The sequence below is a fragment of the Hippocampus guttulatus genome, chromosome 12 (assembly GCF_054856545.1).
Source record: "Hippocampus guttulatus isolate MCC_2025c chromosome 12, RoL_Hgut_1.0, whole genome shotgun sequence".
Lineage (NCBI taxonomy): Eukaryota > Metazoa > Chordata > Actinopteri > Syngnathiformes > Syngnathidae > Hippocampus > Hippocampus guttulatus.
The window spans coordinates 21,144,701-21,216,789 of record NC_141272.1 but is presented as its reverse complement, the minus strand read 5'-3'; the positions used below and the strand labels follow the sequence as shown (position 1 = coordinate 21,216,789).

Genomic DNA, 72,089 nt, shown 5'->3' with positions numbered 1-72,089 from the left:
CACTGAGCCTCTTTCAGTGCAATATTTTCCTGGAGGTCAATCAACTCATTTTGCAGAGTAGCAGGTGTTGCCCATGGGAAGACTTGGTGTGCTTCTGCAGAGAACTCTCTTACATTTCTGACCAGGAATGGGTTGTCAATGAACAGTAGGACTCGTTTTCCTAATATAAAGTCATCAAAACGAGTCTTGAAATCTGCAATCAGCGTCACCAGGAATTCCACATGACACTGAACGTGATCTCCTTTTCCTTTGGTCTGTTCCAGAAGTTTGGGGAAGTGTTCCATTCTCTCCTGTGGGTAAAAAATAAATAAGGAGAAATGCTTTAATATAGGAGGTATGAAGTCTTAAAAACATGTTAAGTGGAAAACATAAAATGTGTTTGGTATTAAATGGAAAATATAATTACCTGTAGGTCAACTTTGAAATTCTCCAGCTTCCTCTGGAAGGCCCGCACTGCTGACATCAGCTCACACACCGTGCTGTCCTTCCCCTGTAGCTTGAGATTTAGCTCACTGAGATAAGATGTTATATCTGCCAAAAATGCCACAACTTCCATTTTGTCGTCATTTCTCAGAAGTTCCAGGAATTGTGTTGCTTTTGTGCTCTTGTGCTGTGACAGAAACATTTCCAGCTCTTTTCTTACGGCCCAAAAACGCTCCAGGACCTTGCCTTTGTTCAGCCATCTGACGTTGTTGTGAAGGAGCAAACCATCAGAAGCTGCATCTACCTCTGTCAGGAATGTGCGAAGCAAGCGGTGCTGTACTGCAGATAATAATAATAATAATAATGCATTACATTTGCAAGCGCCTTTCACAACACTCAAGGACACTTTACAACCAAGAGCAATAATAAAACCACAGATAAAATAATAAATAAAGAAAGAAAGATTTAAGGTGGATAAGCAAGTCTGAATAGGTGGGGTTTGAGCTGGGTTTTGAATATGGAAAGAGAGTCAATATTACGAATGTTGGGAGGAAGTGAGTTCCAGAGTTTGGGGGCAGAGCGACTGAAGGCTCTGCACCCCATTGTACTGAGATGGGCAGAGGGTAGAAAAAGGTGGAGGGGGGATAAGGACCTGAGTGAGCGAGAGGGAATGGAAATTTGAAGAAGATCTGACAGATAGGGGGGCGCAAGGTTATGGATGGCTTTGAATGTATAGAGAAGTAATTTGAAGTTGATTCTAAATTTGACAGGAAGCCAGTGGAGCTGTCGGAGGATGGGGGTGATATGATGGAAGGAGGGGGTTCTCGTGATGATCTGGGCTGCTGAATTCTGAACATGTTGAAGTTTATGGAGGAATTTTTGATGGACACAGAAGAGAAGTGAGTTACAGTAGTCGATACGGGAAGTGACGAGACTGTGAACAAGGATAGCAGTGGTGTGAGGAGTGAGTGAGGGACGGAGGCGGTTTATATTGCGAAGGTGGAAATGAGCAGACCGGGTAATGTTATTGATGTGGGAGTGAAAGGATAGTGAACTGTGAATGTTGCTCTCAAGAAGTTTATGAGTTTCATCATTGTTGTCATAGTTTCAGAGTAAACTTCTCCCAGACGTGCACAAAGGACGGACTGGTGGATTATGCAGTGGTAGCATATCAAGCCAGGGTGATGCTCTCTCAGACGCTGAACCAGTCCTTTCTCTCCCCCCAACATGGCTGGAGCTCCATCAGTAGCAATTGACACAACCTTCTTCACATCTATCTGTTTTTAATTCATCATTTCTGACATTGCTGCATAGATGTCTTACCCCCTTGTTTGTCCACTGAGGTTTAACAATCCCAAAACATCTTCAATGAACTCCCCCTTTGCCTCATCATAATACCTCACAAACACCCCCAACTGTGCATTATCAGTAGAGTCAGTGGACTCATCTACTGCTAGGGAAATACAATTTGCATTTTGTATTGCATCACAAAGCTGGCTAGACAAATCACCAGCAAGTACTTCAGTTCGTCTGGTCGATGTGGAATCTGACAGTGGAATTTGCTTTATTTTGGCTGTCATTTGCTCCTTTTCTTTGCCTTCAAACATTGTGTCCATAACTTCAGTCATGCATTCTTTTATAATTTCTGCATCAGAGAATGGTTTCTTGTGCTTACCCAAAACCCAGGCCACTTTCAGTGAGCACTCTGTTGCTTTTTGTTGTTGTGTAATACATGTCACAATCTTCCTGCTTGAGTCTTGATATGCCCTTTTCAGTTTCTTTATTTTGTTTGTTCTTAGCTCTGAATTAGGAGGGAAATCCTGTCCAAAAGAGCTGTGCTCTGTCACATAGTGGCGTTTAATATTTTGACTCTTCACCAGAGCTACCGTCTTTAGGCATATTAGACACATTGGCTTGGTGCTCGACAGTTAGAATGAAAGCATACTTGTCAGTCCATTCTTCATTGAAACGCCGATTTTCACTGTCCACCTTTCTCTTTGTCGCAAATTTAGAGGACGCCATTGTGATGTTCATTGACCATGTTGCGGTGTTCTGTTGTTAAACAGCTCCAAAGATCCCCGGGTAGACGGGAGCAAAACTGCACACAATCGAAACCTCCCGCGATTTGTCTTGTCTAATTGTTTGTGTGCGGCTCTCCTGGACTGAAGCTGTGAGCACACTGTGGCGTCACGCATGCGTCTGTTTCCTGACACAATCATCCATTTTGAATGTGTGTGTATTGGGATAGACGCGTGCTGACGCTTATGTATGGGCACACCTTAAATTCAGAGGAGCCAATCAGCGCATCGTTATCGCCGACATGCCCTGCTCAGCCAGGGTCTCCAGTTTGTCAAACATTATACAACACACAGTCGCGCTGCTGCGGTCCTCTGCAATACATCTGTTAGGGCACGCAAAGAATACGACGGATCATTTTAACACGCGATCGCGGTAATTCGCAGATTATAGTCCACAAATATAAAATGTTTAACGTAAAAATCACTTTATAAATTATTATTTTATACAATTTGCCGAGGGTCCGGACAGAGGAGGTCGGCGGTCCGGTAGTGGATCGCGGTCCGCCAGTTGAGGCAGGTGGGTCTACACCAATCTGTCCAAAGCAATGAGTTCTACATTGACCCTGACGTAAAACGCTTCGTGATGAAAGACTTCTACATAGATGATGGATTGAAGTCTCTGTCTACAGTTGAAGCTGCTATTGACTTGCTCAAGAAGACGCAAGATGTCCTCTCTAGATCAAACCTGAGACTACACAAGATCGCAGCAAACCGCAAAGAGGTCATGGAAGCCTTCCCATCAATGGACCACGCAAGTGACTTGAAAGACCCCAACCTAAACACAGACACAATGCCAATGCAACGGAGTCTTTGACTCAATTGGAATCTACAAACAGACTGCTTTGTTTTCATTCTCTCCGATGCGATAAAGCCTTACACTCGACAAGGTGTCTTCTCTACCATTAACATGCTCTATGACTCTCTAGGGTTTGCAGCTCCAGTTACTATCCAAGGCAAAGTAATTCTCAGAGAACTCACTGCAGAGAATGGTGACTGGGATGCACCATTGCCTTCTGAAATGGAGGAGTTCTGGACATCATGGAGGATCTCTTTAACAGAATTGACAAATCTGGTAATTCCTCGGGCCTACACTAAACCTTCACCATTGGCAGCTGTCCGCAGGGAATTATGTGTCTTCTCTGACGCCTCGACGAAAGCAATCGCCGCGGTAGCCTACCTCAAAATCACCGACAGTGCTGGAAATAACCACGAAGGCTTCGTCATGGGAAAGGCAAAGTTGGCCCCCCGTCCAGAGCACACAATTCCTAGGCTGAAACTTTGTGCAGCAGTACTTGCTGTGGAATTAGCAGAATTGGTCTCAACCGAACTCAACCTTGAATTTGATACTACAACGTTTTACACAGACAGCAAAGTAGTTATAGGTTATATCTGCAACGAAACTAGACGCTTCTATGTATATGTGAATAACAGGGTTTTGCGCATTTGAAAATCCTCCAGTCCATGCCAGTGGCGCTACGTAGCAACAGACCAGAACCCCGCAGATCATGCGACGCGCTGAGTTGCAGCTGGCCATCTAAACGACACCAATTGGTTGAGTGGGCCGAACTTCCTTTCCAAACCGGACCAATGAGTCTTTGGAGGTGACTTTGACCTTGTGAACCCAAGTTCAGATCCAGACATTCGTCCTCCAGTGCCGACCTTAATCACAGCCACTACATCTAAGAAGCTTGGTTCACAGAGATTCGCCAAGTTTTCTTCATTGAAGTCACTAACTCGTGCCATCATGCACTTAAAACACATAATCCGCTGTTTCAATTCATCCGCAATGAACAACTCGTGTAAGGGCTGGCATCTATGCAAGACAGAGTTCACTGTTGATGAATTCAACCAAGCGTCAGTCACGATCATTCGAACGGTGCAAGAGGTCTACAGTGAGGAAATAAAATGCATCAAAGGGCGTAAAGGCATTTCCAAAACCAGTCCTCTGAAGTATCTAGATCTGTTTCTTGATCCAAATGGCCTGCTCAGTGTTGGAGGTCGTCTTCATCATTCAAGTCTGGATGAAAGAGAAAGGACTCCATTGATGATCCAGTCATCACATCGCCACCTTGATCATCAGACAATACCATCAACAAGTCCACCATCAAGGGTGTCACTTTACGGAAGGAGCTGTCCGTTCAGCTGGCTTTTGGATAATTGGTGGCAAGAGAAAAGTGAGCAGTATCATCTACAACTGTGTGCCATGCAGACATCTGAGGGCTCCGACCAGTAGTCAAAAAATGTCTAATCTCCCAGCAGATCATCTTTCCACCGACACACCGTTCACAAACGTCGGATTGGATGTATTTGGCCCCTGGAGTGTCTATTCTCGCGGGACAAGAGGAGGCTTCTCACAAAGCAAACACTGGGCTGTGAGTTTTACGTGAATGAGCATAAGAGCCGTCCATACAGAAGTCATTGAGTCCCTCGGCACATCCAGTTTCATTAATTCTTTGAGGCGTTTCCTGGCTGTAAGAGGACCCGTTAAAAGTATCCACTCTGATAGAGGAACCAATTTTGTGAGTGCATGCAAGGACCTCAAAATACCTACCAACATTGACCATAACAGCGTTAAGTCCTACCTTTCATACCAAGCATGTTCCTGGACCTTCAACCCTCCACACACTTCTCATTCGGAGGAGCATGGCAAAGAATGATCGGGCTCGCAAAGAAGATACTCGACTCCATGTTCCTTCAGTTCAAAGACAAACTTACCCATGAAGTCTTGGTAACCTTTATGGCAGAAGTATCGGCTATCATCAATGCCCGACCTCTTGTTCCTTTGACAGCTGACCCAGATGAGTTGTTCATACTCATGCCAGCTACTCCTCTAACTCAAAAAGTAGTCCCTCTACCAGCTCCTGCAGGAGAATTTGGACCCACTGACCTCTACAAGCGCCAGTGGAGGCATGTCCAGCATCTGTCCAACACCTTCTGGGACAGATGGCGTAAAAAGTTTCTCCCAACTCTGCAAGCACAAAGTAAGTGGCGGTCTCCACGCAAAAACATCAAGCCAAAGAGCATCGTTCTCCTGAAAGATCGCCAAGGACAAAGGAACGAATGGCCGCTTGGAATAGTAACAAAGACTTTTATAAGCAAAGACGGAAGAGTTTGCCAAGTCGAGGTGAAGGTGATCAAGCCTGGAGGAGAGACGTTCGTGAGACCAGTCACTGAACTTGTGTTGATTCTTCCTCCAGATGTGTAGACAATGGACAAGTGGGTGGCATGTAATCATGCCAGGCGGGGAGTGTTCTGTCCCCAACTCACAGTTAATCTAAATTTGAATGTTGTATTTAAGTTACACGAAAGTAACATTAATATTTCTATGCATAGTTAAGACTATTTTCTTTATGCAACATAACTTTATTGATTCATTGCAAACAGCGTAGTTTACAACCGGACGTGACGTCATGAAAGCGGAAGACGCGTACGCGGAAGCAGGAAGTAGAGTGATAGATCGTCACCAAGAGAGAAACGTATGGTAGTTGAGTCTAATCCAGCACAATCCACAGACATCTCACGCATCGTGGGTATGTACAAGTTTGTTTTGTTATCGGTGAACAGTTCTGTGACACTTTGTGTTAGAAATGCTGCTCGGCGATGTGCAAAAAGAATGTTAGGATTTGAGCTAAAGCTCGCTAATTGCATTAGCACCATGACGTCTCGCTAATTTCGCGGTCGAGGTAAGGTGTAGGAAAAAAAAGTACAGTGAACCCTCGCTATTTCGCGGTTCGTTTATCGCGGATTTTTTCATTCATAAAAAAAATATTTTTTTTCTTTTTTTTTTTTTAAGTCCGCAAAAAACAGTGCTAAGTGTTGTTTACTATGCGTGCTAGTGTGTGCGCACTCTGCTCAAGCGCAGAAGGTCCACGTGGGGCACGTATGGGCCACGCAGGTGAGTGTATGTGTGTTGCTGAGAGAAAGAGAGTGTGTGGGGGGGGGGAGGAGAGGGAGAGAGAGAGAGAGAGAGAGAGAGAGAGACACTTATAAGAACAAAAGCAGGTCTCTCCATCCTCAATTGTCTGAACAGCCTTAATTGACTAATCATAAACACGTCTGCTGCACTCGGGATCGCTGGCCTGTGTGTGTGTGTGTGTGTGTGTGTGTGTGTGTGTGTGTGTGTGTGTGTGTGTGTGTGTGTGTGTGCGCGCGAGCACGAGCGCTCTGCTCAAGTGCAAAGGCCCACGTGGGGCATTTTTTTAATATATATACTGTATATAAGTTAATTGGTCGTTACTTCGCGGATTTTCGTTTATCGCGGGTGGTTTTGGTCCCCATTAACCGCGATAAACGAGGGATTACTGTAGTGTGTTTCCGGTAACTTGAAATGTCAGCATAGGGTCGGTAGGTTGAACAAAGTTTTTTTTTTTTAATCTTTTTCCCCCCCCCCCATCAAAAATGTAAACAAAATAATCATAAAACATAAAACAAGGAGACATTGAAACCCCCGCTCGCCGCCAAAGGCAGCGAGAGAGTTGGGTTCTCGTTATCTCTGAGCGGTAACGAGATGGCAAAGGGAACGAGCCATAAAGGAGAGGTAACGAGCCATCTCGTTACCTGTGTCCCGCGTCCTAGACTCATAATTTTCCCACGGGACGCACAGTTCCAAATAATGTGCGTTTTTGGGACGCAAGGAAATTTCTCAGTCAAAACAAACAAACAAAAAAAAAACTACGGCAAGCCTGAGGATGTCACGGCAACTAACTATAGTTACTGGTAGCGTGTCGTTTCCGTGGCGTCATTTTAACGGTACCAAAAAATAGTTTAACCATTAAAGTCACTGCACACGACTTGACTGTGTGATCAACGCGATTTCACTGTGCCTCTATGTGTGTTTCTGGTGTGGTGTGTGAGTGTGTTTCTTCTAATTTACTTTCGTTTGGTTTTGTTTTCAGTGTTGGGGGGGGGGGGGTGCAACAGATAACGTTATGTGCGCATGCGGGTTGCTATTTTAGTCCACAAACTGAGGAATCGCGCGGATGAAAGTTTGAGATAGCGGCGAAAAAAACTCACAAAGGTCGACTAATTACGACATTTAAGAAATGGGAATGCCTGATTGTCAGATTTTTCGTATGAATCGTCCGAAGGGCGTATCACTAAACTCACCTGTGACGTATGCACAGAACACGAGAGCGAGATACGACGCGAGGCACGATTACGAGGCAAATTGGTCATTAGATTTGTAGGCTAATCACTGTGAAAAATATTATGAAACAGTATTGGTTATTCTATAATTTACTGGTTGTAGCATGGTAACTTTATGAATAAAACATTCGTCACAAGGTGTAGTAATGCTAATGTTAACTGTTGGTAGAACAAATGATGACGTGTGTTAAATTCTTTCGTCAAATTGATAGTAGATTACACATGCATCGTCTTGGGAAGAGGATGTCAAGCCACATCAATACTTACCTGAATTAATTATTACCAGTAAATAAATCTTTGCAGTGTGAGATTGGAAAAAATACTCTGCTGATGCCACATGAGTGCACCATTTATTTTTTGGAATAAACCTGGAGTACACAGCTGCTGATGTAATGTTCATTGTTAATGCATAGTTTTCAAACATTTACCCTTGAAACATTATACTTTTGAGTTTCAGAATTCTTGATTATGAATATCAGTCAAAATAGAAAAATTGGTTCCCATGATGAACGTTTATGGAACCCAACATTAGTTACCGTGGTTTTCCATTGGGTAATCCGACGAAACCGAAAAACGGTTACCATGAATTTCCGAAATCCTCAGGCCTGCTACTGAATTATTTAATTTTTTGTAGCATTTGTTTATAATTGTATGTATATGTTGTTGTTTGTGTTATTATCATATGCAATTGAATAAGTAGACCATTTCAGAATTCGAAATTTGGGACTCTCTCAATGCATAATGGGACTCATACTTTTCTGATCAGCGAGTCCCTGGGACTCACTGCCGGTAAACTGTAAAGTTATCACTGAGTGTTAGGTTCCGACGTCGGCCGGGTCGCGATGGCACCGGCGGGGAGAGGTCCCAGACGCCGGCCGTGGCCTGGCCTGGACTAATAATAATAATAATAATAATGCATTTTATTTAAAAGCGCCTTTCATGCCACCCAAGGAGACTGTACAGACAATAAGAAAATACAATGTAAAAATTAGTAAACGAGATATTATATAAAAACAGGACATAAAATCATAAAAACATAGGAAATGGAAGAGCTATGTGTTGTAGGCAATCCTGAACAGGTGTGTTTTTAGACGGGACTTGAAAGTGGAAAGAGGTGTGCAGTTTTGGAGGTCCGGAGGTAGGTTGTTCCAGAGCTTTGGAGCAGCGTGACTGAAGGCTCTGGCTCCCATGGTGCTCAGTCGGGCAGGGGGCACTGACAGGCGGAGGGAGGATGAGGATCTGAGGGAGCGAGAGGGGATATGCACCTGGAGAAGGTCGGATAGGTAAGGAGGGGCCAGGTTGTGGATGGCCATATATGTATATAGAAGCAGTTTGTAATTGATGCGATGTTGAACAGGGAGCCAGTGGAGCTGTTGGAGAACGGGGGTGATGTGCTGCTGGGAAGATGTTTTTGTGATGATGCGAGCAGAGGCGTTTTGAACCAGCTGGATTTTATGAAGGGACTTTTGAGGTAGGCCAAAGAGGAGAGCGTTGCAGTAATCAAGGCGGGATGTGACAAGACTGTGGACAAGAATAGCAGTGGTGCGGGGGGTGAGGGAAGGGCGAAGTCTGGTAATATTGCGGAGGTGGAAATAAGCAGTGCGGGTGATGGTGTTGATATGTGAGTGGAAGGTGAGCATGCTATCCAGGATGACACCCAGACTCTTAACCTGGGGGGAGGGGGACACTAGGGAGCTGTCAATGTTGAAGGAAAAACTGTTTACTTTGGATAAAGTGGATTTGGTGCCAAGAAGGAGGACTTCAGTTTTATTAGTATTTAATTTACGAAAGTTTGTTGTGAACCATGTTTTGAGTTCGGAGAGGCAAGAGGTGAGGGAGGGGGTGGGAGTATGGAGTTTGGCTTGCAGGAGAGGTAGAGCTGGGTGTCATCAGCAAAGCAGTGAAAGTGGATATTAAATTTGCGGAGGATATGGCCAAGAGGCAGGAGGTAGATGATGTAGAGAAGGGGACCTAGGACAGATCCCTGTGGTACACCTGTGGTGACTGGGGAGGGCTTTGAGGTGAAGGATTTGAGCTGGACAAACTGAGTGCGGCCAGTGAGGTAGGAGTGGAACCAACTGAGGGGAGTGTGGGAGAGACCAATGGAGGAGAGTCTATTGAGGAGGATAGGGTGAGAGATTGTGTCAAAGGCAGCGCTCAAGTCTAAGAGGATGAGGATGGAGACTAAACCGGATTAGGGCAGTCTGTGTGCTGTGGCGGGGGCGGAAACCGGACTGAAAGGGTTCATAGAGAGAGTGAAGGGACAGGTGGGAGTGGAGTTGAGCAGCAACAGTTTTTTCAAGGATTTTCGAGATAAATGGAAGGTTGGAGATGGGGCGGAGGTTATCAAAGTTGTTGGGGTCAGAGCCATGTTTTTTCAGTGTGGGGGTGATAGCAGCAGTTTTGAGGAGTGATGGGACAATACCAGAAGAGAGTGAGGAGTGGATAATAGCAGATATGAGAGGAAGCACAGAAGGAAGGCAGGATTTAACAAGGGATGAAGGGAGGGGATCAAGCTGGCAAGTGGTGGGCTTGGATTTGAGTATGAGGTTGGATAATTCAGCAGTCGTTGGTGGAACAAAACTGGAGAAGAAATGACAAGGAGAAGAAGGTTCAGATGGGGGGGGGGGGCAGGCAGGTTTTGATGGAGTTGGTGATGGATCTTAAGGATTTTGTGATTGAAGTGTTCCATTATGGAGTTGCAGGTTGCTGTGGAGTACAGGTGGAGGGGGAGAGAGTTTGGTGGCCGGAGGATTTTGTTCATGACGGAGAAGAGAGTTCTTGAATTTCCTTCGTTGGAGAGGATGAGGCCGGAGTAGTAGCTGGATTTGGTTTGTGCAATTTGGTCCTTGTATTTAGTGATATGGGTAGTGTACATGTCCTTATGGATGGTGAGACCGGTTTTCTTATAGAGTCGCTCAAGTTGGCGGTTTTTTGATTTCAATGATCTAAGAGCAGGTGTAAACCAGGGGGCAGATGTAGAGAATGAAGCAGTCCTGGTCTTCAGGGGGGCGAGAGAATTTAGAAAATTTGTGAGGCAGGCATTGTAGTGAGCGGTGAGGTCATCCAGGTTTGAAAGGGCGTCTGGGGGCGGGGAACGGTCGATAATGGAGCAGAAGGTGTCAATGTTGATATTTTTGGTATTACGAAAAGAAATGAGGCGGGAGGTTTTGATTGTAGAGAGATGGAGTACGATGTTAAAAGTTAGGAGGAAATGATCGGTTTCAGGAAAAACATCAGCAGTGGGCTTGGAGGGGGAGAAGCCAGAGCAGCAAACCAAGTCCAATGTGTGGCCTTTGATGTGGGTGGGGAAGTCAGTAAGACAGTGTATCGCGAGGCTCTCCAGGTAGGATGTGAAGTCTCTTGTGAGTGGCAGGTCGGGGTTGTCCATGTGAATATTAAAATCTCCCAGCAAAATTAAATTTGGCGAGAGAGTGGATAAGTGTGTGATTAAACTGGAAAATTCATTGATGAAATCGCTATGTGGCTTCGGGGGGCGATAAACTGTGGCAATGATGGTTGGCGTGGGTCCAGGGAGTTTAAACACCATGCATTCAAAAGAGCCTGATGCAGGAACGGAGACTGGTAAGACTTTCCACTTCTCGCGGTGGATTACCGCGAGACCTCCTCCACGGCCGTTGCCACGGGGACGGCAGATGTAAACAAAGCCGGGAGGAGTGGAGTCATTCAGAGCAGCGAAGTCGTTTGTTTGTTGCCAGGTTTCTGTTAAAACGAGGAAGTCAAGTTTGCGTTCGGCGAGGACGTCTTGAATGAGGTGTCCCTTGTTCGTAAGTGAGCGGATGTTCAGCAGTCCAAAGTTGACAGCGGAGGTGTCATGTTTGATGGCGGCAGTGCTGTTAGCCGACCTAGCCAGGCGGGCTACTGCATAGTAGTTGGTGTTGCGGCCGCAGTTTCTGGGAGGATGTCGAGAAGTGGACCAGGTCGAGTTGATTGAGCCAGGATTTTTGTAGTCAACATGTCTACGCGACCCGCGGTGAATGTAGCGACATCGAGGCAGGCGAGCGATGTCAGGATGATGGTGCAGTTCCGGCGGTGGAGGCTCCGGTGCAATCCTCCGGATCCGGAGAAGATCCGCGACAGAATAGTGGAGTAGTCCTGTCACTGGATGATGGCAGAACGTCAGAAGTATCAGAAATAACCCAAAGGCGGCGAAGTTGTGCCGCCCCATGACGAGGGAGAAAGGCCGGTGCGGTGACAGCCGGTAAGTTTAAGCTACCGGCGTTAGCCCGTGGACTAAGTTACGATTTGGGGTTTGATTGATCGGGTGAAGCTATGATTTGTTACATCAATCACAGTCCAAACAGTCCAAAAACAGAAGGGCAAAAGAAAAATCAGAAGAAATATCTGAGCTTTTGAAAAGTTTTGGAAAAGTTTGGAGTGAGAAGCGGCGACATACACGCCAGCGTCCTCTCACCCCGGAAGTCAATCACCGAATGCGATGCCCCCCAAGAGGCGGTTAACACTAAGTTGCTAGACTAGAGTTGCGTGGACTAGGCAGACGGTGCGTCACGAGCGCGCGGATGCGCGGGTCGGTGGTCGGGGAATGCCCGTCGGCGGTAGCAGCGGCGACGCGCACCAACCAACCCCGCGCCCGACACCGGCCCCTACCCCCGCAACGCCCCCGCCGCCGTCTATTTAGTTTTCTCCCCGCTCAGGGGTCGGGGGCCGGGGCGCGCCTCCGCCTCTGCCTTCCTCCTCCGCCCTCGGTTTTTACTCGACACGTGGTGTTCATCAAATAGTTCGCTGAATTTTTTCAATACATCAATGGATGCTATTTTCTAAACATTAGGCCAAACAAAAAAGACAGTGTGTTTCAGGTAACATGAAATTCAAGCATAGGGTCAGTAGGTAGGACAAAGTTCTTTTTTTTTTTTAATTTTAATCTTTTTATTTTTTTTTCATCAAAAATTAAAACAAAATAACCATAAAACATAAAACATTCTGTTTCAGAACTCAAAACCTGTTTGTATCGCTTTGGCACACGAGACACAACTTGCTGGTAAGAAGTAGAATTATTTCAACTTTGCCACCTTGCCAAAAGGTCGCTGGCAAACAGGCACAATTTTCATTTTAACAAAGTCCCTACATAATGGTAACACAGTTTTGTAATGTTTGGTTAGGTCAGGATCAGTTTCTGCATCTCCATTTCCACAATTGCTGCAGATATCCATCCTCCACAATTGGGAATTGTAATATGGTATCTCAATTGGCACTGAACAGTTGATGGCAGTATTTATGCAGACCACTTTTGCCAGCGCATGAACAGGTGGAGTGACTGCAGATCCACACGTGTAATCAGACTCGCTGATCATCAATACCAACTGCATTTGTTGACGTCCAGATAATTTACTTCTACTATACACGACTCGAGGCTTTCTGCACTCTACACATTCGACAGTGGTTCTAGCTGTCTGTGCTGACATAGTGCATTATCATCAGCATGGGCATTCAATGTGGATGCTTCACTGGAGATATCATGCCCTTGATCAACAGGTAACTTTCTTTTAGTAGCTGACTGGGTTGATTTGGGGGGTTTCTTTGGAGTCTTCAGACTAGGTCGGTCCCCTTCTGTCGTGTCTACAAGCTTGACTTCATCATAGCTTTTGAAATGTTGACCATCAGGCTGAAGTACAGGATCTGGCAGCCATGTAAGAAGCTCAGATGGTGTTGTTGGTTCCCCACAGCAGTCTCTGTCCTCACATTTTACAATTTGAAAATTGTAATGTTTGTTTGTTTGTTTATTGAACATAAAACATATATACAGTAATAATTTGACAGAAAATAAGGTAGATAAAAAAAGTAAAAAGAAAGAAATCAATCTTCATTCAACACAGTTATTATGTTCAAGGGAGTAGGAAGAAGTAAAAAACGTATCTAGTCCTACCCCGTTATGTGATTGTATCTAATAAATCATTTTTATATCAATCAGAAAAGAAAAAAGTAAATAGAAAGAAGTCTCCATTAAGGCTCATACTTTACCCTTTACCGTGATATTTTTACAACTTTTGGTTTGTATCGGGATTATATACTTCCACACCCTGACACTCTTGTGTCAATTTTCTCTTGTATTCATAATGGATATTTATATACCTTTCTCTATTTATCAACTTATTTCTGATTTATCATTATATTTAATGTTTTGAATTTATCATTTTAACTCTGATTGATGTAGGTTGTTTGTACTATTTTTTTGAATTTGTTTTTGAACTCAGCAAGCGATTTACTCATTTTCAGGTCCGTTTCGTGATTATTCCACAGATTAACACCTTTGATAGATACACTTCTTTGCTTGATGTTTGTTCTTGTTTTGAGTTTTTTGAATAAGTTGGTACCTCTTAAATCATAGCTGCTTTCTCGAATTTTGAAAAACTTCTGAATGTTTTGGCAGAGCAGGTTATTGTGTGCTTTGTACATTAATTGGGCGATTTTAAAGTCAACCAGGTCATAAAATTTCATCGTATTTAATTTGATAAATAGTGGATTTGTGGGTTCCGTATATTTTGATCTATTAATAATTCGAATTGTTTTTTTTTGTAGGTTGAGAATAGGGAGTGTGTTTGTTTTGCAGGCATTTCCCCATATTTCCACACAGTAGGTCATATATGGTAATAATAATGAAGTGTATAATGTGTACAAAGATCTCTTATTTAGCACTTCCTTGGTTTTGTAGAGGATCCCTAGGGTTTTGGCTATTTTTCTTTTTACGTTATCGATATGTGGCTTCCAACATAGTTTTGAGTCTATTACTAATCCGAGAAACTTGGTTTCATACGCTCTTTCTATCTCAATTGAGTTTACCATAATTTTAGCTTGGTGTTTGATTGGTCTTGTGCCAAAAACAATTAACTTCGATTTTTTCAGGTTAAGTGACAATTTATTTCTGTCGAACCAGTTTTTTAATTTGTTTAATTCGTTTTCTACGGTTGTCAGGAGCTGTTTCAGATTTATTCCAGAACAGTAGAAAGTTGTATCATCAGCAAATAGGACACATTTAAATTGTTTTGAGACCTTGCAGATATCATTTATATATAAGATGAATAGTTTTGGACCAAGCACTGACCCCTGAGGAACTCCGTGAGTGATTTTCAGTTGATTCGTTTTTTTATTGTTGAGTTGCACGTACTGATATCTGTTTTCTAAATAACTTTTTATCCATTTATAAGATACACCTCTAATGCCATATCTTTCTAGTTTTTTCAATAATATACTGTGATCTATTGTGTCAAAAGCTTTTTTTAGATCTAGGAAAACCCCAACAGTAAATTCTTTGTTGTCTATATTAGTGGCTATTGCTTCCACAAACTCCATAACTGCCATTGAGGTGGTCCGTTTTTCCCTGAAGCCATATTGATTCTCACTTAACAGCGCATGCTTTTGTATAAAGCTATCAAGTCTGCGAGAAAATAGTTTTTATAATATTTTTGAAAATTGTGGTAGTAGTGATATTGGTCTATAATTTGTAAACCGATGTCTTTCTCCACTTTTATAGATTGGAATAACTTTAGCAATTTTCATTTTTGATGGAAAGATACCAGCTTTGAATGACAGGTTGCATATGTGCGTGAAAGGTCGCACTACATATTCTATAATCTGCTTTAGTATTGTCATGTCAATATTAAAGCAATCAGTTGACTTTTTATTTTTAAAAGTTTTTATAATATTTGATACTTCTTCTTGTTTTACAGCAGTAAGGAACATCGTGGAGGAGTTTTTTTTCTACATATCTATCTATTTCAAACACGTTTGTTGGATCAGGAATTTGTTTTGCTAGGTTACTGCCGATGTTGACAAAATACTCATTAAATTCAGTTGCTATTTCTGCATTTTTTTCCAAAACAGTATTTTTGCCTTTGATAAAATACTCTGGATAATCCATTTTTTTAGGACTATTTCTGATTACTTGGTTAAGTATCTTCCATATTTCTTGTGTGTTACTTTTGTGTTACTTTTCTTGTGTGTTACTGTCTCTGACGGCAGTGTCTATCTAACCATGACTGGTATGCTTCCACTTTCTGAGTATGGTCCTTTCTTAGCTTAGAGACATCAAGGCCTGGAAACAACTCATGGAGGTGCAGTTGGAGGTGAGTAACGGTTTCCTCAGTGACTGGTTCTTCTACGTGGAATGGGTTGTCTTTCAGGCTAAGTCGAAGAAACCGATCTTTGACCAAAGATTGAACTGGAGTTAAAACATCATTCCACTTCATCCTTATGTCGGGGTCACTCTCTGCCACTGTTCTAATAGCACCCATACAATTGCACTTGCTCAGCCTTTTCTCTGTATCTTCATCACTCGCTTCACGCTGTAGTGCACAGTTTGAAGCCCTAGGTTTAAAATTGACATTACCCGCTCTGCTGGGTTTACCCAACTATGGCCAGGAGCACATCGTGCAAGTATCAGCATGTCTAAGCTCAGTTCCTTGAAGAGGCAGATGGAAGCACACTTTACAGATTCAAGTGTGTTCCTATGATCTGTGCCTCCATCCGTAAACTGCATGAGAACTTTGACTTCATTACCATCAAGAATCTTGGCCAGTGCTGCACTGTGCCGGAAAAGAGATGAGGTTTGAAACACTGAGTCATCGATAATGACAGAGACCTGTCCTCGCACAAAAGATTTGTGAGGAGTATCTGGCACTTCACACTGTAGGTATACTGATGGGGTTAAACTACTGTTTGTCATGTCATGGTCAAGTGCTCCTAGGGTTGTGTTGACAGGGGCAATAGTTTTTTTTCCACGAACCCCTGTTGAAACAAAAACACCTAGAGAACCATACGGAACGTTTGCCTTATCATCAGAGCATATTAAGGCACCACCATGATTTTTTAAATCAATAGCTTTGTGTTTTAGGTACATGAACTGTGCAGCACAATAGTGGTCATCCTCATGTTGAGCTCGGAGTTGCCTTCTCTGCACTTTATACTGCACTGGAATGTGCGAGGTAAAATTGAGAGTAGAATGCAGGTAAGGAGTTCTCGGTGTGAACTGCAGTCGAACTAAACTTTTAGACGGAATGGGTGGATTGTCAGGACAAAGTTTCTTTGCTTCATTAATCATATCTTTCAGAGAAATCCACTGAGATAAGTGCCCAACATTGTGACACCTTTCATCTTCTGCAGAAACTTTGTCTACAACCTCACTGAGTTTAACAAAGAAGACATCAAAGGCTCCAGTGGGTCTACCTGGATTTAGTTTTCGAAGGTCCTGTAGGAGGCCCCTTTCTCCAAGGAAAATCAGCTTCAGACTTTGATGGGTTTCAGGGTGAGCTGCAGCGGATTCATCTAATGCTAGCTCTTTGTATATAAGATCTGCCACCCCTGGCTGAACACAAGCCAAATTTTTTAGCTTGTCTTTGAACAACCATCTTTGCTGTCGAGTGTGAATCTCGAGTAACTTGTGTTTAACCTTTTCAGCTAATCGAGTCCAGCTGTATCCGGACTTCTCTTCTCCTCAGTCCTACAAACAACCAATGTTGTTTTATAGCCAATCTTTATATCACCAATCTCCGAAGCTGACACTGCACAATCGAGAATATGGTATTTTTCACATATACCGAATGTACCTTTGCATCGGTGCTCGACAATCAAATCATTGCCGACTGTTCTCGCAGGCTGGCTTTTACTCTGGTAACTCTACCTCATTTGTCTTGTCGAGGGATTGGCTGTATGCATGCAAACAATCAGCAAGTGATTTGATATCACGACAGAGTGTTTTGAAGTCATCTGAGAGGGACATGATTGGTTTCACTGTCAGTGAATATAAAGCCTGTGCATAATTCTCCAGAGGGACTGCTGATAGTTGATTACATTTCTGTTTTTTTCTCTTGTCGTCTTCATAGCCGACATACTGATCAAATACGGTTGGCAATGAGAGAACATCAAGTTGTTTCCTTGAGGCTTCATTTATAGTCATATGATGATTGCAAATGACCTGAAAAACACAAAAAAAATTGATCTAATTAAACTGTTAAAAATTTTGTTTTTCCATGGAAGGCAGGGGTTGGTATTGTTGAACAAGTGCAATAGTCACTTTGAGTTAAAAGTGTAAATTGTGTTATATATACATTTGATACCTTATATTTATATTCAAAATTATTAAATAGAATATTTACACATGTTATATGTATACCTACATACATATCCATATTTATATCATCAAATGTAACACACACACTGGGATTTGAACCCAGGTCTGCTGCCTGAGAGCATTATAATATATTTATACATAAAAACAAACATTTAGAATACACCAGTATTTGAGTGTTTGTGAGCTTTAAACATGTCATGTGCTACATCTTTACCTGTACAACATAAGCGCCATCTGTGCCATTGAGTAATCTTAAGTGTCTTTTTTTTCATTGAACTCGCAGACAATATCATTGAATAACTCATCTTTCCTAGTCAAAGAACCATTGGCCTGCCTGTAAAAAAATATTTGACACATTTTTATTTAATAGTACTGTTGTCAGCAGCTTACTTATGCAGTATACCCGCGTGTCACCCCTCAAGGCGGCTGGATAAACGGAGGAAAAATCTGCGTGACACGTCTCTTGCTTTATTAGAATTAGTAAAGTATAACACACACCGCATATATAGAGGACAAACCGGAAGTTGGAACAGATCCTTCAAAGTAAAACAGGAAATAATCGAGAGCATATTTGTCTGTTTCAACACCCCCACTTGCTCTCACATTATTGGCATCCTAGTCACTTTGCATCAAAAATAAAATACTCATGACCCAAATAACAACTTGAAAATAATCGACAACTTAATTCGTGATGCAGGTTTCGTCATAACATCTGCAAGCATCACTTCAGTTGGACAATACTGTAGGTCTACCTTGCCATCATTTACAGTAGATCTAATGAAATGGTATTTAACATCAATGTGTTTGCTCCTCTGCCTGTTCACGGGATTCTTTGCTAGAGCTATAGTACCCTGATTATCCTCAAACACTTTGGCAGGTGAATGTCCACACGTTTTCATACCATTCAATAGGTGGGTCAAATGTAAACATTCTTGAATAGTTGCGACTAGTGCCATATATTCGGCCTCACATGTCGACAATGCTACAGTTTGCTGCTTTTTGGTTTTCCATGACACAGCAGGACCTCTTTCATTCAGACATACACAATAGCCAGTTGTGCTGCGTCTATCCGTAACATCTGCTGCCCAGTCGGCATCACTGTAGGCATGTATCTGTAGTTTGTCACATTTACGGTAGCATAGTTCTTGTGTTGTAGTACCTTTCAGATATCTCAGTACATGTTTGGCAGTTACCCAGTGCTCTTCAGTGGGATTTGTAAATGACTGTGATAACCTTCCATCCATTTTCCGAACCGCTTGATCCTCACTAGGGTCGCGGGGGGTGCTGGAGCCTATCCCAGCCATCTCCGGGCAGTAGGCGGGGGACACCCTGAACCAGTTGCCAGCCAATCGCAGGGCACACAGAGACGAACAACCATCCACGCCCACACTCACACCTAGGGACAATTTAGAGCGTCCAATCAGCCTGACATGCATGTTTTTGGAATGTGGGAGGAAACCGGAGCACCCGGAGAAAACCCACGCAGGCCCGGGGAGAACATGCAAACTCCACACAGGGAGGCCGGAGCTGGAATCGAACCCGGTACCTCTGCACTGTGAAGTCGACGTGCTAACCACTGGACTACCGGGCCGCCCTGTGATAACCTACTAACTACAAAACTCAAATCAGGCCGTGTGCACATAGACAAGTAAATAAAACTTCCAACCATTTCTCTATACTTAGTTACATTGTCTCGTGGCTTTGCATCATCAGAGTAGTTAAATTTCTGTTCACATGGTGTTTTTCTAGCTTTACAATCCTCCATGTTAAATCTCACAAGTAACTTTTCCACATAGGTTCTTTGTGACATCTTCACACATTCCTCTGACTGATCAAAATCAATACCCAGAAAATGTGTCAGTTTTCCCAAATCTTTCATTTTGAATCTAGCTGCAAGCATGTTTTTCACATTTTTTATTACTTCCTCATCAGTAGCAGCTATGATTAAATCATCAACCCATATTATTATGATGACTTTGTCATTTCCGTTTTCTTTGACATAGACACAATAATCAGCTTCATTCTGAATGAAGTCGTTGTCAATCAAGTAAGAATGTAACATCAGATTCCAATTACGACCTGCCTAGTTAAGGCCGTACAGTGACTTTTCAAGTTTACACACAAGCTTCTGTTCAGTACTTATTACCTCATAACCCTCTGGTTGTTCTACATAGAGCTCACAATCTATGGGTGCATGAAGATAAGCTGTCTTTACGTCCATTTGGTGGAGTAGCAAATTTTCCTGAACCGCTTTTTGCATTAGTAACCTCACGCTTGTCATATTTGCTGTTGGAGAAAATGTTTCCTTAAAATCGACACCATGTTTTTGACTGTAGCCCTTAGCAACGAAACAAGCCTTATATTTGTCTGTGCCATCCTCATTTCTCTTTAATGTATAAACCCAACGTACCCCCACTGCACACTTTCCTCGGGGTAGCTCTGTTAGGGTAAAAGTGTTGTTTTCATTCAATGACTCCATCTCTTCGTCCATAGCTTTGGTCCATTTGTCAGCATTAAGTGAACTTCTTCCTCTTTAAAAGACTGTGGTACGTCACACGCCAATCTATAACAGTAGTCTATGTTAGTAAACGCTTGGTCATCATCATCATCAGTCACATACTCATTAACTCATTTACACCCTTTGACGTGTAAATACGTCAATTAGCGCATAGCCACTCCCTCCCCATGACGTATTAATACGTCAATCACGTTTTTTTCATGGGGGAGGGTGCAAGAGAGTCTGATGCAACTTCTCACCAAAGGATTAGGCTTGACGGCAGTGTTAAATAGCAAAAAAATGGCCATCAGGTGGCAGTGGTGCAAAAATCCACCAGGATCACGCCGCAGAAGTAGTAGAAAGGGGGTATAGTGGAGGAGGGGCAAATGTGGAGAGTGGATTGGAACATTAGCAATGGGCAACGATGGAGAAAAGGAAACAACTAACTAAAAAGGATTGTTTTTTTCGGTATAAAAGCATCCTGGAAACAAAACAACAAAGGAGATGGTGTTTGTGTGGAAGAGAAGATGATGCTTCGGTCACGTAATCGAAAGCAGCACCCGTCAAACGAACGTCGGCATGCGCAAACATGGCGTGCTTCATGCGGCCCGCATAGCTCATGCCGAATTTCGAGTTCATCTGATGAAGATGAACATGCTCCACATCAGGGACCACACCTTGGCAGAGCATTTAGTGCCTCCCGATGCCCCACATCGCCCACAAATCGTCTCCCCGGCGACTTCCAGCGATGACGGCAAAGAGGCTGCATTGCTTCGCATGGCCGACGCCGGTCACACGTCAGCGATTCGCTGGAATCGTCTCGTAATGACGATGGCGAAGACGATGAATTGGAGAGCAATTTGGATCCCGATCTGTCGGACGAATACATGCCTTCGGACATAATGGAAAGCAGCTGAGAGTTCTCGCCAGAGCCGCTGGAACGAGGAGGTAACTGCTGACTAGCTTGCAAGTTCCCATTCAAAACTTCATCACTTCTTATGCCTCCTCAGTCACTTTTATGCACCGCTACATTCCCCGCTATACTATAAAGTTGCCAGTAACACTAATCATTTATGTACGGTTGATGCGTCTCGTAGATGTGGATGAAAATATGCGCCATAAATGTCCTGACTTGCATGTCGCCATTGGTTTTAAAAAAACAAAACAAAACAAAAACAACAGGACACATTTGGTCCGCTCTGCTCTGCTAAAACCACTCGTGTTAAATTCATATTCCATTTCTTTTCAAATTGGATGCTGAGCAACGTGGAATGAATGGGGCAATAGCAGTGTGCGAACATGTATGTGTGTGTGAGAGATGTTGAAATATAAGTGGAAAGCAACAATAAAAAGATAGAAAAATAAAAGTGTGGTAATTGTACATACTTCTATAAATTACAGATTGTCCAACCAGAAGCCAAAAGATGACGACTCCTTGCTTTGGTGGTGGAAAGAAAGGTAAACAAAAGTATTGTACCTCACTCTGCAGCAATACATATTTGCAACTTTTTTATGTTTCTATAATTTATAGGTCGTGCATCTGGACGTGGTGGGGATGAATCGATGTGGTGACAAACTGGATGGAAGCCAAAAACCATCCTCTTCACAGCTGCACTTTCATTCATTCAATTTGCACGTTTGTTCATAGTTCAATAGTTTTGTTCTGTGCAAATAAATTATTGTTAATGTTGTTAATGTTGTTTTGTCGGAGGAACACATTATTGAGGTATTTGAGCTGTCAGAAAAGTAAAATATAGTGTAAAACTTGAAATGATGCTTGAAATGCATGCTTTTACAAAAAGCTAATTTTCTCTGGATTTCTGCAGAAAATCGGCCTTTTCCATAAAACTTAGCAGTTTTCTAATGTTGATTGCCAACGAACGGAGAAAGATAGAAACAAACTTTTTTTTCTGCTGAAAGAAGAGAGTCTCACCTTTCTTTTGACAGGATGCATGTTTATATAGCCATAGAACAGAAAATTCTGTGGGCCTTGCAAATCAGTCAAAATTCAGTAAAATGTGAGGGATTGAGGGGGTTGCTCCAGTGAAAAGGCGTGGTATTCAATGAGTTAATGGTTTTCACAGTCAGCAAGTCCAGGTACTGTACGTCTCTGTGCTTTCTTCCGTTCCACTCGAGAGGCGTTCAAGGCCGCCTACTTCTTCTTCTCCTTTCGGCTTGTCCCTTTTCAGGAGTTGCCACAGCGAATCATTAATTTCCATCTTTCCCTGTTCTCTGCATCCTCTACTCTGACTCCAACTACCTGCATGTCTTCCCTCACGGCATCTATGAATCTCCTCTTTGGCCTTCCTCTCTATCTGGTTTGGTTTGGTTTGTTTATTGAACATAAAACATATGCAGTAATAATTTGACAGAAAATAAGGTAGATAAAATAGTAAAAAGAAAGAAATCAGTCTTCATTCAACACAGTTAAGGGAGTTCAAGGGAGTAGGAAGAAGTAAGAAACTTATCTAGTCCTACCCCGTTATGTGTTTATATCTAATAAATCATTTTTATATCAATCAGAAAAGAAAAAAAGTAAGAAGAAAGAAGTCTCCATTCAGGCTCATACTTTACCCTTAACCGTGATATTTTTACAACTTTTGATTTGGTTCGTTTGAGTAGACCTCGGTCCAGTTTAGTTTTTCTAGGTCTTGCTTAAAAGCATCGATGGAGCGTTGGGTTCTTAGTCTTATTTGTTATGTGAGTTGTTGACTTAGCTTTTCTATCAAAATAATTATGAAAAACTGCAAAGACAGGTAGGTGGTCACTTATGTCATTAATGAGAAGTCCACTTTCCATTTTATGATCAATCTTATTTATAAATATGTTATCTATTAATGTGGCCATGTCAACTGTTATTCTGCTAGGTTTCAGGATTACTGGGAAAAGGCTGTTGCTGTACATAGTATTTATGAAGTCAGTTGTTTTTTTTGTGTCCATTTGGGTTTATTAAGTCAATGTTAAAGTCACCACATATTATTTGTGTTTTCTTGTCGTTGTAGAAACTGAGCATATCTGTTAGTTTTTTATTGAATGTGTCAATACATGATCCAGGTGTCCTATCGATGCAACTTATGATGATATTTGATGCCTTTTTATTATGTATTTCAATGGTTAGACATTCCATTAGGTGTTCTATTGTGTTTGTCAATCTCTCGATTTTACTGCATTTAAGTGCTTTGTCTCGGTCGGTCGGTGAAAGCCCTCGTTATCGAGGAATGCGGCCCCTAGGACAAGGCGACGGCTCCTGGTGCTTGTGTCTCCGATGACTGTGGAGGCCCAGTCTTCCCCGGAAGCCCCGCCCGCAGGATTGACAGAAGTGGGTTGGGGGGCCGGGCGGTTGCCGGGCCCTCTCCTTCCTCCGCGCTCGCCGGTCCTCCTCCGCAGCGACGCGTCGAGTCTCGAGGATCCGGACCCCGCCCCGCACAGCCCCACGCCAGGCCGCCCGATCCACGGCCAGGTCAGCCCACTGTGCCGGGGGAATCCGGCAGCGCTGAAGATGACCCTTTAGCTGGTCTTTGAATCGTCTTTTCGGGCCACCGCAGGGACGGGTGCCCTCCAGCAACTCCGTGTAGAGGAGCTGCTTCGGGAGACGGTCGTCGCTCATCCGCTGCATGTGGCCGGCCCACCGCAGTTGGGCCAGGGTGATCATGGCCTCGATGCTCGTGAGGCCAGCCCGGGTGAGGATCTCATTATTGGTCACTCTCTCCTCCCAGGAAACGTTGAGGAGAGATCGGAGTCGTCCTTGGTGGAACCTCTCGAGCCTCTTGATGCTGCTCCGGGGTCCAACATTCGGCGCCATAGAGAAGGGTCGGGAGGACGACAGACTTGTACACCATGATCATTGGTGGAAATGGCGTGATTCCTGAAGACCCGACGACCGAGGCGTCCAAAGGCTGTGTGGGCTGCCTGGATACGGTAAGTGAGGTCCTCCATGAGGCCGGCGTCCTCCTGGATAATGCTGCCCAGGTAAGGGAACGCCGAGACCTGCTCGATGGGTTCGTCGTCGATGGTGATTTGGGGTGGACGATGGTTCAGGTGGAGGGTCTTTGTCTTTTTGGTGTTAACGGAGAGGCCAAAGGTCCTGTACGCCACGGCGAAGCCGTCCGCGATGAGCTGGAGGCCCCCGGAGGAGTTGGAGACCGCAGCATTGTCATCAGCGTACTGGAGTTCGCTGACGGTCGTGACCATGGCCCCCCGCCTGCTCCTCAAACGGCTGAGGTTGAAGAGCGACCCTTCAGTTTGGTAGCGTAGTTGCAAACATTTCATAACCTTCTATTTCCATTTCACTTGTTTTATCTTCATCAAGCCAAGTTTCTGATATGGCAATTATTTTAAATTTATTGAATCTAGTCAGGTATTCTTTGATTTTTGTGAAGTTTTTATAGAGACTTCTACTGTTTAAGTGTATTACTGAAAGTGCATTTTCCAATTTTATATTAGTGTTGAATTGTTCATCCAGGTAATAGTCAGAGTTTGTTACCCTTTGTTTGTTCTTGAAGAAGTTATTGTCTGGGTCCAAATTGTTCTCGGGATCGAATGGCTTATAGTCAATATCTTCAAAGGGTTGGAAGTCCATGTTTTTGGGATGTGAATTTCCCGCTCCCTCGCGGTCGTCGCTGGCTCCCTCGCGGTCGTCGTTGGTTCCCTCGCTGTCGTCGCTCGCTCTCTAGCCGTCATCGCTGGTTCCCTCGCCGTTGTCGCTGGCTCCCTCGCGGTTGCTGGCTGGACGTCTCCTGGGTCCCTCGTGGTCGCTGAATCCCTTGCGGTCGTCCCCGACTCCCTCACGCTCGCTGGCTGGCTGCCTCCCGGCTCTCTCACGCGTGCTGGCTGGTTGTCTCCTGGCTCCCTCAGGCTCGCTGGCTGGCTGGGTGTCTCCCAGTTTGCTCGCGGTCGCTGGCTCCCTTGCGGTCATCGCTGGCTCCCTTGCGGTCATCGCTGGCTCCTTCACGGCTGCTGGCTGGTTGTCTCCCAGCTCCCTCGCGGTCACTGGCTCCCTTGCAGTCGTCGCTGGCTTCCTCTCGGTCGTCTCTGGCTCCCTAGCGGTCGTCGCTGGCTGGTTGTCTCCCGGCTCCCTCGCGGTCGCTGGCCCCCCTGCAGTCGTCGCTGGTTTCCTCTTGGTCGTCTCTGGCTCCCTTGCGGTCGTCGCTGGCTTCCTCGCGGTCGCTGGCTTCCCTGCAGTCGTCGCTGGCTTCCTCGCGGTCGTCACTGGCTCCCTCACGGTCGGTCGTTGCTGGCTCCCTCGCGGTCGGTCGGTCTCTAAAACGTTATTGTCCGGGTCCAAGTTGTTCTCAGGGTCAAATGTCTTGTGGTCAGTAGGGTTGGAAGTCATCAAAGGGTTGGAAGGGTCATCAAAGGGTTCGAAGTCCATGTTTTGTGGTATGTGAATTTCCTGCTTCAGTAGGGTCAGAGTTTTTGTCGTCGGGTGGTGAACAATTCTCAGTATGCTGCTTGATGGTGTTGAACTCGAGCCTGTTGTGTTGGAGTACTGGTGCCGGGGTGGACGATAAGTTTGTCATGTCTTAAGTAGGCAGTTTCCCTTCTGTCACGTGCAGCTTTTAATTTTGGGAGGAGCTCTTTTCTTTTTTGTCGTACGGCATCTGTAAAGTCTTCGTTGATTTCGATGTTGGAGCCTTTTAAGTATTTTGCTTTTTGTAGGATCCTTGATCTGTCCTTGTATTTTAGAAATTTCACCACAACTGGCCTCAGTCGAGGTCTTCCAGGTTCTTGTCTTCCTGTGCGGTGAGCTCTCTCCACCTCAATTTGCCCCTGTATCAGCAGCTTCTCCTTGAGGATTTTTTGAACTTTTTCCTCTGTTTCAGTCCACGTTTCTCCCGGTTTTTCCTCAATTCCATCAATTACCAAGTTTTTTCTTCTTGACTGTCCTTCCAAGTAGTCCATCTTGTCTGTTAATACTAGCATGCCGTCACATATTTTGTAGAATTCTGTTTGCATGTCTTTGGAATGGCCAGTTTGACAGATTAGATTTTTTTTAATGTCGTCTACCTCTTTTTGGGTAAAGTTGATGCTGGATTTTATTTCTTAGACTTCCCTGGTAAAAGTGTCAAGTCGTGAGTTTGTTGAGTCTATTATCATCTTGACAAATCCTTTGGAATTTTCCTGTTGTTGATGCAAGAGCGCTGTAAAAAGCTCTTTTTGTTGCTGGAGTAATTCGTTTACTTGAGTGATGGTCAGGAAGTCCTCATCCTGCTTTGTGTCTTGCTTCTGTTTGGGTGGCATTTTGTCAGGTCTCGTTGCTAGCCGGTTGTATGCGAGTTTGTGACGTGTCCAGTGGGCTTGCTGCTGGGTGTTTCTAACGTGGCAAGTGGGTTTACCGGCTCCCTCACGCTCGCTGGCTAGCGTTTCCTGACAGAGCTGCACCCATCTCCTACCTCGGGCCATAAAGTTCATAAAAATCAATAAAAAAAGATGTTAAAATTATGTTCTTAATTGTCCATAATTTTCAGGGAAATCTTCTAAAATCCATAAAAGTCCATAAAAATTAACCTGCGGTGTTCATTTCATTTGTGTATGTCATTTTCCCCACCCTTCCAATTCATAGTTTTGTCGGAACATGCAGGACCTGGTACCCGCTCTGCTTTTTCGCCGTCTCCAATTAGTTCCGACGATGATCACGTGATCACTTCGGGTCACTCCGGGAAACAACAATAGATTGACACCATCCTGGGGCAGTGAATGGATGGTTTGGTTGCCGGCTCGGCAAACAATTACCGTATTTTCTGGAAAAATCTATTCATCGAATTTATCGATCTCAACAAGTGACAGACAAATATGTAGCGACGCCACTCGAGCGAAGCGCGCCTCAGCAGTCGATAGTCCACTGCTCTCTGCTGTGTGTGCGTCAGCTAAGCTTAGCTGTTGTTTCGGCTCGGCTAGCTTTTTGTTGTCGTAGATCAAAGCGTATTTGATTTGCTTGGTTGCTTGGTTGAAACCAAAATAAGTGCGCGTGCGTACATGTTGGCGCGGACGCACACACAGCAGAGAGCAGCGGACTTTCGACTGCTGAGGCGCGCTTCGCTCGAGTGGCGTCGCTACAAATATTCCGGGCCAATGCTATTTTCAAGTGGCATGGCTGGAGAAGCCGGAGTTCCATGTTTGGGTCGGAAAAATTGCTGGCGATTATATATCAGCCTACTGCCGAGTGTGCAAGAAGGGCATCTCCGTGAGAGGTAAAACTTGTCATAGCCTCCTGGTCAAGTCAAATGCATTGAGGCACACAGCAAAACAGAAGAAAATTGATCCCCAAGAACTTGCAAAAGAGATTGAGGTGAAAACTAAGTCACTGTCTGCTATTCCCTAATTGTCATATCAGTTTCATATTTGTCATTATAAAACATGTCTGATCATTGAAGGTGATATGAGGGAAAATAATAGGGTTGGACCATTTGGGATTTAGACTTCTGACATGCATTTCAGCTGTTCAGGTGTACTGGATACTGCTAAGATGGGCAATCAGTACTCCTGTTAGTGAAACCAGATTTTTCTAAACCCTGTCCAGGTGTTGTGTTTGTTCGAAAATAAATAAGTTTTATATTTTCTCAATTTAAATTTTTCTTTGTGTGTTTTATTTGAGAATTAATTAAAAAGTTTTTTTTTTCATTTTCCTACCTGGGAAAATGAAAAATTTGACATACAGTATGTCAAATAAAGGGTTAAGTGATTGCCCCTAAAAATAAAGATGTGCCCGCCCTTCCTTTGGCAGCAATGATTTGAACACCAGCTCAGTGATATGTGGCTTTCTGTTCAGCCCGTGTATTGCTGAGCGGGCATTAAATCCACCGTGAATCCCCCGCTGAATGGAGAAAAGGTCCTTAAAAATGGCTAGATTGGTCCACAAAAGTCATTAAAAGGTCCATAAATAAAAAGCAAGTGGAAGAGTGGGAACCCTGTACCTGGTAGCTCCATCTCTAATATTCTCCTACCAATGTATCCGCTGTCCCTCCTCTGTACATGTCCAAACCATCTCAGTCTGGCCTCTCCAACTTTTTCTCCAAACTTTCCTGTCTGAGTTGTCCCTCTGATGACCTCATTTCTGATCCTGTCCATCCTAGTCACTCCTAAGGAGAATCTAAGCATATTTAACTCAGCCACCTCTAACTCTGCCTCCTGTCTTTTGTCAATTGCTAGTGTCTCTAGACCGTACATCATTGCTGGTCTCACAACTGTTCTGTAAACTTTTCCCTTCACCTTAGCTGACACCCTTCTATCACAAATCACTCCTAACACTTTTCTCCAGCTGTTCCATCCTGCCTGCACTCTATTCTTCACTTCTCTTCCACAGTCTCCGCTGCTCTGCACTGTTGATCCTCGGTACTTAAATTCCTGTACCTTCGCCACCTCTGCTCCCTATAACCTCACCGTTCCACTCGTCTCCCTTTCATTTATGCACATGTACTCTGTCTTACTACGACTGACCTTCATTCCTCTTCTCTCTAGCGCAAACCTCCTCCTTTCTAGGTTTTCTTGTAGCTGCTGCCTAATCTCACTACAGATCACAATATCATCTGCAAACATCATAGTCCAGGGGTGGGCAAACTATGGCCCGCGGGCCAAATCAGGCCCGTTGGTCTTTTTAATCCGGCCCGCCGAAGGTTGGTACACAATTAAGGTTCGATGTCAACGACTGCATTCATTTCATTTGGACTTGTAATGACAGGCATTTCAACGCCAGGTGGCACAGTTACTTGAAATTGCAGAGCATAGGGAGGAAGGGGGAGACGATACGGAAGCCCGCAGTAGCGCCAAGTCAAGCAAATCCCGTTCGATACGGCGGAATAATGTACTCTTAAAGTCTCAAAAACGTGCCAAAAAATGCAAAATACTGCTTTTTAAATAAAGAAATCCAATTAATCGTATGTCGAATTTAGTTCAACCTTTTGATCCGGCCCTCCATATTATTTTCTGGTTCTCATGTGGCCCTATGCAAAAAATAATTGCCCACCCCTGTATAGTCCAAGGCGACTCCTGTCTTACCTCATCTGTCAATCTATCCATCACCATAGCAAACAAGGGGCTCAGGGCCAATCCTTGATGCAGTCCTACCTCCACTTTGAAGTCTTCTGTCCATCCAACTGCACACCTCACCACTGTTGTACTATTCTCATACATGTCCTGAACCAACCTAACGTACTTCTCTGACACCCCTGACTTCCTGGGGGGGGATATAGAATTTATTTTGTGTTGAATGGAAGGAGCGTATCACCATCTAGTGGACGCATTGTAAATTGCGCCTTTTCGTGCAAGGCGTCTCATATGTGAAAACAAATTCCAAAATAGCCATTCATAATCCAGTGTGTCTTTTCGTGCTGAAAATACGGTACATAAAGGTGCATGTGCTTTGCCCATTATCAACAGCACTCTGGATGGTGGTGTAGTTTCCCAACAGTCTCAAGATGCTGTGGTGCAACCTTTGCCCAAGAAACGCTGGTTGTGCTGGAGTCTATCCCATCTTACTTCAAACAGATGGACAGGATACAACCTGGAATGGACAGCAGCCAATTGCAGACCTCGAAACAGTTTCCAGATAAATTGGCCAGAAAATGTTGAATAAAAGTGGTTAAGGTCATAACCTATTGATTTATTAATATAATGTTCCTCACATTTAAAGATTTCTACAAATATTATTATACCTACTGTACATCAACCTGGTCTTGGTCTGGATTGATCAATACAATCTTAAAATACATGGTAACATCTTGTTTTGCTTGTTCATTTTTTTTCCTTTTGTTGCTGTGGCATTTATGTATTTATGTCCATCCATCCATCCAATTTCTGAACCGCTTTTCCTCACAAGGGTCGCGGGGCATGCTGGAGCATATCCCAGCTGTCTATGTATTTATGTTTAGGAGCTAAACAGGTATTTGGAACTGTGACACACAATGGAACCTTACGCTTAACAAAGTGTTAGGCTGCATTGATTACATCTGCCCCTGGAGCAGCCCTGGAAAATGTCCCTTTTCCTTATTCCTCTTATCACATTTGGTGTTTCAATGAAAAAAAAACATTAAAAGGCACACTTATTAAACATAATCTAACACATTTATGAAAACAAGCCATTCACTGAGAGACCAGCCAGAATACCTTTTATATATTTATATATATATATATATTAACTGGATAGCTGGAGGGAGGAGCCAACACAGAGGGTGATGGTGTTTTCTCGTTTTGTAGAAAAGGAGTTAGTATGGCTTCACTTAACACATTGGAGCTGAAGCAGTAATGAGCCAACCTGCACTTGGCTGCAAGGCGAGTTGAAGGCTGGCAGCTGTCTGCTGTCAGTGTAAAGGGCACTGGAGGGGTACGGTGATCTTTTTTTTTATCACTCACTTCTGAGTTAGTTCTGGCAATGCGAATTTTCCATTAGCCCTTAAGTCAAAGACAGACAGAGACAGCTATTTCAGCAAAATGATGAAAAAAAAACCTGAAAAAATTATTTAATTTCAGCGACTCCCTGTTATAAATGCGTGTAATTTTCTTATATGACATTGTGTAATCTATTATCTGACTTCAAAAAGTCCAGGTCAATTTTCCCCACACATCATCATATTTATCATTTAGCTGATATGAACAACATGCATGTGGAGTTTTTCTATACATTTTGCCGTGTCCGTTGGACAGCACAACCATGCACCATTCACCATGTTGCATATTGTGATTTTTGTCATCAGTTGGTGATAGCCTTGTGTTGAACCCATGGAATCCACAATACATTAAAGTGAAGTGGATAGTAATCAGTTAAAAAGGGAAGTGGAAGAGTCAAGTTTCTCTCCAAAATTCAATAAAATGCCTGAAAAAGAAAAGTTGGCCAAGAATTTTGACTCCCTTTCAATATATTAAAAATAGTGAGACACTTTATCCACCTTATTCTTGGGGCTCTGATAACAATCAGTTATCGGCCAGTGACCTCGGAAACACTGAAAGCAGCGGTAACCTATCATTTTTGTTTTGTTTTGTTTTCACGAGCAATTTTTGTTGCCTGAAGTGGTTTATTTTAAATTTTCATGTTTCCTTCTCTGAATGATGATCAGCTTCTTCGCATTCAAAAATGACAACTTGTTGCGCTTTTGTAAAAAATAACCAGATGGAGTTGAATCTGTGGATGCAATTGTAATGTTTTGAACATGCACCCTAGTCAAAGAGAGAATGTTGTTGTAAGAATCGGAACAGAGTCCACCACTTCCAGTACCTTGAGAAGACAAGAAGGATGAGGGTCAATATCTTAATTTGAAAAGACCACCTAAAATATTTTATGTGTGCTCCTATCATTCTCCTACCCCCCTGCACGAGCAAGAAGTGGAATTGTAATTTTTTCTCTTAAAATGGCATTTCCGCACCGTTTAGGTATGTAACTGTCAAATTGGTCTTGAACATTGACCAAGTGTTGGCTCTGGTTCATATATATGAGTGGTACCATTAATTTAAACCAGAGGTCTCCAACTCCGGTCCTCGAAGGCTACCATCCTGCATGTTGTGATGTCTCCCTCCTCCAAGACACCCGAATCAACCGGAGGTGGTGACCCCTGATTTATACAAAGGCTAATGGGGTGAGGAAGAAGGGGAATAAAGTGTTCTTATTTTCCATTCACAAAGACTTCCTCTCGGAGGGCTACATGTTGTAAACGTCTGGTATACAAAGCCATATTTGAGAAGCTTGTGGAGTAATGCAGAAATCCAGTATGGCTGAGCTTCTGCCATAAAAAGTGAATGAAATCCAGATTAAGGCAGGCCCACCACCACTTTTCACTGTCCATAAAGGTTATGAACAGAATCGGCGACAAAGGGCAGCCTTGGCGTAGTCCAACCCTCACTGGAAACGATTCCAACTCATTGTCGGCAATGCGAACAAAACTCTGACATCGGTGGTATTGGGACCGAGCAGCCCATATCAGGGGGTTCGGTACCCCATACTCCTGAAGCACCCCCCACAGAACTCCCCGAGAGACGCGGTCGAACGCCTTCTCCAAGTTTACAAGGCACATGTTGACTGGTTGGGTGAGTTCCCATGTACCCTGGAGGACCCTGCTAAGGGTGTAGAACTGGTACACTGTTCGACGGCCGGGACGAAAACCACAGTGCTCCTCCTTAATCTGAGGCTCGACTTCCCGACGTACCCTCCTCTCCAGCATCCTTGAATAGACCTTACCAGGGAGGCTGAGGAGTGTGATCTCTCTGTAGTCGGAACACACCCTCCGGTCCCCCTTTTTAAAAAGAGGGACCACCACGCCGGTCTGCCAATCCAGAGGCACTCTCCCCAATGACCACGCAATGTTCCAGAGGCATGTCAACCAGGACAGCCCCAAAACATCCCGAGCCTTGACGAACTCCGGGCGGATCTCATCCACCCTTGTCATCGATGAGCTTTTTAACCACATCGGTGAGTTAAACCCCAAGATAGAAGAGCCCAACACAGAGTCCTCGGACTCTGCTTCCTCCAAATAAGGCGTGTTGGCGGATTTGAGGAGGTCTTCGAAGTATTCTGCCCACTGACTCACAACGTCCGACTCGAGGTCAGCAGCACCCCATCCCCACTGTACAAAGTGTTTATGGTGCACTGCTTCCCCCTCCTGAGACGTCAGATGGTGGACCAGAATTTCCTTGAAGTCGTCCAAAGGGCGGGTTCCATGGCCTCACCAAACTCTTCCATGAAGGACAGATTAAGCGAAACACAAAATCACAGAATTACTTCATAAAACACTAATCTTGAGTATTCCTGGAGCCAACCAGATGAAAGCCGATAGGAATGAAGCATGGAGACGAGAGCAATGACAACAAGCAATACAGAAAGCAAGGCAAAACTCAAGCACCTTCCTTCCACAGGCACCACACGTAATTATATCAACCAAGGCTGATTGCAAACATGTGCAGTCGAAGGCAGGTGGGGTTACAACACTCTGCTAATAAACAGCGTCATGCTGGGCAAAGACAAAAAATAAATAAATAAAAATACCAACATGCCAAAACACCAAACGTGACAACTGAGTCACAATGTGCTGAGTTAGCAGCAGCCCATCTCAACCATACAGAGTATTGATGTCACACTGTTTTCTTTTCCTGGGCGACTGGTTTAATTTGAGAGCGAGAGGGAAAAAAAAACTGACTGTCACACCTATACAGTGATCCCTCGCTATTTCGCGGTTCATTTATCGCGGCTTCGGTGCATCGCAGATTTTTTCAAAGAATCATGAAAAAAATATATACTGTATATATATATATATATATTTTTTTTTTTTTTGAAGTCCGCAAAAATCAGTGTCTCAGTGTTGTTTACTATGCTAGTGTGCGTAGTGTGTGCGTACTCTGCTCAAGGTCGGAAGGTCCACGTGTGGCACATGTGTGTGCGTGCACGCATGGGCGCACAGGTGAGGACACTTTGATCCTCTCCTCTTTCATCTATAACTGCTTCAGACAACAAAATGTATGCAGAAAAGTGGTGAAGATTGCACGACTGTCTGTGTCCTATGTGTTGTGTTGTGTTATTTTTGTTATTTTGACTTCAAAATGGCGCCGCGAGAGTGGCTGCCTTTCCAGCAGCTCCTATATTTTGTTGTTCTACTTCTTCCTTTGATAACTTTGCTGCTGTGAATTGGGAATTTCTCCATTGCGAGACTAATAAAGGTTTTCTTATCTAATCTTATCTTATGTGTGTTGCTGAGAGAGAGAGACTTATAAGAACAAAAGCAGGTCTATCCATCCTTTATTGTCTAAACAACCTTAATTGACTAATCATAAACAGTCTGCTGCACGCTTGCGGGATCGCTAGCCTCTGTGTGTGTGTGTGTGCGTGTGTTAGTGCGCTCTGCTCAAACGCAAAGGCCCACGTGGGGCAATTTTTTTTTATATATACAGTATATGTTAATTGGTCGCTACTTCGCGGATTTTCGTTTATCGCGGGTGGTTTTGGTCCACATTAACCGTGATAAACGAGGAATTATTCTATACTTAGTCGGGTAATAGGGTGGTGCTGTTGGTTTTGTATTTTATTGGATTTGTTTGGGGTGGTCAAAATGCTATTGGAAAAGCCAGGATCACTATGTACAGCAAAGGCCTGAGTGCCAGTCTCAGCTGTGACAATAGCAGCTGAAGCTATTTGTACGACAGCAATTGAACAGACCACAGCTTGAACAGTTTGTTTTGAATGCTTCAATATTCAAGGCCTCATGATAGTTTTCACAGCTGTCACTTTCGTCAATAGTTTACGTTTTTATGCAAAATGATTTGTTTTTGTTGTAATACAATCATATGTATAACATGGTGGTGATACACAGTATTTTGTTTGTGTGTGTGTGTGTGTGTGTGTGTATATATACTGTATGTGTGTGTGTGTATATATATATATATATATATATATATATAAATAGTTGAGTCTGTAATCTCCAATAACGTGCAACAAATATGCATGCATGCCTGCCCCCTGACCCAACCTACAGCACGATTAGCGCTCGCATATACTCCCTCTTAGATTGATGTTTATTGATGTAGTCCTAGTGGGGGCTGCTTCACATTGGAGAGAGGAGCTTGTCCCTTCTGGCTGCTGTTTTGACAGTTGTGAGTTTGAGCATCAAATGGCAAATCTCTTAATCTGCCTTTATTCATAAAATAAACATGGCTGATATTTTCTCACACATTCCAATCTCAATGAATGCAAAAATGTAATACTACAGGGAAGTTAGCGACAACAAGAAAATTATGACGTGTGACAGACAGGAGTTGAAGTTAAAGGGCTTCGAGGCAGTTAGAAGTCTGGATGTTATCCACCAAACATTATAACCATGTCTCTCTCTCTCTCTCTCTGGATTTTTGCTATTTGCAGGCCGGACCATATCTATACCCGGCAAATACTGGTGTCCACTGCAGACAAATATATATTTTAGCAATATTTATTTTTATTTTGTCTTCATTCACATATTTGGCATTGGAGCAAACCAAAAGTAATTAAAAGTACTTGAGTCACATTACTTCAACATTGTGGTCCAGTACTTGTATTACATTACGAACTACATTTTTAACAGGTAGCTACTAACTGACTAACACACACACGCACACACATACACACGCTCACAAGGCTCAAAATTAACTTTTTTTTCTTTGACAAACAATTTTTTTTTTTTTGGTTTACCCCACAGATTTGAAGCAAGGGTTTTATTAACCAACAATAGCAATGTAGCAGGGCTGTGGTATGGCTGCAGCTATTATTTCAGTGTTTGAGTATCACACTGACATTTCTATAAAACAATTGTGTATTCTTGTAGAGCAGGGGTATCAAAGTCAAATGGACGGAGGGCCAAATAAAAATTTTTGCTGCAAGCCGAGGGCCAGACTGATCGAATGTTCATTGAAAAATTGAACAATTACCGCATATTGCTTATTCAACCAAATTTAATCCACTGAAAACATAACAAATACATTCCAATATGATAAGATAAATAAAGCAACATTTTCTTATGGCTCTGTCAGTAAACTTTAATTTTCAACAGGCAAAAAAATAAATAAATTCCCTTGTATAAAAATACCCATAACATGAATGAAAGAAGCCGGTATTATTCAAGGCACCATCAATAGTCCATATTTTCCAGTGGCAGGCCGTGCATTTCAACCTTAGGCCTTCAGTGACGTCACATACATTAACACAATATAGGCTCGTGAAGCAGCACTTAATTTCAGGAGCATCAAGTATGCATTCACAATTAAGAGCAGGAAACTAAATTTACAGATATTGTCAAAAATAAAAAGATGATTTAAAAATACTAAATAAAATGCCACCCAAATTACGCTGTGATCTTAAACAAGTCTGTCCAATAAATTGCGCAATGTCGCAGTTTCATAAAAGACACCAACCACACAAGAACAAAACAAACTATTCTTTGAAAATAAAGTTAACAGATCATTTGCATTTTGAGAATAGGCTATACAACAGCAAATAACTGAAAATGTTGAGCAGCTGAGATTGAACAAACTTTAGTGCACGAAGGTGACTACAATGTGCCATTATAAATTGCAGGTGAGCAGATTTATTTGATACATTTTTGTATCTTTGTTATTTTATTTCATTACCATTAATTTAACACTAACGAAATAAAATGACAAGAAGAAATGTAAAATAAAATTCATTTTCACGACTATAAGGCGCCATTAAAAGTCTTAAATTTTCTCCAAAATGGACAGGACGCCTTATGATGCGGAGCGTCTTGTCTATGCGCTGAGTTCCAAAACCTGACTGACAGCCGACACGCTGTTTATATAGAGAAAAGGCGGAAGTGACTGTGGACAGGCATGCGGCAAAGAAGTCGGCCAATCAGTGAAGGGTGGGCGTGTATATATACATATATGGAGAGAGAGAGAGAGAAAAGGCAGACGTGAGTGACGACAGGCATGCGGGGAAGAAGTCCGCCAATGAGTGAAGGGTGGGCGTGTAAGTGGACGCTAAAGGGACGCCCCAAGCAGGTACCAACACCTGTATAGAGTGTGGCTATGTGCATTGTTGCAAAACAACTTCGGTTTTGGTTTCTAAGAACCCCCGAAAATAAATTCTACAAAGAGACACGCCTACGAAGCTCAGTTCAAACTTCAAGCCATCGGTTATGCTTTTGGCATGCGTGCCCATCTCACAGCAGCGGTGAAAAACCAAGTCAAGCAAATGAACTCTGAGCTGGCCGTTATTCCCGGAGGCTTGACTAAAGAACTCCAACCGCTGGACATCGGCATCAACCGGGCGTTCAAAGTAAAGTTGCGAACGGCATGGGAACAATGAATGATCGATGGCAAACACAACTTTACAAAGAGTGAGAGGCAGCGCCGGGCGAGTTACGCCACAATTTGCGAATGGATTGTGGCTGCTTGGACGAACGTGTCTGCTTGCACTGTTGTTCGAGTTTTTGGCAAAGCCGGCATCATTTCTGTGGAGCCACATGGCAATGAGAGTGACTCTGACAACGAGAGGGAACACGGCGTTTTTGATGGATTACCGGTACTTGCACAATTGTTCAATTCTGATACAGAGGATGAGGACTTTGATGGATTTCTGGGTGATGATTGATCGAAAAACATGAGTACATTGTACGATGGCTAAATAAAATACAAGGGAACTCAGTTTTGCTTCCGTTGCCTTTTTAAAAACGTGTTTTTAGCTTGTATCTGTATGTCTTGGCATGCTACTGTATGCTTCAAGCTAACGTGTTTTTAGCGTGCGCGCATGCATGCCGTATGTTTAAGCTGGCGTATGTTTTACCACTTTAAAATTGTGCCCAATAATACAGTGTGTTTTGTCTATGTGTAAAATACAGAAATAGCACCCATTAATGAGACTGCGCCCAACCATACGGTGCGCCGAATGGTCGTGAAAATACGGTACTCACCAATGTAGTGCCTGTTCACTGAGCTGCAGATCTACGTTTTTAAACGCACCGTAGCTTGTAAGTGCCCAGCCGTGATCTGATGTTTCCTTGCTGCCTTGGTAAAACAACTTGAATTGGTAAATCCAGTGTGGCTCCAAACACCAAATCGGTCAGTTGCAAGCAATAGGCATTCCCAGCAGTACAATTTGCAGTGTTTCTCAGAGGCTGTGAGCTACGGGTACCGTTCATAATTGCTCGCCTGAAAATGACGGACAAACCGTTTTCCTTGCTGGGACAGGCTAGCTAGCGCAGGAGTTGGGCGAATTCTTTGCACAATATCCAGCTTTTTGTGGAAGGTCCGTCTTGAAAATTGCGTGGACAGTAGTTCTGCAATCAGATCAACGTCTTTACTTCGGCCATTTTGGGTTAAAATGCAGTAATAGCTCTAGCAGGCGCTAATCCAATCACTGAACGCGCCCGTCCAGTCTCGACGTAAGCCCTTGAAGCTGGCCCTGGTACGCAGACTCGTGATCTGATTGGCTCTTGCAACCTGACTGTGCCCGTTCACTTACAGCGCACAGGGGCCTGCTCTGTTTAATCTGAAGGCCCCGAGCAAGTTTAATTTACCTGGCAACACAAGCTAGCTGAAATATGATTGGTTAAAAACTCTACCATAATAAATAAATTATTCATCGAGTGGCTTTCAATGTTATTTAAAATAACTATTTAATAATTATTTAAAATAACATTGAAAGCCACTCGACTAAGTGGAAATAATATGACGTAAAGAATACAGAGAATAATTTTGTTTACGTATTTATGAAAATAAAATAGCATAAATTAAATTTGTTATTCTCAGAAATTTATTAAATTTACTTTTCTGAGAATGTTTAGGCCAGCAGAGAAGGCCTTGCTGGCCCTGACGGAACGCCACTGATATTTTCTCTTTTCGCAAAAGTAGGCTAAATTTACTTCAAAGACAAACAAATAAGAGCAATTTTCGATCATTCACTCGAATAAAATATTTTTGAAACATAATTGGATTGAAATACATAAAAATTAAAGTGCAAACATTTATTAACCAAAAGCAACACTTTCTTCAAGGAGAAGTAGCATGCAGTTAAAGCAAATATCATACTTTAATTTTTAAACTTGAACTGAGTAAAAACTCTTAATATGTGATTGCACAGTAATCCTGTATTCACTTCTTTGAGGCTGAGGCTGATACTTGGTGGTGTCTCATCATTTCATCAATATTTGGGGTCAGCTGAGCAAATTCTCAAAATTGAGTGAAGGTGTTCAGCAGTAAGTAGACCTCTGTGTGATGTTTTGTTCAGTTTCATTAAAAAAAAAAAGTTGTTCACACAGGTATGTGCTGCCAAACATCGACGTTTGAGCAGCCTGGATGCGCAGGTTGGCCATTGTGGCGGGGAGGAAACGGGCAAACTGTGCAGCACCCCTCTGCCGTATCTTTTTCATGCACTACAGTTGTGTCATGCATCGGATGTCAAGCCAAAAATCCCCTGTCACGCTGAGGCTGGAGTCCACTCCGCGGATGAAAATTGACAACCGGGCAACGTCAGAAACTTCAACGTTCTCATCCACAGCCAAGGAATATGGGATGACATATTTTAACAAACTGCTCTTTTAGATAAATGGACAACTGCTCTACTCGCTAGGCAATGGTGTTTCTGCTCATGCTCACGTTTAAAAAGAGTTGCTTTTTTTGTCGGGGCAAACTTCGTCATAAACTTGAAGCATACAGTTTTTAATGAAATCCCCCTCCGTAAGTGGCCGGGCTGATTTCGTGATCTCTTCTCTCTTCTGCCGCAATAAAACTGGCCGTGACAGCAGCCTGGCTTCGTGATTTGGCTTTTGTTGAACAGAGCCTGTTGAGATTTAAGGCTTCATTTTAATTCCTCAACCTTCTGTAGCCTTTGTTACATGTCTATATTATTGTTTTTGTTCGCGTTTTTCGTTTCATGATGTCATCGCAGATTACACTCATTCAATACCGCCACACTTTCTCCGCACAGAAGACACACAGGTTTTCCAGCTACGTCCGTGAACATGTTCTCAGTGTCCACCTTGCGTTTTGCCATTTTTGATGGGTATCTGAAAGCAAACGTCACTGTTATGTGAACGACTGCTGCACTAATATTGAAATAAAGCGGCCACTGCTCGGCGCATCACAGTTGCATTGTGGGAAATGTAGTATTGGTGTGTGGAAAAGATCTGCGGGCTTCCAGCTTGCTGCGGTCTGCGGGCCGGTTCTAATAATAAATCAATATCATCCCAGGGGCCACTGAAAACATTCTCGCGGGCCAGCACTTGACATATGCGTTGTAGAGGATAATTTTACTTTATACATTTCTCTTTTTAACAACTTTTTTATATCATCAATATTTGATTTATTATGTGTGCAGTAGCAAACTGTGTTCTTTAATGCAGAAACATTTTCAGTCCACATCAATTTCAAACAAATAGAAATGTAAACAAAATCTACCATTTAAATAATGTAATCAATCCAAATCAAATGTGTTCATCTGCATTTATTTGTTAACAAATGGCTGTCTGTCAGTCTTTTTCAAAACAAAAGGCCATCTGAACAGACTAGCGAACAAATTTTAGTCAGACCAACAGTTTACCAAAAAATTTGCTCTTCCATTTCAATGAACTTCATGATGCGTTCCCACCCTTTTTTGACTGAACATCTACTTTTCAAACAACCAACCTCCCTTGAGCAACCCCTTAACACACCCACACATATTTCACTTAATTGGCCAAATCATTATTTATTCATAACAAATAATGATGTAATGCATCTTTGTCCACCTATCTATATCAGCGACTTATAGAGGCAGACAGAAAAAATTAATGATCTTCAATGAGATGGCAGAAAGTATATCATTGACATGTCTATCCACTTTTTGTGTGCGTTTGCGGTGAGATTTTTTTTTTATTTTAAATGTGTACCTTGACTCAGAAAAGGTTGATAATCACTGAGTAGATAGATAGATAGATAGATAGATAGATAGATAGATAGATGGAAACATAAATGTCAGAATCAGAATCATCTTTATTGGCCAAGTATGTAGAACACACAAGGAATTTGTCTCCGGTATAACACGCTGCATTAGTATCATCGTAAACAACAAAATCATTGAACCATTTTAGAGTAACCAGTAGCAGTATTTGTAGTACAAGAAGAGTGACTACGTCAGTGACTGTTTAAGGAGTTAATGGCTAGAGGGAAGAAGCTGTTTAAGTGTCTACTGGATTTGGTGCGCATGGATCTGTAACGTCTGCCTGAGGGGAGTAGCTGGAAAAGGTGGTGGGCAGAGTGCGGGGGATCCAGGAGGAATTTCCGTGCCCTTGTCTTGATTCTTGCAGTGTGCAAGTCCTCAAGAATGGTGCCAGTAATTTTTTCCGCCGTCCTAACTGTCCGTTGAAGTCGGATTTTGTCCTTTTTTGTGGCGGCCCCAAACCAAACCGTGATGGAAGAACACAGGATTGATTCGATGACTGCCGTGTAGAACTGTCGTAGCACCTCCTGTGGCAGGGCATGCTTCCTCAGCAGCCTCAGGAAGTACATCCTCTGCCGGGCCTTTTTCAGGATGGAGATGGTGTTGACTTCCCACTTCATGTCCTGGGAGACTGTGATTCCCAGGAACTTGAAGGTCTCGACGGTTGACACAGGGCAGTTGGATAGTGTGAGGGGCAACTGTGGAGAAGAATGTTTCCTGAAGTCCACGATCATCTCTACAGTCTTGAGCGTGTTCAGCCCAAGGTTGTGTCGGCTGCACCAGAGCTCCAGCTGCTCCACTTGTTGGCGGTACGCAGACTCGTCGCCGTCTTTGATGAGACCGATGACCGTGGTGTCGTCTGCGAACTTTATGAGTTTGACAGCTGGATCTGTTGAGGTGCAATCGTTTGTGTAGAGAGAGAAGAGCAGTGGAGAGAGGACACATCCCTGTGGGGCTCCAGTGCTGGTGGTGCGTATTGATGATGTTGTTGCTCCCAGTCTCACCTGTTGTGTCCGTCCCGTCAGGAAGCTGAGGATCCACTGGCAGATCGTAGGGGACACACCGAGGTGGAGAAGTTTGGGGGTGAGGAGTTCCGGGATGATGGTGTTGAACGCAGAGCTGAAATCCACAAGCAGAATCCTTGCGTAGGTCCCTGTACTGTCGAGGTGCTCGAGGATGTAGTGCAGACCTATGTTGACTGCGTCTTCCACAGACCTGTTTGCCCGGTAGGCAAACTGGAGAGGGTCCAGCAGGGGTCCGGTGACGTTCTTTAGGTGGTTCAGCACAAGGCGTTCAAAGGACTTCATGACCACAGACGTCAGGGCGACAGGCCTATAGTCGTTCAGTTCCGATATTGCCGATTTCTTGGGAACTGGGATGATGGTAGACTGTTTGAAGCAGGATGGGACCTCACACAGCTCCAGGGATCTGTTGAAGATTTGTGTGAAGACCGGAGCCAGCTGGTCAGCGCAGACTTTCAGGCAGGAGGGGGACACTTTGTCGGGCCCCGCAGCTTTCTTGATCTTCTGCTGCTTGAAGAGCCGTCTCACGTCCTGTTCGTGGATCTGTAGTGGAGAAAAAGAGGGTGGGGGGGGGTAGGTAGAGTGGTTTCTGGTAGAGGTGGGTGTGTGTGGGAAATGGGGGTGTCCTTTTCAAATCGGCAGAAAGCATGTTTAGTTCATTAGCAAGACCCTTATTGTTCACTGTTTGGGGGGGTGGCATTCTATAGTTAGTGATTGCTTTCAGGCCATTCCATACAGATGCAGAGTCGTTAGCAGAGAACTGTTTTTTCAGCCTCTCTGCATAGCTTCTCTTAGCGATGTTAATTTCCTTTGTCAATTGGTTTCGGGCGTGTTTGTACAGTGCCCGATCTCCACTTCTAAATGCGGCCTCTTTCTCTTTCCTGAGTTGCCTGAGTTTGGGAGTAAACCATGGCTTGTTATTGTTGAAGGAGCGGAAGGACTTCGTTGGTACACACATGTCCTCACAGAAACTGATGTATGATGTTACAGTGTCTGTGTATTCATCCAGTGTGCCCGTTGAAGTTTCAAAGACGCCCCAATCAGTGCAGTCTAAGCATTCTTGTAGAGCTAGCTTTGCTTCATCTGTCCATTTTTTCACAGTCTTAACAACCGGTTTAACACATTTGAGTTTCTGTCTGTACGTAGGTATTAAGTGGATTAAATTGTGGTCAGAAAGACCCAATGCTGCACGGGCGACCGATCGGTATGAATTTTTGATTGTTGTATAGCAGTGGTCTAGAATGTTGCCTTCTCTGGTGAAACAGTCGATGTGCTGCTTATATCTGGGAAGTTCACGGTTAAGATGTGCTCTATTAAAATCGCCCAAAATGATCAGGGGTGACTCTGGGTATTTTAGTTCGAGTTTGTTTACTTGTTCGGCTAGCGTTTGTATCGTGTTAGCGTTAGCTTGTGGCGCAATGTAAACACCGACTAGTAAAAAGGAGGTGAACTCACGTGGCGAGGAGAATGGCTTGCAGTTTAAAGACAGCGACTCTAGGTCCGGGCTGCAGTGTCATGGGAGGACAAGCCCCTACACGGGATGTACCACCGCACCATAACTGAAGTGGCCGATCTCAAGAAGTCCTATCAGTGGCTAGAGAGGGCTGACCTAAAGGACAGCACAGAGGCACTCATCCTGGCTGCTCATGAGCAGGCCCCGAGCACCAGAGCCATTGAGGCCCAGATATACCACACCAGACAAGACCCAAGGTGTAGGTTGTGCAAAGAGGCACCTGAGACGATCCAACACATAACTGCAGGGTGTAAGATGCTGGCAGGGAAAGCCTACATGGAACGCCATAACCAGGTGGCTGGCATAGTCTACCGAAACATCTGTGCGGAGTATGGACTGGAAACCCCAAGGTCAAAATGGGAAACACCTCCGAAGGTGGTGGAGAATGACAGAGCGAAGATCCTGTGGGACTTCCAGATCCAGACTGACAAGATGGTAATGGCGAACCAACCAGATATCGTGATCATAGATAAAGGGCAGAGGAAAGCCGTTGTAGTGGATGTAGCGGTCCCAAGTGATGGAAACATCAGAAAGAAGGAACACGAGAAACTCGAGAAATACCAAGGGCTCAGAGAGGAGCTGGAGAGAGCCTGGAAGGTAAAGGTGACAGTCGTGCCTGTGGTGGTCGGAGCACTCGGGGCATTGACCCCCAAACTAGATGAGAGGTTGCAACAGATCCCGGGAACAAAATCGGACATCTCAGTCCAGAAATGTGCAGTGCTGGGAACAGCAAGGATACTGCGCAGAACCCTCAAGTTTCCCGGCCTCTGGTAGAGGACCCGAGCTGAATGAGGGACGGACACCACCCGAGGGGGGGTGAGACGAGGATTTTTTTATACAGTATATATATTAGAGCTGTCAAACGATTAAAATATTTAATCTAATTAAAAATGCAACTGTTATAATTAACTTAAATGAACAAAAAAATTAATCGTGATCACTCGAACATTTTTTATCGCTTATGAATTTTCTTTTATAGTTTTTTGTCCTATTTTCCCCCATTTTAACGCTCTCATCAACATGGAATCATGAATCAGTTTTCTATGTGCAAAATGCAAATATTTACTGAAATAATTTTGATTTTCAATTTTACATGAACATTTTTCATTTGGAGCAGTTATTCACACAATCTCTCACACAATATTACTGTCCATCAACAATAGTGAAAAAAATATTTTGTCACACAACAACTGCTTTAACAGCTCTTTTTATGGAATCAAAACAGAACAATATAACATTATAAAGTGCACATCTAAGGTAAACTAGAACTCAGCCTATAGTGGATTTAAGCCATGGTTGCATACTTCGTTTTTGTCAAGTTTTCTTTGAACACAGCAGTCAGGCTATGTTGATTGTGTTGGTCCTTCTTGCGCGGAAGTCTCCCTGCGGTAGTGATGGGTCCAGCGACACCGATGCGTTGACGCATGCGCCGGGCTCACAGAGCAAACCACGTGTCGGTGCATGTGCTGCTTCATTACGTCACGTGATTGACACGTGAAATGCACCGCCGCAGTTTAGACTGCATCGGCTGCGTCAACACAGTCCAGGCTGCTTGGCACAGTCCAGGCTGCGGCACTTAGTCCAGGGGGCGTCGACTCAGTGCAGGGGGCGTTGACGCAGCCAAAGCCCGCACAGTGTTTCTATGGAAATGCGTCTGGCGACACGATGCCGACTGCCGAAACAAGTCAGACCTCACCCTCGCTCGAATAAAAATATATGTTTGGGCAATACGGAAAACACACTGGTGATCAGAAAAAACCTGTCCGTCTGACTTCGAGCGTCATGTCGGCTGTCATATAATAGGCTATTATTATATTAGAAGTGCTTTATGAACGTTTGTACTGTACTTCATACTCCAGTTGATTGAGAGGTCCCGCCTATAAGGGGGAGTTCCAGAAAGTGACTGCGAGTGAGTACGCCACATGTTTGATGACTGCCACGTTGTTATTAAAAGTCACATAAAACGTAAACCTTGTCTGCTGACCATCATTACATCGGCTAGGCTAGCTTAGCTGTTGTCGTAGTTCAAAGCTTAATATGTGTCGTGGGTTGGGTCGGCGCCGCGGGTACGTGCTCGCGCTCACGCGCGCACAGCAGAGAGCAGCAGACTATCGACTGCTGAGACGCGCTTCACTCGAGTGACGTTGCTATAGTACGTGCATGTTATGGAGCAGCTTCCGGACAAACACAAATTGTCCGCCGTGTAGAGCCATTTTGATCTCCTTTTGGAGAATAAGGTATTTATTAAAATCTCCTTGTCTCACCAAGTGCCTCTCGGATTTTTGACATGTCTTATTCCATTGCGTGTGTGTGTTCTCCACAACAGGGGAAATAGCATGCATTTGCCTTTCTGCTTGGCTCTCGACGAAGGCGGACGCTTTTTGCTCAGCTCCTGCCCTCACCCCCACCCTCTCCTTGCTCGCCACGTAGTCTTTGTGCTGTCTTTGTCTAACTTTTCCTAGCCTCCTACCGTATTTTCATCCGAAGAACTAACCATGGAATTAGTTGGCTGGTCTCTCGATGCAATCGACAAAATTTTTTCGACGAAAAGAGCAGGCAGTGGGGAGCCTGCTTGCCCCCCGGGGACATTTGCTGCTGGATACGCCCTTGATCCATGGAGAAAGTGGAGAACGGTGTGCCTGGCAATACTGTCCGTGGAGGATGTGGAAGACATCGACATTATCGGCCTTTTGATAACAGGTATGCTGCTGTTTGGTGTTGGCAGATTTCTGTTCTATCGCAAAATTCAACCGACGGGAGCGGCTTTATTGGAAGTGAAGAAGCTGCCAGTCATTCTGGATGGTTTGGTGCGAATGTCCAACACTCAGACTCAAGCGGTGACTGAGCTCAACCGCAATATTGATGTGGTTTTGGAGCGACTCCGCACGATCGACAACAACATGGAGAAGTTGGAATCCGCGCTGCGGAAAGAGATTGCGAATTTGGCTGATCGGCGCCAGTGAAGAGATACAGACCACGGATTCAAGGCTGTCTGAAATTGTTGGCGGCCGTCCCCCCAAAACGAACAACGCTATCTGGCCCTTTCCCCTGGATGGAAGTACGCATGGAATCTAGGGCCCCCACCATCACCCCCCTCCTTCTCGGCCATGGACTGATAAGCTGGGACTGTCTTCATGAGCAGACCTTGACGAAGCAGCTATGACCTGTACACGCATACACATACACAACTGGACAACCACACGCGCATACACATCCTTAATATCACCATCTTCATCGCTCCGATTCTTTTTCCCCCGTGACGTGGTTCGACCTGCAGAGCGCACGTGTCCGTGCAGCTGGCCAGGTCTGCCGCGTCGCGGTCACCCCCCTCTTCCCTCCCCCCTTCCCATTCATCCTCCCCCTTATTACATGTTATGTCTTGTGACTTGTTGTAACTGTCATATGCTTATTTATGTGCTAGGGTCTTTTTTTATCCTGGACTTAAGTTATCCTCGGAAGAGGATAGTTCAAGCGTGTTTTTTTTTTCCCTCTCCCTACCCAGCGTTTTCCTTTCTGAATTCTGACTGTAATTTCCCCATTGCGGGACAAATAAAGGGATATCTTATCTTAAACGCAACAGACTGAAATTTAAAACACTGGAGCATCTTATTTTTCTAAATCAAAATTTGTGAAGACAAAGCCCACAAGCATCCTCATTCACATGATTTTCACATTATTGAAACACATTGAATGATACAATATGAATGCATGGATGTGAATGATATTGTCAAGGGTCAATGTCATCTTTATTGTCAAATATGCTTTATGTATGACATGCAGCATAAATGCAGAAATTTCTTCCTCTCAATCCTCAGTGCATATATGCATGCAAACATGCTGTGCATTAAACACACACAGCTAAGAAAGCTACACTGTATAAAAAACATGTAATCTGAACAGTATAGACAACATAAACAATGGCACTTGTGGCTATTGTGGGTAAAGTGAGGGAGTGCATTGTATAACAATTCATCATCAAATCAGTCTGTTCAGTCTGTCAAGTGGGTTGGCTGCAGGGATTTTGAAGGTCCAGCAGATGGCAATGGTCAGCGACACAGTATCAGCACAGTATCAACACAGTGTGTCATTGTGTCGACACGCCTCATGAGGCCTCATGGACCCATCACTACTCTACGGTTTTGTGTAGACATAATTTCGGATGACTACACTTGGTTCGATGACAACAATGGAGACGTTTTATTTTCAGTGTGGTCGCTACCACTGCACCGCTAAACTCTCGACGTGCATCAGCGCACAGTCGCTGTCAGACGAACACAGAGAAGCTCCACCCGCTTTCTTTATATGGACACAGAACACTGTAACCTTCCACACAAAATAGTTCCAAACAAGTAACAATCACGTCAGTGGCATACATCGAACTCAACGTAATCCCTGCTCTTTATTCACCAGAGACTCATCTACCTAGTCTCTTATTTCTCTCCCGAAATCGTGTCTTCTCCTGCTTGGTGTACCTAAGCCTTCTCCGCTACGTACAATCTCTGTACACCGCTTGGAATGGAGGGTCTCGCTGGCAATCCGTAGTGGAGTCGTTAGATGCAATGAGAATGATTTCATCTTGAGTCGAGCTGTGGACAATGTTGACAGTCTTGCATGCAGTCGCCATACATTTCGCTATGGCTTCAGCAAATTTGTTCTTCGTCATGTCATCCATTTTCTTCGCTTTGAAATGATCCACAGCTGTCTGTCTGAGACGAGGGGGCGGAGTACTCGCGTCAGCTGTTTGCTTGGCCATTAAGTGGTATTTCAGACTCGACGTGCAATGATGATAGCTCAGTTTACGACTGCAAAACATACAGGTAACTTTGGTCTTGTCAGTGGAACAATCTGGCAACCTTTTAAAAGTAAACTTTCCATTCATAAACTCTTTAAGTATCCGTTTTCGGTGTCTCGCGCTGCCGTGGCTGGCAAAACAAACGTGCGTGGACATGCCAAGAACTAAGCGGAGGTTCAGAGGGGATTGAGCCTTTTCTGTTGCTGGTCCCTCTCTTTCGAATGACCTCCCACTGAACATTCGGCAAGCCCTCTCGCTGCCCATCTTTAAAACTCGTCTCAAAACTAATTTGTATTCTTTGGCATTTGACTCTACATGACTCAAACTTGATCTTATTTTTACTGTTTTGTGCTTTCTACTGTCTTCATTATTTTGTTTTTTAAATGATTGTTGTATATATGATATTTGCTCTATGTACAGCACTTTGTATACAGTGGTGGTTGTTTTAAATTGCTCTATAAATACAATTGAGTTGAGTCTGTGTGTGCCCTGCGATTGGCTGGCAACCGGTTCTGGCAACTCGTCCAGGGTGTCCCTGCCTACTCCCCGAAGACGGCTGGGATAGGCTCCAACACACCCGCAACCAATGTGAAGCTAAAGTGGATCAGAAAATGGATGGAAGGATAAATATATTGGTGGGAACTGGGGACTGGTTGTAATTTTCAATGAACAAAAGGGGCAGGAGTCCACGAGTTGCTTCACGTTCAAAGTAACTTGCTCTTAATAGGTATTGTAACTGGTATTGTAACTGTCATCAACGTCCGACATAAAACATTCACAACACCTAGTGGCAAAAAATTTACCTCATCACAAATCGATCAATGACTCAATATTTTATAGCCCTTTTAACTGTATTGTAATTTAGCTTATTTAATTTAGCGCTAGCTTTTGCCTGGCTTGAATTTTTTTTAAAAAATCTATTTTCGTCATTTTAACATTATAATTATAATTATATATATTTTCCTTTTTTTGCATGCTTCACACCACACCATCAAGACGTATTGTGATTGACAGGCGATCAGACAAATTCTCATTTCCTCCTGCCATACTAGCCACTCAGCGTGACTGACCTGCCCCAGGCTATTCTATTTACAATATCGGCTGTCTTTGGCTGGTCTTCTGGACAGCTGTTTTTCCCCCTTCCTTCATGGGCCCCAAATGCTGCCTGGCCCCGAATGCAACGCGCTGGTTGGACCGGGGTAAAATTTCCGCCACTGCTAAGAGACTTACGAAAGCTGTAATTAAAAGTATTTATTTTGATGTCAATAAATCTTCACATCATTGACTTATCGCTTTGATGTGTGCATTTTTCAAAATTGACATTGTTCTATCGTATACATTGGTCGCATAATACATATTTACTCCAACTTCCCTTTATTTTACTTACTCACAGAAGCAGCCTTTCACACATTCCCACAAAGTTCAGCCGCACCATAATTATGACAGTACATAAAGGAAAGAAACTGCTGGGATAGTGCCAAACAGAAAAGCTGCTCACACCAATGAAGATCATTATGAATGAAAATTAGTACTGGCGGGATCTCGTGAAAAATGGATGGATGAACCAGCCCAGAAGATTAGACGGATTTGAATTGTTCCTTCTGACACATCAACGGACAAACTAATGGCTGTTAAAAAAAATGCAGTCATTTATTTACATTCAAGCTTTAGCCCCGTTGTGAGGGACGTCATATGTGCTTTCATTGTGGGATTGCAATTTGAGCAACCTAGCGCACTCTCACTTGTTATTGGAGAGTGGAGACCTCAATAATGTACATCCTACTCATTTACGAACAACGTCAATCAACACGTTGCACTGTGCAATGAGCAAGAACAAAAATCTGGACCTTCTATATGCTAAATATCAATGGAGCTTTTATATATTTACTTATATATGAAGGGAGCTTTTGTATATTTACTGACATAAATATATATATCAGTGGCGGATGCTGGTCTATCAGGGAGAGGAAGCTCAATTTCGGCCTACATGATAAAATATGTCCGTTTATTTATATGTGAATTCTACTCTCCCGTCCTTTTCAAGAAAATGATCTGTGACCCTGTGGTGATATAGGTCAGTCTGCGAACACAAGCAACTACAATAAAACCTACCAGAAATAAAATATTAATTTGTCACTAGTAACTTTCAACAAAGAGGGTGTCGCTAAAATGATTAGAAGAAGTCTCAAGTTCAACTCAGAACAGAATGAGAATTGAAAAATGCTCCCACGGCTGCCGACACTAAAAGATCGGTGATTGGCTCATTTCGCTGTCAATCAAAAATAGATTCAGCCTCAGACAGATCATCCAATCATCATGCAGAAAAGCTCAGCATCCAGGCGGGCCGATACACGCCCACTGTCCATAGACGCCCAGAGACGCTGAGCGTCCGACAGGTGGGACAAAACCAGCATTTATCCAATGACTCGTTTCGTTTCAATGCATTGGGACAACCTCAGAACTCTCGAGACACCCAGCGTCCGCGCGACAGACGCACAGCGTCCACACAGTTTAAAGCACAGTGAAGCTGCGGGAATGAATGAGAAGAAAGTCGCGTCATAACCAGTAATAAGAAGCTGATTCGGAACAAAAGTTGAGCGCGTTGTAGCGCATATTTAGTCAATGACATGTCCACACAATTGTATGTACACACATATATTTGATCACTTACTTTTTGACATTTTAGGGGAAGCTGAGCTTCCCTTGCAGTCTAAGAGCAATCGCCTCTGATATATATATATATATATATATATATAAGCGGCTGGATAGCTCAGTTGGTAAGGCATCGCTTTGGCGTACGGGAGACGGTGATTCGAATCCCGCTTGGGGCAAAAAATGAGCACATAACACCATCCAGTGTGGGTCCTTGGGCAAGATCCCTCTAATGCCTACCTCATACAATGATGAGAGACAATAAAATGAATGACATGCCGGCTCAGACGTCGCCCGGCCAAACAAGGTCTGCGTCAGGTGCTGGGGAACCAGAGCACCTTGATGAAAAATGGGCTACTGGAACAAAGCGGAGATGGGCGAGATGCGATAACATGGCTCTGTTGGAATGCTAGTACTCAAGCAACCCTAGTCAGAGGGGTTACATGCAGAGAATGTGGGCTAAATGGTTACTTCGAAACCCACAGTGACGGTTGACCACGAAACAACTAGTAGCTCAGTGTTCCAACATCCACAAACGGCAACTGCTGTCACAACTTGAGATTGATGAGGTACAACGCAGGTTCCATGGTGAAGGGCCCCAGGCTGCCAGATCAGAGGAGGAGGTCATACCAGAGTTTGGGAGGCAAGCCCCAATGAATGCAGATGATGAGATTGGTAGGCCAGCCCCAATGAATGAAATGCTGAGCGAGGCAGCAACTGACCTTTCATTCATGGGGAGAATGAAAGCTGGGCAACCTAGAAACCGATTACAACGGCTATGTGAAGTACCACCTGATAGTCTCATGGAAAGTGTGAATGCAGCACTGAGGGCGATCCCTACCGTAACGATCACGGAAACCAATGAGCTGATATACGCTTCAGCATCAGTGATCCTAGAGATGCTTGGCTATAAGAGCAACCATGGAATGGACCATGAGATGGAAAAGACGGTTGGAGGCTAAGATCAAGGCGGCTCGGAAAGATGTGAGTCAATTGACGGAGGCCCAGAGAGGTGTGATGAAAAGGCCGATACCCGAGAGGTACATCCAGATGACCATACCTGAAGCACTCGAAACTGCCAAACAAAGGCTCCAAGCCTTGTCCAGCCGCCTAAAGCGGTACACGAAAGAGAATGAGGCCAGATGAGATGGAAAAGACGGTTGGAGGCTAAGATCAAGGCTAAGGTAACGGGTGCTATTTCTGTATTTGACCCATACACAAAACGCACTGTATTATTGGGCGCAGCCAAGCATGGTAAAATATACGCCATCTTAAACCTACGGCATGCATGCACGCTAAAACATACCAGGTATGTTAGCTTAAAGCATACGGTATCAGCTAAGACATACGGACAAACGCTAAAAACACATTTTTAAAAAGGCAACGGTTGTACTTTATTTAGCCATTTTACAATGTACTCATGCGACTGGTACCTGCTAGGGGCGTGCCTTGAGCGTCCTCTTACATGCCTACCCTTCACTCATTGGCGACTGGTACCTGCTAGGGGCGTGCCTTTAGAGTCCTCTTACACGCCCATCCTTCACTCATTGGTGACTGGTACCTGCTAGTGACGTGCCTTTAGCGTCCTCTTACATGCCCACTCTTCACTCATTGGCGGACCTCCGCATGCCTTTCGTCACTTACGTCCGCCTTTTCTCTGTATAAAAAGCGTGTCGGCCAGAAGTGCTCTCAGTCAGGCTTTGGAACCCGGTGCATACACTAGACGCTCCACGTTATAAGGCGTCCTGTCCATTTTGGAGAAAATTTAAGACTTTTAATTGCGCCTTATCGTCGTGAAAATACGGTACCTGTATATCAGTGGCGATTGGTCTCGAACTGCAAGGGAAGCTCAGCTTCCCCTGAAATGTCAAAGAATAAGTGATCAAATATATGAATGTAAATTTCATTGCGTGTACCTGTCATTGACTAAATATGCACTACAACGTGCTCAACTTTTGTTCCGAATCAGCTTCTTCTTACTGGTTACGACGCGACTCCCTTCTCATTCATTCCCGCAGCTTCGCTGTGCTTTAAACGGTGGACGCTGAGCGTCCGCTGAGCGTCCGCTGAGCGTCCGCAGAGCGTCTACTGCCCGGACGCCGAGCGTCTCGAGAGTTCAGGGTACGTTGTCCCAATGCGTTGAACGGAGACGAGTCATTGGATACAAGCTGGTTTTTGTCCCGCCCATGGACGCTCGGCGTCTCTGGGACTGGATGGAAGTGGGAGGGTACCGGACGCCAGGCTTTTCTGCATCAGATTGGATGATCTGTCTGAGCCTGTGTGCCAGTTTGATTGACATCGAAATGAGCCAATCACCGACCTTTTAGTGTAGGCATCCGTGTGAGCAATTTTTCAATTCGCATTCTGTTCTGAGTTGAGCTGGAGACTTCTCCTAATCATCTTAGCGACACTCTTTGTTGTAAACAACTAGCGACAACTTAATCTTTTATTTCTGGTAGGTTTTATTGTAGTTCCTGTAGTTGTAGGACACTCATTAAGTCCCTGGAAAAGACTCCTTGTAGGTATGACAGGGTCACAGATCATTGTCTTGAAAAGGAACAGAGAGTAGAATTCACATATAAATAAACAGACACATTTTTGCCTCACTCAAATTATCCTCAAAATGAGGGTAGTTCGAGCGTGTTTTTTTTTTCTCCCCCTCTGCCTCCCTTGTGGTTTCTTTCTGACTTTCGGGTTGAGTGAACGCTGGCGCGTTTTGGCTGCCGCTGCTCAACCCGTATTGTTTTGTGTTTTTTGTTATTGTAAAGTGTCCTTGGGTGTCTTGAAAGGCGCTTATAAATAAAATGTATTATTATTTTTATTATTTTATGATGTTGGCCAAAATTGAGCTTCCCTTCTTTGACAGACCAGCATCCGCCACTGCTGTATATATACCTGTGTATATATATACAGTATATATCTGTATATATATCAATTAGAAACCAATATTACTTTATTTTTTTCCACTCATGAATCAATTAATTTTTGAATTATTTATTTTGATGTTATTAATATTGTTATTTTGCTTACTGTGGTTTATGGTTTATGTCTGATGTTAGATACACTGCACAAAACTTTGTTACAGATTATAGGTCATCAAATTTGAGTTAGAGAACCATGGACTGATCCGCAGCAGGGCAATTTGATAATAACCTGAGCCGAAATGCAGGGCTGAAATAAGACCTTGATTGAATACGAGGGCTTGGATAAAATGTATCCATGTCTAGGAGAAGCTCAGGAAAAATTAAATCATCAAGTTTGCAAGGGTTGGTTGCACAGAGGCTGATGCAAGGTAAATCTGGATTCAAACTGTTCAGTAATGAATGACGAGAACTGTTGTGTCCAGCTCAATGGGCGCATTTTTTTATCTTACATTTATTACATTGGAAAACTGGCATTATACTTCTACGACCATTTCTTTTTTAGCAGCATAATTGAATTAGATGAGATAGAACCTTATTGTCATCTGTGCTGTATGTGTGACATACAGCACAGATGACATTTCTTCCCTCTCAAGACAACATAAAACAAGAGGCGCTGCTGTGGGTGTCCGCGCCGCCATTCAAAGAAAGTTAAAATTGCAGATTCCTAAAGCAGCGGCAATAGGAAAAAAGGCAGTGCAGAGAGCATATGGCATAATGTCCTATTCATGAACACTCTAAATTCAAACTCTGATCAGTGCTATCATACTGGAGCATGTGTTACTGATCTAGACTGAGGTTGAAATGGCAGAAGAGGGGAGAATAAGCTTCTTCAAAAATGCAAAGACTAATTTAGAGGGGGAAGGCAGCCCCAGAGGACATCTCATTGTTTAACCTGTTTAATTTCCCGGCCACTGTTATTGATACAATATTTTAATGGACAAGAAGATGAAAGACATATATACTGTGTATATATATATATATATAAACCTCCATTTTGTGTCAGTGGCTCAAATTATGCGGGGCCCAGGCTTTCTACCTCTCCCCTGGGATGTCACATTCCTCTTGGGCCTTGGAGTTAAAACCCTAACCATGGCCCTGTCGAGTGACACAGAGATTTGTTTGTTTATAAAAACCCACTTCATCCTCCAAAGCAGCTGTCTCAGATCGAGTCACATTTCAAAGGATGCAGTCATTTTAAGGGAACACTAACAACAAGGATATACAATCACCAAAATAAAACCATTTTCAGAAAGCAATCAAATCAAGGTGACGTGGATGGACAATGGAAGTGAGACTGAACGCTGTCTTTGAAGCTCACTTAGAAAGGCTGCAACATTTCTTGTAGTACAGTCACAAGTAGCTTCACACACACACACACACACACGCACGCACGCACGCACGCACGCACCAACATGATACTGACAGAAATTGACTCCTACAGTACTAAGACCACAGGCCAGTCATTTTCAACAATGAATTTTGTGTGCACTGTCTCACACACACACAAACTCTCAGTTCAACTCCACAAACAAAAATATAATAACGTTCTTCTCTTATTATGCATGCTGTTTCGCGCCTTATTGCAGGAACTTCTGGCATTCCTTTTCTTGAACAATCCTCGTCAAATTTGGCTTGTATTCCGTTGTTGCCACTCGAAGCAGGCACTGTCTGCATGCGAGCTGTAGCGGTGTCTTATTACTAGGGTGAGCATGCCACATTGGGAAAACGTTTTTGATCAAAGATCGACTTTTGAAGTGACCAACCTCCCGCGATCGGCCCGATCGCGCACGTACAAGCATATACACGCTCACACATGTGGGCACTCAACCTTGCACACGGGCGCATATGCACGCAAGCGCAGGCCAAGAAGATGAGCGACAGCCGGAACATCACCTAACATGAACGAAATCGAAACACACAGACACCCGAAGCCCCCCCCCCCCCACCCCCATTTCCTCCTCCCAACCCTCGCGGTTGACTTGGGACAAGTCTGCTGGGACCCGGTCGATCGCAATCGACGTATTGGGCACCCCTGCCATAAAATCTGAGGTAATTCGCTGACTAGCTTGGCGCTTAGCACTGTTGTTTGCGCATGAGCAGTGATTCAGTTGTCATCTGACTGGTTCCCCTCTATGCCAATCAAGTAACGGGATTGATGATAGGCTGACATCGTAAATTCTGCTGGACACCACCCAGGCGTTTTCGACTCTTGTCATGTGAAAGCCTGGGAGCTGCAAATGAACCAGCTCTACCAAAGAGCCACAGGTTGGTCATGTAAATGAGTCTAAGTTAGACAGGAGCATTCATTTACTTCATCTAGAACCATATATTAAACAATAACCTTTAATTATTACTAAAAATGACAATTGCTAAGCAAAGTGCATATGTGCATATATTGCCAGAACATTTTTTTCATACTGACCTGAAAAACAGCTTTTGCATCTCAGGTGTACAGTTAATTCAATCCATATCCATACTGTATATACATCCAGATAGCAACAACCAGATAGCAACAATGGATGAGACCTTAAATAGAAAAAAAAATGTCATCCTTGCAGCGAGAACACAAAATGAAAACACAAAATGTGGAGCATGCAGAAGCTTATGGAATGACCTATTTTAAAAGACAAAAAAAGAGTGATGAACAAGGTTCGTGAGGGTCATGTGGAACAGATGCTCAATACCAGACCTTTGAATGGCAGCCGTCTTTTATGTAATTGTCCAGTAGCACTGTTCAGGCTTTTCTGTCCTTTGCTGACACTTTCACTGTTCAGGCTTTCACAGATAAGACAAAGGGTGGTGCCAGGAATGAACGTGCACATGAATTGTAATAGACACTGACTGTGCAATACAGGAGGGAGTAATAGTTTTTATTCAGGTACAGAACCTGTAAAATGACAATTTACTTGTCAACACCTGTATATATGGAGTGTGTCTATATAATATGTAATCAACATATAACCAGAGATGGCATAATGTAAATGTCCTGCCACAGTGTGGCTTTAGCCACAAGCACTTCTTCTCAGGGAGCTTGTTTAGTAATGCACGGAGAAAAAAAATACATTGAAGTGGAAGTCAAATCAAACATTTTCTTTTCAATATGTTCTATGTGCCCTGGAAGTCTAAACACAGTTTTTGAGTGATGTTGTGTTTGTGGAATAATAATTATTGAGATGAATCCATCCCACCCCAAAGATTTCGACTCGTCTTTCAGAACAACTTCTTGGGATGCATCATAGGGCCATATTGCTCCCAACCCTACCTCTCCCCCAAAACATTTTTCGAAAAGCCATTAATGTTTTATTAAAATGTTACCTGTTTCAGATGCATATTCTTGTACTTGAATCCACCAAATGGTGCAACCTGGACACATAGTCAGTGATTACCCGGGGTCATCGGGTGTTTCATCAGACACCCTCACCTGATCAGACCCCGACTTGTGTCCAGCTAGGGCACTACACCGCGTGTCCCCGCTCCTTAGCCAGAACCACCGTGAAGCCTTTTCAGCAGCCTAATTTTTCCCCTGCCATGAAACATGAGCTGTGGAGCACTCAAACGGACTTAGCTGCTAGTTAGTCTGGTTGCGTCTAGTTCGATCCTCCCGGTTCATGACATGTAAAGTCTTGAGATCTGTCTTCATGTCTTTAAAAAGTACACTCCATGTGGTGAGATTTTTTTTTCTTAGCCTTAAGCCATGCTCTCTGAAGGAAATTGGAGAGAGTCAGTCTTTTTTTCCTTCCCCTCCCCTATTTCGTTTCATTTCATATTCAAGATCTCGGGGCACGAAATAGTGAAGCACCAGCCTTCCCGTTCTGTCCCTTTCTGTTGGTCATCATTTTTTGTTTCTGCTTCTCTGGTCGAGTTGTAACTAGCAGGGCAAATTCTTTGTGTTTTACACACTTGGCCAATAAATCTGATTCTGACATTCATAATTCATTTACAAAGATGAAAACAAAAGGACATATTAATAATACTGTATTTTCACGACCATTCGGCGCACCGTGTTGTTGGGCGCAGTCTCAGTAAGGGGTGCTATTTCTGTATTTGACACATACACAAAACGCACTGTATTATTGGGCGCAACCAGGCATGGTAAAACATACGCCAGCTTAAACATACAGCATGCATGCACGCACGCTAAAAACACGTTTTTAAAAAGGCAACGGAAGCAAAACTGAGTTCGGTTGTACTTTATTTAGCCATTTTACAATGTACTCACGTTTTTCTCTTCACCTCTTACATGCTCACCTTTCACTCATTGGCGACTGGTACCTGCTAGGGGTGTGACCCAATGGAAACGGTTACTAAATGTGGCCCGCGACACCCTGCCCTAAACACACAGCCAAAATGATGATGGCGTAGCGTCAGAACTTTGGCTCGTCAAAGACTGGTGAAGATGAGGCATGTGTGACTAATCTAAATATCGACACAACAGTGATTCAAGCAATCTTAAAATATCAAAAAAAATAATGGTTAGCTCTCCAAGGAAATCCATTAGGACAATGGTGCACCATTATGCAACTGTGAAAAAATGGGCTTCTGAGTTCAAGCGATGCAGGGTTGATACAAGTGTCAAGTCATCCATGAACCTCAACCGCTCAACCTCATGAACCTCATCCGGGTCTTTCTGCTTGGCTCTCGATGAAGGCGGACACTTTTTTGCTCTGCTCCTGCCCCCCCCCCCCCCCCCCCCCTTCCCTTGCTCGCCACTCAGTCTATGTGCTGTCCTTGTCTAGACTATCCTAGCCTCCGGCCGTATTTTCATCCTGAAAACAAATCATGGAATTGGTTGGCTGGTCTCTCGATGCCATCGACAAAATTTTCTCGACGAGAAGAGCGGGCAGTGGGGAGCCTACTTGCCCCTCGGGACATTTGCTGCTGGGTACACCCTAGATCCCTGGAGGAAGTGGAGAATGGTGTGCCTGTCAATACTGTCCGTTGAGGAGGTGGAAGACATCTAGAAATTAAAAAAAACGCCAACTTGAGCGACTGTATAAGAAAACCGGTCTCACCATCCATAAGGACATATACACTACCCATATCACTAAATACAAGGACCAAATTGCACAAACCAAATCCAGCTACTACTCCGGCCTCATCCTCTCCAACGAAGGAAATTCAAGAGCTCTCTTCTCCGTCATGAACAAAATCCTCCGGCCACCAAATTCTCTCCCCCTCCACCTGTACTCCACAGCAACCTGCAACTCCATAATGGAGCACTTCAATCACTAAATCCTTAAGATCCATCACCACCCCCATCAAAACCTGCCTGCCCCCCCCCCCCATCTGAACCTTCTTCTCCTTGTCATTTCTTCTCCAGTTTTGTTCCACCCACGACTGCTGAATTATCCAACCTCATACTCAAATCCAAGCCCACCACTTGCCAGCTCGATCCCCTCCCTTCATCCCTTGTTAAGTCCTGCCTTCCTTCCCTGCTTCCTCTCATATCTGCTATTATCCACTCCTCACTCTCTTCTGGTATTGTCCCATCACTCTTCAAAACCTCTGCTATCACCCCCACACTGAAAAAACATGGCTCTGACCCCAACAACTTCGATAACCTCCGCCCCATCTCCAACCTTCCATTTATCTCGAAAATCCGAGAAAAAACTGTTGCTGCTAAACTCCACTCCCACCTGTCCCTTCACTCTCTCTATGAACCCTTTCAGTCCGGTTTCCGCCCCCGCCACAGCACACAGACTGCCCTAATCCGTATTGTAAATGATCTCCTCATAGCATCTCCGATCCTCCGATCCTGGGCAGTCGGCCCCTGACGTCCCACACCCGGCACGAATCCCGTTGGTGTCTCGCAAGGTTCCCCGCCAACATTTCCTTCCCACACCTCCCGCAAGCCACCCTTCTCCCTCCGCGACCCCCCTCCCCATTCGCCCTTCGTCCCCCCCCAGCCCCCCCTCCACGCGCCACGCCCGCTCCCTCCCTTCTCCCTCCTCCCCTCTCCACCTCATTCTCTCTGTCCACTCTTTCACACCCTCTCACGTGTCTGGCATAGTTTGCTTTCGTCACCCACCTTTCACACCCTCTGCACCTTTCTCCTTTCTCCCTTCTCCTCATACGCTCCTCCTGTGCAACTCCTTTCGTGACTTATTTTATTCCCTTTCGACCCAAACCTCCTCCCACACTTCCCACACTCAAACTCTACCTGTTCCTCGTTCCTGCGGTGTATGCGTTTTTCGTGCATGGTTAGACCAGCTCTACTCCTGCACACTTTTCCGCACCCCTCATACCTACATACCAACCCGTCATTCACTCTCCTACCATTCCTTTCCAGTCTTTCCTCGTTCCTTCCCACCTCATATCTGTGACCTTTCTGATTTTCCCATTTATACAGGTGATCCATTCGCTCACTCACTCTCCACTTCCATCCTTCCCTGTCACTCGTCAATCTTTCCACCTCCGTCCAGTCCATTCCTGCATTCCTCATCACTCTCTTCCAGTACAACACCGTCTTCCTTTTGCGCCCCATCTTCTTCCCTCTTCCTTCCAGTTCCTCCCACCATCCCAATACCATAGCTTTTGTTAGTCTTTCATTTCCCATACGCATCACGTCCGATTCTCTGCAACACTCGCCTCTCGATTTTCCACTCAATGGATTTTACTCCCAGCATTTTCCTCACGTCATACATATTCACTCCTCTTTCTTGCATTTGCCTCAGTGGTTCTCCATTCCTATCACTCCACACATACCTATAGCACCTATCCATCCACTTCTGTAGTTTTCCCACATCCTTCTTCAACCACGTTCTTACCTGACAGTCATACAGCAAGCTGCTCTCTACACACGCCTCTACTACTCTCCCTTGCCACCTCTTTGATAGTCGTGTCCCTTTCAGCCACCCTTTCACACTCCCCCATAGCTTTCCTGCCCTTTTGATCCTGTTTTTCCCGTCTGCCTGAGTACCAATCCAGCTTCCTAACACTCTAATCTCCTCCCCCTCTTGCGTTCCAAACTCCAGCACCTCCTCCTTCTCCTCATTGTTCCTCTCTTCCCACTGAGTCATCACACTTTTCACCCTCCTTACACTCTCGTGTATCTCTCCTTTCTTTCCCACTATAGTAGTGTCGTCTGCAAACAAGGCGCTCGATACACTCACTTCTTTTGTTTCCGAGCTCCCTCTCTCCCAGCCATGTTCACCTGCGAATGACCCTCCTGGTATCCACCTCCACACCACCATTTTCTCCTCCCTGTTATCTCGGTTCCTCGCCGCCAGTGCCTGCCTCATCACCACCTGATGGTAGATGTTAAAGACAATCGGTGATGTAGAGCATCCTTCTCGCAGCCCTCTTGCTGGCATCCATCCTCCACTCACTCCCTCCCTTCCCCTCACCTTATACTCTGTCGTCTCATGCAGGTCCATAATGGTATCCAGACATTTGCCTTTCAGCCCATACCGTTCAAGCAACATCCACAACGCTGGTTTACTCACTCTCGGATACGCCTTTTTCAAATCTTACAGTCATGCACATGGCCAGTCGTCATCATTCATATCCTTCACCCCTTCCTGAGTCACTCTCTTCTTACAATCTTCTACATCCTCCTGTATGCGTACCATCATTTGCGTTACATCCGCTGTGGACCTCCCTTTCCTAAAGCCCGCTTGGTTTTCGTCAAGGAGCCTCAGGTGTTCGGCCCACCAACTCAGTCGCTTCGCTAACATTCTTCCTAACACTCTGCTGCACATCCTGTCCCCCTTCTTATGTAACGGTACCATCAGTCCCACTTTTACACTTCCATCCCACTGGTCCGCCCTCTGCTCAAACATCTTCCTCACTATCTTAATCACTCTTTCTATCACTTCCTCACACGCATTCCGTAAATATCCTATTCTCACCCCATCCTCTCCCGGTGCCGACTCTCATATCTCCCTCACAGCCTCCATGATTTCCTCCCTCTCAGGCACCTCATTCATGATCTTGTTTGCTTCGCTCGCTCTACTATCGTCCCTGAGATCTACGGCTCCTCGAACTGCCTCTTCGATCACTCTCGGTTCTTCCTCGTACCTCTCCCTCGACACGCTTTCAAAATGCTCCCTGAACTCATTTGCTGTCACCGTCGTGCTCCGAGCGGCCGGTTTATCCCTCTTTCCTAACTTCCTCAAACATTTGTACATTTCGCCAAGCCTCCCTCTAGAACATGCTTCCTGACAGTCCTCAATCACTCCTTCCCACCAGTCTCTTTCCAGCCTCCTCAGCAACTTCTTCAATTCCTTTCGCGTTTCCTTCACTTCCGCTTTTAGTCTGGTGAGCTCTTCTTCCATCTCCCCCACTCCTCTCCCTCCTCCCCTCACTCTCAACCTTCTCCTCACATTCAGTGTCTCCATTTTCTTATTCCTTCTGTCTACCCTCTCCCATATCCTCTTCTTCATCTCTTCTATCTCCTCCTCTCTCCCTACCGTCCAAGGGTTGGATATTTCTCTTCTCTCCCTTCCACATACCTCCACTGCTGTTTCCACCATTATTTTCGCCAGCTCCGTCCACCCGCTCTCCTTTACCAGTCCTTCCTTGTTCAACTCCTCCAGTTTCTCTCTTGTCCTCTCCTCATATTCTCTTTTCTTCTCCTCCACTTTCAACACCTCCCACTTCGCTTGCACCACTCTCCTCTGGATCCTCTCTTCTGTCCTCCATCTCTTCCACTTCCCATTCACCTTCATACACACCGGCCTATGATCTGACAATTCATACTCACTCATAGTCCACATCCTTTTCACCATGCGGTGTCTCTCATTCCCTTTCACCAGAAATCCATCCAACTCATACCATTTTCCACTCGCCATGTGTCGCCACGTCCCCCTCCTTCTAAACCTCCTATAGCTGTTAACATATGCCAGATCGTGCTCCTGACACCATTCTATTAGGTCCCTTCCGGCTTCATTCATCCTCCCCAACCCATGCCTCCCACACACTCCTCCTATCTTCACATTCGTTCCCACACTTGCATTGAAGTCTCCTCCAATCACCAGTCTTTCACTCCCTCCCATCACCACCTGACTCCCCATATCTCGTCGGCATCTCTCCATTTCTCATTCATCCATTCCCCAGCTCGGTTGGTAGACTGATACCAGCCTGAGCCCTCCCAGCACCACCGCCACCACTCTCTCTCCCAGCCACTTCTGTTGTCCTTCCTCTATCCACATCCTCAATGCCGTTCCCCTCAACATCACCGGCTTTCCTCCCATGAACAAGCACTACGTGTTCCTCCTCCTCACCCAACCACACCACCCCGGCTTCTTCTGCCTTTAGTTCCGTCATCAGCACCACTTCCCATTTTGCTTTGTTGACTCTTTCTGCTACTCTCCTCAACCTCTTTCTAAATGTTTCTCTCACACTCAATCGCCTCACATTCCATGAGACTATCACTCGTTCTCCATTCTTACCCCGAGCTTCAGTTCTGTTTCCCCCTTCCCGTCCCGCCCTTCCTTTCCTCCTGTCTCCCCTTCTTTCATTCCTCTCTCTTCTTTTATCGTTCCTGCTCCTCGCTCCCCTCTTACTGCCAGGGCCTGTCTTTCACCCATCCTCCCACATGTCTTTTGTCAATCCCGCCCTGCTTGCGCTTCCTTCTCACCATCCCCATCTCACCCCCTGGGGAACCTTTTTCCCACCTCGTCGCGCCACGTGCGGGTCCTGAAAGGGCCCTCGCCTGACTTTTGTTTAAGGAGGGTTGTGGGGCGGCTACTCCCACTTCCCTCCGTTCCGGTGGGGCGAGCATCGGGTGTCTCTCCTTCCGGTGAGGTCCCTTCTCCTTCCCCGTCAGCTGGTAGGTATTCAGCCGCAGCAGGGGCTCGAGACCCCCGGCGTTCCCCCTCGCGCCACGTGGAGGCATCCCACCATGCGAGGCCTCATAGCATCTGATTCCGGTTTAGTCTCTATCCTCATCCTCTTAGACTTGAGCGCCGCCTTTGACACAATCTCTCACCCTATCCTCCTCAATAGACTTTCCTCCATTGGTCTCTCCCACACTCCCCTCAGTTGGTTCCACTCCTACCTCACTGGCTGCACTCAGTTTGTCCAGCTCAAATCCTTCACCTCAAAGCCCTCCCCAGTCACCACAGGTGTACCACACGGATCTGTCCTAGGTCCCCTTCTCTTCATCATCTACCTCCTGCCTCTTGGCTATATCCTCCACAAATTTAATATCCACTTCCACTGCTTTGCTGATGACACCCAGCTCTACCTTTCCTGCAAGCCAAACTCCATACTCCCACCGCCCTCCTTCGGGTCTTGCCTCTCCGAACTCAAAACATGGTTCACAACAAACTTTCTTAAATTAAATGCTAATAAAACTGAAGTCCTCCTTCTTGGCACCAAATCCACTTTATCTAAAGTAAACAGTTTTTCCTTCAACATTGACAGCTCCTTAGTGTCCCCCTCCCCCCAGGTCAAGAGTCTGGGTGTCATCCTGGATAGCATGCTCACCTTCCACTCACATATCAACACCATCACCCGCACTGCTTATTTCCACCTCCGCAATATTACCAGACTTCGCCCTTCCCTGACCCCCCCGCACCACTGCTATTCTTGTCCACAGTCTTGTCACATCCCGCCTTGATTACTGCAACACTCTCCTCTTCGGCCTACCTCAAAAGTCCCTCCATAAAATCCAGCTGGTTCAAAACGCCTCTGCTCGCATCATCACAAAAACATCTTCCCAGCAGCACATCACCCCCGTTCTCCAACAAACTGCTTCTATATACTGTACATATATGGCCATCCACAACCTGGCCCCTCCTTACCTGTCCGACCTTCTCCAGGTGCATATCCCCTCTCGCTCCCTCAGATCCTCGTCCTCCCTCTGCCTGTCAGTGCCCCCTGACCGCCTGAGCACCATGGGAGCCAGAGCCTTCAGTCGCGCTGCTCCAAAGCTTTGGAACAACCTACCTCCGGACCTCCAAAACTGCACACCTCTTTCCACTTTCAAGTCCCGTCTAAAACACACCTGTTCAGGATTGCCTACAACACATAGCTCTTCCATTTCCTATGTTTTTATGATTTTATGTCCTGTTTTTATATAATATCTCGCTTACTAATTTTTACATTGTATTTTCTTATTGTCTGTTCAGTGTCTTTGGGTGGCATGAAAGGCGCTTTTAAATAAAATGCATTATTCTTCTTATTATTATTATGTATTGGACCATGTTGTCCAGCAAATCTCCGAAGATTGTACATGTATGGCAGTCACTAGTGCTCACACTAAATGGTTGGAACCTTTACCGAATTTTACCAAATTTTACGTAGTCCGGACAGGAGGCAAGGTAAAGAAAGTTAGATGGCAGCGTAGGCAGGAAAAGAACTGGGTGCGTGTTCCTGCCAACCTTCGAATACAGACATTGATATTGAGGGTCCAATCATTAACCCTCAGTGGCAGATTCTTGAAAATTTTAAGAATAATAATAATAATAATAACACATGCTCTTGCAAAGCGAGGTCCCAGTCTCATTCGGATGGGTCGTCACAGTGCGAAGACCTTCACCAGGCCCTGCCAATGACCACGGTCATGAGCCAGGTCTGCTGCATCCTGAGTGCTTGAGATCCTCCCTAATGACATCAAGCCATCTGGTGTGGGGTCTGCCGCGTGGCCTTTTCCAACCAGCTGTAGCTGGATCGAATGAAAAGATGGCACGAGTGGAGTGCTCCAGGGATAATCGGAAGAGATGTCCAAGCCAACGGATGCCCCTCTGTGCGGCCAGTCGAGATGCGGGGGGCTGAAGGGCACGTTTTCAGAGGTCTGACTTGGTAACATCGAGTGCCAACTGATGTTCATGATGGTTCTGAGTGACCTGCTGTCAAAGCCATCGATTCTCTATGCCAGGGTCTTGTTTAAAATTTTAGATTTTTTAAAATGTTGTCTAACTTTGAAATCACTGTTTGAGAAGGTGTTCAAGGTTGATGGGGTGCCACTGGAAGGTAAAAAATTGTTTGCATAGAATCACTGGAGATCCGTCTATATCAGAGGTGGGCAAACTACGGCCCGCGGGCCGAATCTGGCCCATTGGTCTTTTTAATCCGGCCCGGCGAAGGTTGGTCCACAATTAAGGTTCGATGTGAATGATTGCATTCATTTCAATTGGACTTGTAATGACAGGCATTTCACAGCCAAGTGGCGCATTGACTTGAAGTTGCAGAACACGGGGGGGATCTTTTCGACCACCTAGGACCTCTGTATCACTCTACTTCTACTGGTCTGATTACAACGCATCTGCAGCAATGCACAGGCTAAATAGGTCATCAACAACACTGTTGTCATTTAAAAAAGTATATCAATACAGTACTTTCATGCTTTTGTTCTGTTGACGTTTGATATGGACTGTCAAGAAATGCAGTTTTTTAATGTACCATAGCTCGTGCTGACCTGGCCCTTCTGTCAAATTTTGAAAGTCAATGCGGCCCCCGACCCAAAACGTTTGCCCACCCCTGGACTCTATATTAAAGCAGGGGTGGCCAACCAGTCAGAGACGAAGAGCCAATTTTTGTACTGTGTTCCTGCAAAGAGCGACCAGGGATGTGCGGTCAGGGGAGGCAGGTGAGGCAGAGCCGCACCTCTGAATGCGCATTGCATTGCGCAATCATCACAAACTGGGTTGATACATGCAATTGGCACGTGCTGTTTACAATGTTTATAGATACTTTTATTTGATCTGCTTTTCCACAGTCTGGCTAATGTTTTTATCCATTAAAGTTCAATGTTTTTTTAGTGACATATTTAGATTTGCTGATGGGAAATAAAACCGCAGTGAAAAGGCACAGGTTGCGGCAGATAGTTCTCTGCCGCAATTAAGAGGGCGTACGTGAGCAAACAGGTACGTTGCGCTGTTCTTCTGCGCAGAGGCACCAGGCGAGTCAATTGCGATCATTTTTTTAATTTGCTACGTCAGACTGCCAAAATGGAAGAAGAGGATTATATATCAAAGCTTAAAAACTTCTCAAAACTGGACTTTCAGTCAAAAGTGGACGTGATTAACACAGGTCGACCAAGGCCGGAGCTAAAAGGTTTGCTTCAAACTACGAGACAGCCCGGACAGAAGATAACGTGCTCTTTTCAAACGGAGAGCACGAAAAGAATGGCTATGTGGTTGCCCTTCGAAAAACCGTCTTTACTGCTTTCCCTGCCTTTTGTTCTCAACTTGTGACGTCTGGACTAACACGGGATATTGTGACATGAAAAATTTACCATGAAGCCTCAGCAAACATGAGAGATCGACCACCCACATTCAAAGCCAGATTGCTTTAAAAACCTTTGGAAGCTCAAGGATCGATTTGGCACTGAATGAACAGCGCAGGCTCAACTTTAGCATCCACAATGCCAAGGTAAAGGAAAACCAAGAAATTTTGAAAGACCTCATTAATGCAACTGCTTTTTAGCTAAACAGGAGTTGGCAATTCGTGGTCACGACGAGAGGGCAAGCTCTTCTCATCGTGGCAATTATGTAGAACTATTACATGCTTTTGCTGAGAAAGATGAGAGGTTAGCTCGACATTTGGACTCATCCACTGTGTTTTCTGGCTTGTCAATAGAATACAGAACGATCTAATAGAAGCAATTGGTGATGTGATAAGAAATGATATAAAAAGGGAGATTAATGCTGCCTCATTTGTTGCTGTAGAGGTAGACCGGACTACGGATATCACAAACAAAGCACAGATCTCTTTTATTTTGCGCTATGTAGCCAAAAGTGAAGTGGACTGTGTGGTGAAGGAAGCATTTTTAGGATTTGATGACGTGAGTGATGATAGGCGAGCCCTTGCTGTAGCTGCGTATGTCTTGGAAGTGTTGGGAGAAATACAGCTGTGTTGAAAAACTAGTTGCGCAAACATATGATTGAACTGCTGTGATGGCATCAGAGCTTAATGGGGTGCAGGCCAAAATTAAAGAAAAGGTGCCCGAGGCCATGTTTACACACTGTTATACACATAAACCGAATCTTGTGCTGTTGCATTCAAATGTATGCCTGAGACTAGAACGTTTTTTACAACACTTGAGGGACGGGTCATTTTTTAGCAAGTCCACGAAGCGCACTCACTTACTGGATGATGTTGTGAAACGGCACTTCCCAAGACCAGCGCCCACAAGATGGAGCTCAAATTCTCGGCTGCTGCAGACAACAAGCATGTACCAATCTGATCTGCGTGCTGTATTCCGTATCATGATGGAAAATCCTGATAGCTGGGACAATGACACTCAAATGATGGCCACTGGATATGATCGATGGCTGTCAAAAGCATCGACATGCTTTTTAATTATGGCATATGAGGGCATTTTCAACGAAACGGATGCACTTTTTAGAGTGCTACAAAACAAAGTCATGGACATTGGATATTGTTGTGCGCGAATACACGACACCATCGGACTTGTTGAACGCATGAGACAGGACATTAACGCACTGTATGAGCGATTTGAGCAGAAATGCAGCACACTTGGCCTAAACGACAGCCGAAGAAATCAGTCAGTCAGAGATGAGAGAAAACAAATGTTCTACAAGATTATAGACAACATCAGTGTTCAGATGAAAGCTAGGTTTGATCATTTTGGTGAGCTAGCTTTCTTCGGTTTGGTTGACTGTACAAAATTTAATGAGATGACACAATATTTTGATGACACCAAACTGCAGAGCCTGTCAAAATATGCAAAGTTTTTTTGACTTTTTTAGACTATGTGAGGATCATGTTCTTTGATTTCTCCAGTGCCTTCAATACCATCCAACCCAACCTGCTAGGAGACAAACTGCAGCACACCAGAGTGGACCACCACCTGAGATCACGAATGACAGATTATCTCACAAAGCGGCCACAGTACGTGAGGGCACTTCAGTTATGGTCCGGTGGTACTTCAGTTATGGTCCGGTGGTACATCCCGTGTAGGGGCTTGTCCTCCCATGATGGTCCCTCTTCCAGCGCCTCATCCTCTGTTCCCCATTGTCTGAGACATTCTCTGAGTACGTCATCCGTTGGAGCCTTCTCCTTGATGTATTCATGGAGCTTGGATGTTTCATCCTGGACAGTGGCTCTCACACTCACTAGTCCCCGGCCTCCTTTCTTTCGGCTTGCGTACAGTCTCAGGGTGCTGGATTTGGGATGGAACCCTCCACCCCTTAATTTCGTGCAGTATGTGACCAGCCCGACACATGAACAAGGTCATATTTTAGACCTTTCCTTGCTTATGGTCTACCGGTGTCAAATCTGGAAGTCCTTGAAAATGGGATTTCTGATCACATGGCAGTTTTATTTGACGTAGTCTTATCGCATGCTGCTGTGAAATCTGCCGCTCCGAGTTTTAAACGCCGAATTTTTAACCCTCGCACTGCTAGTCGTTTCTCTGATGCCTTTAATAACCTTTGCGTACCCTCGTCTAACACAGAGGAACTCACCTCTTGGTTCAACTCATCATGCCGTGCCATCCTGGATTTGGTGGCTCCTTCAAAAACTGTGCTCCCAATGTGGCATCGAGTCATCGGCTTTCTTGTAATCAATTCAGGCTGTGCACAGGTTGGTATGTCGGGACCTGCAGTCTTGTGCGACTGTTCTGTCAACCAGGAGCTGATGTGTCTGTGCTTCGCTCATGTATTGATCCATGTGTCGACTTATCTTAGCCGCAATGATGCCTGACATGTTGTGGAGAGATCGGTTATCGGTTATTGGCCGATAGTTGGATGGGACTGCACCCTTTGAAGGATCCTTCATGATCAGGATCGTTCGCCCTTCGGTTAGCCATCCTGGGTGAGCCCCATCCCTCAGCAGCTGGTTCATTTGTGCTGCGAGGCGCTCAAGGAGTGCTGTGAGTTTCTTTAGCCAGTAGGTGTGGACCATGTCCGGGCCTGGTGCTGTCCAGTTCTTCATATCTGAGACTCTTTCCTGTATGTCTGCCACTGCTATGGTATCTGGGTTCTGTTCAGGGAGGTGTCTGTGCTCCTCTCTTAGGGTCACCAGCCATTGTGCACTGCTGTTATGTGCAACCTCCTTCTCCCATATGCCTTTCCAGTACCTTTCAGTTTCCAGTCTTTGTGGGTCAGCTCTGTTGTTAGGACCCTGCCACAGAGCGTACACTTTCGCAGGTTGTGTTGCGAACAGCCTGTTTATTCGTCTGGCCTCATTCTCTTTATTGTACCGCTTTAGGTGGCTGGACAAGGCTTGGAGCCTTTGTTTGGCAGTTTCGAGTGCTTCAGGTATGGTCATCTGGATGTACCTCTCGGGTGTCGGCCTTTTCATCACACCTCTCTGGGCATCCATCAATTGACTCACATCTTTCCGAGCTGCATTGATCTTAGCCTCCAACCGTCTTTTCCATGGTGGATAATGTATCTCATGGCTTCCATGGTTGCTCTTATAGCCAAGCATCTCTAGGATCACTGATGCTGAAGCGTATATCAGCTCATTGGTTTCCGTGATCGTTACGGTAGGGATCACCCTCAGTGCTGCATTCACACTTTCCATGAGGCTTTCAGGTGGTACTTCACATAGCCGTTGTAATCGGTTTCTAGGTTGCCCAGCTTTCATTCTCACCATGATCTTAGCTTTCAGGTCAGTTGCTGCCTCGCTCAGCATTTCATTCATTGGGGCTGGCCTCCCAATCTCATCATCTGCATTCATTGGGGCTTGCCTCCCAATCTCTGGTATGACCTCCTCCTCTGATCTGGCAGCCTGGGGCCCTTCACCATGGAACCTGCGTTGTATCTCATCAATCTCAAGTTGTGACAGCAGTTGCCGTTTGTGGATGTTGGAACACTGAGCTACTAGTTGTTTCGTGGTCAACCGTGACTGTCGGTTTCGAAGTAACCATTTAGCCCACATTCTCTGCATGTAACCCCTCTGACTAGGGTTGCTTGAGTAGTAGCATTCCAACAGAGCCATGTTATCGCATCGCGCCCATCTCCGCTTTGTTCCAGTAGCCCATTTTTCATCAAGGTCCTCTGGTTCCCCATCACCTGACGCAGACCTTGTTTGGCCGGGCGATGTCTGAGCTAAGATAAGTGGACACATGGATCAATACATGAGCGAAGCACAGAAGGGCATTGGTAGAGATACCAGAGGAGCCAAACATCAGCTCCTGGTTGACAGAACAGTTGCACAAGACTGCAGGTCCCGACATACCAACCTGTGCACAGCCTGAATTGATTACAAGAAAGCCGATGACTCGATGCCACATACATGGATCACTGAATGCTTGGAGTTGTATAAGGTGAACAGGACCCTAAGAGCCTTCGTTGCGAAGTCGATGAGGATGTGGAAAACCACACTTGAAGCCAATGGCAAGCCACTGACCCAAGTTTCCATCAAATGTGGCATATACCAAGGCGATGCACTCTCCCCACTGCTGTTCTGCATAGGACTGAACCCCCTAAGCCAAGTAATCACCAAGACAGGATATGGATACCGCCTCAGAAATGGAGCTACGATCAGTCACCTCCTGTACATGGATGACATAAAGCTGTATGCTAAGAGCGAAAGGGACATAGACTCCCTGATCCACACAACCAGGATCTACAGCAGCGACATCGGGATGTCATTCGGGCTTGAGAAATGTCGTCGGATGGTGACTAAAAGAGGAAAGGTAGTCCGCACTGAAGGGGTCTCACTCCCTGAAGGAACAATAGCAGACATTGAGGACAGCTACAAGTACCTCGGTATACCACAAGCCAATGGCAACCTCGAACTGGCAACAAGGAAAGCGGCTACGGCCAAATACCTCCAGCGAGTGAGGCAAGTCCTAAGAAGCCAGCTCAATGGCAGGAATAAGACCCGGGCAATAAACAGCTATGCCCTGCCAGTGATCAGATACCCTGCAGGAATAATAAGGTGGCCAAAGGAAGAGATTCAGACCACGGACGTTAAGACCCGAAAGCTCCTGACCATGCATCAAGTCAAGTCAACAATATTTATAGAGCACTTTCAAACAGCCATCGCTGCATACAAAGTGCTGTACATGGAGCAATTTAACATGCACAATAAACAGTAAGACAAATCGGTAATAAAGGCGGTAGAAAGCACCAAACAGTAAAACCAAGAACAAATCTAAGTCATGCTGAGTCGAATGCCAAAGAATACAAGTGAGTTTTGAGGAGGGTTTTGAAGATGGGCAGCGAGGAGGCTTGCCGAATGTTCAGGGGGAGGGCATTCCAGAGAGAGGGACCAGCAACAGAAAAGGCTCGATCCCCTCTGAGCCTCAGTTTAGTTCTTGGTACTTCTAATAAAGTCTGGTCCACAGACCTGAGGCGCCGGGCAGGTGTGTAGGGGGGGATGAGCTCAGAGAGGTAAGGTGGCGCGAGATTATTCAGAGATTTGAAAACAAATAAGAGGATCTTGAAAATAACTCTAAAATGAATGGGGAGCCAGTGAAGCGATGCCAGAGTAGGAGTTATGTGCTCCCTCTTACGAGTACCAGTCAAGAGGCGAGCAGCGGCATTCTGGACCAGCTGAAGGCGCTTAATGGAGGACTGGCTGACTCCAAAGTAAAGGGCATTGCAGTAATCGAGCCGGGATGTGACAAAGGCATGAATTACTGTCTCAAAGTGTTCATGTGAGAGGAGAGGTTTTATTTTGGCCAGCTGTCTAAGG

General features: G+C 44.7%; 1 protein-coding gene and 1 pseudogene across 1 annotated transcript; both read right to left on the bottom strand.

Moving 5' to 3' along the window:
• The window catches only part of LOC147197795 (general transcription factor II-I repeat domain-containing protein 2-like), a 733-nt pseudogene extending 177 nt beyond the window's left edge, over positions 1-556 (bottom strand).
• Positions 557-40,176: 39,620 nt separating this feature from the next.
• LOC147197794 (uncharacterized) lies at positions 40,177-61,804 on the bottom strand. The gene is made up of 4 exons (XM_086125786.1): positions 61,418-61,804; positions 41,630-41,744; positions 40,991-41,514; positions 40,177-40,212 (listed from the first exon to the last, which is right to left on the bottom strand). Exons 1-4 carry the CDS (start codon positions 61,802-61,804, stop codon positions 40,177-40,179), a joined length of 1,062 nt encoding a protein of 353 aa, XP_085981912.1.
• Positions 61,805-72,089: the final 10,285 nt, after the last annotated feature.

What these genes read in the sequence shown, in the direction of transcription:
- LOC147197794 (XM_086125786.1), bottom strand. Translation starts at nt 61,804, where the DNA reads ATGGAAGAAGAGCTCACCAGACTAAAAGCGGAAGTGAAGGAAACGCGA. An exon ending in GGGAGGAAATCATGGAGGCT is followed by an intron (nt 41,745 to 61,417) that starts GTGAGGGAGATA and finishes TGTGGATTTCAG; the next exon opens with CTCTGCGTTCAACACCATCA. An exon ending in TTCTTGAGGACTTGCACACT is followed by an intron (nt 40,213 to 40,990) that starts GCAAGAATCAAG and finishes TTTGTTCGCTAG; the next exon opens with TCTGTTCAGATGGCCTTTTG.